The sequence below is a fragment of the Lycium barbarum genome, chromosome 7 (genome assembly GCF_019175385.1).
Source record: "Lycium barbarum isolate Lr01 chromosome 7, ASM1917538v2, whole genome shotgun sequence".
Taxonomy (NCBI): Eukaryota; Viridiplantae; Streptophyta; class Magnoliopsida; order Solanales; family Solanaceae; genus Lycium; species Lycium barbarum.
The window spans coordinates 97,977,021-98,049,109 of NC_083343.1; the positions used below are offsets into that span (position 1 = coordinate 97,977,021).

The window sequence follows — 72,089 nt, forward strand, 5'->3', positions numbered from 1 at the left end:
GTGACACTCATGGGCAAGGATTGTGTTTTTTCTCTTTTTTCATATTATTTATTTACTATTCTTTGGTTGACCCACGCGTGGTGCCCAAAACTAATTTCCAACAGACTCAAAAGATCGGGAAATCTTAATTTGTTCGATTGGTTGGCTATCTAATTTTTATTTTCTTTTTTTGCAGGATATTTTCACCTTGTAATCCCCTTCATGTTTTTGAGAATTTTCTCCCCTCCCTCAATATATAATAATTGTAATTTTAGAAAAAATAGATTTTGAAAGTCAATAGTGTAGAGGTATGATTTTGTACTAGAGTCTACTTTAAACCATTTAAGATCTCCATTAAGAGGGACCTATAAAGAAAGGAAAAATTAGAAAAAGTGTCCTTGTGTTTTGTAATATAGAGCCTTAAGCAGTATTATTAGGTCATTTTCCCTTCTTTACATGTATCAGAGCTAGGCTCATTCCGGTTCATTATTTCTGATGTTGGGTCCCTCATTTTATATTGTCCACGCTTCAAATGTAAAGTCCTCGATGTACGGCATTATTGGAGTCTCACATCGACCAATGGATGGACGTGGACTTCTTTATATGGCTTTGGCAATTCCCTTCCCTTAGAAATAGCTTTTGGAGTTGAATTAGATCCAAGATTCATTTCTTTATAATAGCTATTTGATGACTATTTGATTCGTTTCCTATAATTTCACTGATTTTGTTATTGCATCGAGAAACAAGATGAATTTTATTTTATTTTATTTTTTTATTTTTATTATTTTTTTTTTGTAGAACGGTAAATTGTATTCAACCTATATAAACTTTGTACAACCAACCAGCTCGTTGAACTCTAGAGCTGATTCTCAAAATTTAAAAAAGCAACTTGAAGACAAACTGGGAACACTCCATGAACTATACAAATATATGGGAAAATTGTTCAATTTGCTAGGACAATAGCTCCATTCCTTCTGCTTCAACCCTCTAGGAACACTCTGAAACAAGATGGAAGTTGGAATTATGTTAAAACAAGTATAATGTAATGTACTCAAACGTACCTTATTACAATTTGACATGACTAATGTTTTAATATTGTCTGCAGAAGCGCGGGCTCTAGTATTAGTATACACAATTACCATAAAAATAAAAAGTCCATTCAGTAATTCACTCTAAACAGGCTAATTTGGGGCAATTCGCGGAATTGTCCTTCTTTTGCGGTGGTCTTTAAATTTTGCCCCTCAAATTGCTGGTCTTTAAGTTTTGCCCAAACCCATGAGTTTCGGTTCGAATTCCCGCTCAGTCAAAAATTTTTAAAAAATTCGCAAGGCAGAGTTTGAATTTCGTTCTGCCCCCTCCGGCAGACTTTTAGTTATGCTCAACTAAAAGTCCGTCGGAGGGGGCAGACTTTGCCTTGAGGCATATATTTTATTTTTTTCACTTTTCAAGGCAAACTTTTAGTTATACCTTAAGGAAAAGTTTCGCCTTATGGGGCATACTTTTAGTTATGTCTTAACTAAAAGTGTGCCTCATAAGACATAACTAAAAGCATATCCCATAAGGCGAAACTTTTCCTTAAGGCATAACTAAAAGTTTGTCTTATAAGGCAAAGCCTATGCCTTAAGGAAAAGTACTTTTAGTTATGTCTTAACTAAAAGTGTGCCTCATAAGACATAACTAAAAGCATATCCCATAAGGCGAAACTTTTCCTTAAGGCATAACTAAAAGTTTGCCTTATAAGGCAAAGTCTATGCCTTAAGGAAAAGTTCTGTCTTATGGGGCATACTTTTGATTATGCCTTAACTAAAAGTCTACCCCACAAGGTATAACTAAACTATTCCTTAAGAAAAAGTTCTGCCTTATGGGACAAACTTTTAGTTATGTCGGATCCGGCATAACTTTAGTTTTTCCTTAACGAGTGTATGTCGAATCCGGCATACAAACCCCCCAGTCTTGCCTTGCGAAATTATTTTTTTATTGTATGTCTGAGCGAGAATTCGAACCCAGAACCTCATGCATTCGCTCACCTTTTCAAACAAAGGGCAAAACTTAAAGATGACAAATATGAGAGGCAAAATTTAAAGACCACCCCAAAGAAGGCAATCCGAGCAAAAGAATGCTTTTCCGATTACTTGCCCATGTTTAGTTCAGTTGATATATAATTAGTTTTTAAATGACATGACTGTTTAAATACTTTTTTCACTATTTTAAAAGACTTGAAATGTTTTTCTAAAAATTCTTATTAGCTTTCTTTTCTATTAAGATCAAGATTAATATTTATACACCGATAATACAAAGCTTTTTCAAACATAGAGTTCAACTTAGCAAAAGAAGAGAAGCAACACATAATGTTTCCTTAAACCACATTTAAACTGTATAATTTACACCCAAAAAAGTTTACTACAAGAGAAACTACAAAGTTGTAGTTACTGCATGCCTTGGGGATAATATGTCCCAGGTGGGTACAAGTAGGATGAATGATGGTTAACAGAGTGAACAGCGCCTATTGCATGGGAGCCACTGTTCTGATATAATGGTGCAGTTCCTGGAACAGTATTAGCCAACTGATAGAGATCCGAAGCAGCGGTCCGGTTACCCCGACCAACAGGAAGTGCATTCGGCAACCCCATAGAGCCTTGCCACTGTGCCGATGGCCTGTATCCATAGTTGTGAGAGATTGCCCTCTCGTGGTGCATGGATGCATCCCCTTGCCATCCATATAACTGATTACTGTAACCTCCTATTTTCCCAGCTTTATCCTCAACGGGCATCCTCCGACGAAATCCAGCATATGAGCCAGGAACAGTATCGGGAATCGGGCCTGCAACAGGTCCAGGAAATACTGGTGGTGACACAGAATAACCATAAGTGTGGCCAGCAGTTCCACCTGTTAACAAAGGGCTTCTCTGGCTACTGATGTAATTGACAGTTCTTTGCTGTTCCGAACCTAGTATACGTGTCCGTTTTGCTTGTCTGTCTTCGATCCTTTCGGACAACCTAGTTTTATTAAATCTCCAATTTGGCACCACATTCTTCCTTCTTTGATCTTCCCTAGCAATTTTTTCTTCCAAGCTAATAATTCTGTCACTGATACGGAATCGTGCAATAAGCTTTGAGGGATCAATGTTGTGGGCTTCCAAACATTCCATGACAGATCTCATAGTAGACAACTCCCTCTTGTTTGCTTCATTCTGTATGAATAACAAAAAGCAGTTATGATGATGATATGAGGAGGGGAAAGGCGGTATTAGTACTCAAGATGATACTCAAGAATTACCACAACAGCGAATGCTCCATGCGATTTCCATTTCTTTTTCTTCAGAGATTCTTTAAGTTCTTCCAAAAACGATGACAAAATTGTGTAAGGGCTACATTTTTCCTCAACCCCAAAAGTATAAACGGCATCTACAGCTTCAACTTCCAGCTTATTCTTCACCATGCCCTCTATTATTTCTGTTGCAAATTACATAAATCAAAGTTAAGCAGGAAGATAACTTAGTAGGTCCCCCCCACTCATGCGGGCCAAGGTCCCAAGTATCAAGTGCGGAGAATAAAACATGTATCCAAAGAAGCAAATAAAATAATGTTAAGCTATAGTGACTTGTTTTCTAAAGACATATGAGGTGGATTACACGTTCCTGGACTTGACCTGCAGGTTTTTCCCAATCAAAATTTTTCCCAACCAAGGATGTCGTCTAATGGTCTGAAGTGAATGAAAATGATGGAAGACCACGGTTCAAATCCAAGTAGAGACAAAAAAAGGCTAGGGGAATATGTGATTTCTTCACATCTGTCTAATCCTTGGTATGTAGAGTATATATGGTATCTGTGCTGGTGCAGAGTAGCAACTAATCGGTGGAGTAGTCGAGGTCTCCCACAAGCTGTGTTGTCAAAAGGGAAAAGTGCAAAAAAGCTCTAAGGTCCTTTGGCGCTTTAAGCACAAAGCGCAAATAAAGTGTGGGCTTTAATGAAAAAAGGCTCAAAAGAAGAAATATATACAAATATGTATGTGTAGTCCAATTTTAATAATCATATGCATGAAGAACAAATACTCTGGGGATTACACCGGATATGTTGCTGTTGTTGAAGAACAAATATATGAACAAAGAAACTTTAAAAAAGAATTACAATAAAGTGAAATATCAATTGTTTAGTCTTGCATCTTCGCTCATTGGCAAGGAAAAGTATGCCTTAGAGCCTTGATGACGACACTAAGCGCCCATAAAGCGAGTGCGAAGCGCTCAACATGTTTTGCGCGTTTCTTCAAGGCTTAAGCGCGCCTCTGACAACACTGTCTCAAACACCAATTTCATTTGGAAAGAATGAAGGAAATCCTCCATATGGCAAAATGAAGTGAAGTTTGCAAAGTCCTGTTCCCAACAGCTCAAAGTAAATAGGAAGAAACAACAAATTTCCCACTTATATTTCTCTCCTTTAGAATCAGAAAGATATACGTTTATTACTTAAAAAAAAAAATATATGGTTTTATTGCATTGAAGGTTTTAAGATTCCCCATAAACAGAGAGTATACCAGTTCAAAAAAGGGAGCAACCTAAAGCATGGTTCTCCATTGTTCCCTTGAGGACCTGAAAAGGCATAATACATAATTAGACACTTAAACTTGACCTCTACTGGCAACTAAACACTCACTTTGAGAATGCACATTTAGACACCTCAACTCGTCCCCACTGTGTCAGTTGAACACTCCAACCCACAAAATGATTATCTAGACATCTCTAAGTTTATGTGCCATGTCAGCATTGGGTGTCAACTATAGTGAGGACGAGTTGAGGTGTCTAGATGTGCATTCTCAAAGTTGCAATGTTTAGTTGCCAGTTAAGTTGTCTAATTATGTCTTATGCCAACCTGAAAATGCTACATACTTGGGCAATCCCCTATTCTAGACTTGAGCCAATATTTTTACTGCATCTCATCCTCAGATTTCCTCAAGCAAGGTTAGAAAGGAAAATAAATACAGATTTCTCTTCACAAACTCTCTTTATCAACTCAATTCTACACCATTGTTTCTGTTAATTCTGAATTTTCAAGAGTCAACATAGTTTAAAAACTGTTTCTTTATTCACCATCACTACACAAGTTGGCAGGAGTAAAACATAACCAACATTTGCTGGTCAATCTTTTTATAACCGAAAAATCTCCGAGGGCCAGCGAGGCCCAGTTCGAAACTCAGCAAATAATAGGCCCAACCCTCTACCCTTATTCATATTACATTATAACCCCCTTCTCCCCTTATTTAACATCCTTACACTCACTCCACATCTACGTACGAACCCAATATCCAAAATAACTTGGTGAAAACACCTAAGTGCTCATTGACTCCTCTGAATTACTCCCTCCGTTCCATAATAAGTGATTTTTAGGCTCATGCACAACCCTTAAGAAATTGCTCACTCGTGAAAAATTAGGAGTGTTTTTACTAACTTACCCCTAATCAAGTTTTACTACTTTCTAGAAAAAGAAAAGGTAGTTAATGAATCTTGACTATTTTTTTTTTTATGACAGGGGACTTGCAGCCGCTACCCTTCGGGTGCGCACAGGGTAAACCCAGCTCTTGTGCAATAGCTCGCAAACCACATAGGAGAGGTAACCCGCACTAGGCAAGCCCGGTGCGACGAGCTTGACCCAGAAGGCAAATCCCCTGCTGTCGTAGGCAAGGGGTTTCGAACCTGAGACCTCCATTATGAAAGCCCCATGCTCAACCAACTGAGCCACCTGCTGTCTTGACTAATTAAATAAGGGTAATCTTGGAAGAATCCGCCCAAAGTTTTCTTGAAATCTTAAAACACCACTTATTTTAAAAAAAAAAATTGAAAAGCCTAAAAAATCACTTATTATGAGTAACAAGATAACAGCATGCCTGCCCAGAATACAAAAGAACAAAAATCAAGAAAAGCAACAGGAAATGAAATATCACTACGACCACCGAATAGCTCTCCCATGGAATATTGAGGTAATCGAAAATGGTAATAACACAAAAAGGGAAGAAAATGAAATGGAGAGTGGAAATTAGATAACCAAATTCAGGTTGAGCAACAAGAAATGAAAGGTCACACTGCGACAGCTTATGTGATTTTGCATGGAATATCAACATATAGAAAACCGTAGCCCAATAGCAAGGAAAGAAAAAATGAAAGGGATGTAGCACCACAGCAAGGGAAGAAAATGAAACAGGAGCAAAGGTACCATGAAAGATATATGCCGTAATTCAATAACTGTAAGCTGCTTTATGATTTTAATAACATACCAGCAACCCGGACGTGAAAGCTGTTAGAATAGGAATATGAATAGGATTTGTATATAGTATCCTACATGGAAAAGGATTAGGATGTAGTGTCTATAAATAGGGCTCAATGTAATAACGTAGATACACAATTCAATAATAATATTTTCTCACATGGTATCAGAGCCATAATAGAATATTATTACCAGAACAATTTTTCCAACGTGAACAGTACGAGTGAACAGTGTTTGCGGCAGTTCAGCACTATTTTTCCGGCAATAGAACACTGTTTTCCAATCTGTTTCTCTTCCGTTGAGGTCACCCTAGTCTTCCGAGCACTTTCTATCAGTTGCAGAAGATTTCGATCGCCGGAATTAGGGTTCTGGCACCTCTGCGTTTTTCCGGCCGCTCTTTTGACAAAAACATTTTCCAGCCTGGTGTGTCAGCAATTCCACACCTACCCCAGCAGTTATTTCTGACTTCCGATCACTTTTAGTTTTCCGGCAGCTGATTTCTGGCAGCTTCTGGATCTCTGTTTTCTTAGCACCATCAGCCAAGTTTTGTCCCTGTTTTGAGTGTCTTTCTTGAAGTTTTGAGCCATGTCTCTAGGATATCATATTTTTGGCTCCAAAAACATGAGAATCGGAACTTCAAACCCTATGATTACTTCCAACCGTTAATGGGAAGTTCAAACTATTAGCTTCGGCTTCCTCGACTGAGTTGTGGTGCAAGGGTCAAGGTTTTCAAAATCACTTAACGCAAAAGGCTATAGTGTTTGACGAAAAGGAAAAGGCTAGTGAGACAGATGGAAAGGCCAAAGCACAGTGGGAGAAGGTTGACGCTCAATTATGTAGCCTTCTGTGGCGATCTATTGATCCCAAGTTGATGCCCTTGTTTCGTTGCTTCCAGACATGTTATTCAGTTTGGGAAAAGGCTCGCGCTTTATACACTAATGACATATCTCAATTTTATGATGTGATATCTTGGATGACCAACCTAAAGAAACAGGAATCAGGTGTGTCTACTTACTTGGGACAGGTACATACAGTCATGGAGGAATTTGAACAGTTGATGCCAGTCACTACGAACGTTGAAAAACAATAGGAGCAAATACAGATGTTGTTTCAAGCTCTTACACTTACTAGACTTTCAATTGACCTCTATTCGAAGCGTGATCAGATTTTGGCCAGTCATATGGTTCCTACAATTGATGAACTATTTTCTCGTTTGCTTCGTCTTGCTGCGCCTCCTAATCACACATTGGTTTCATCACCAACCGTTGACTCCTCTATTCTCGCATCTCAAACCATAGAGAATCGAACAACTCAATCTATAGATAATCGACGAGGAGGAGGTCGTTTTGGAAATCTCGAACTAAGTGTAGTTATTATCATAAGTTTGGACACACTCGCGACGTATGTTGTGCTCTACTTAGTCCACTACCCAATGATGTTCAGTGTAGTTATTGTCATAAGTTTAGATACACCCGTGACGTATATCGTGCTCTGATCACTCAATAATGCTCATGTTGCTCAAACGGACACTACAGGAAATTCGAGGCTTTTATCTGAAGTTGAATATAATGAGTACATTCAGTCTCGAGCAAATAAGCAGACATCTCCACAAGTAGCCACGGATTCTTAGCCTAATACTTTTGTTGCTGGTAATTGCTTCGCTTGTGTTTCACAGTCTAGTATCCCTCTATCGTGGGTCGTTGACTGAGGCGCTTCTGATCATATTTCTGGTAACAAATCACTTTTATCAAATATTATTTATTCACAGTATCTTCCTCCGGTTACTTTAGCCAATGGCATCCACACAAAACCAAAAGGGGTTGGACAAGCTAATCCCCTATCTTCTGTCACTCTAAACTCTGTTCTTTATGTCCCTAGTTGTCCTTTTGTCTTGCATCTGCCAGTCGTTTGACACGTGCCCTAAATTGTGAATATTTCTTGATGATTCTTTTGTTATGTAGGACCGCAGTACGGGACAAGTGATTGGTATGAATCACAAGGCCTCTACTATCTAACAATTACCTCTCCTAATTCCTCCACAACATGCTCCGTTACAGATCCTCCAGACTTAATCCATAAACAATTGGGACATCCGAGTTTGTTCAAGCTACAAAAGATGTTGCCTAGTTTGTCTAGACTGTCCAAATTAGATTGTGAGTCATGTCAACTTGGGAAACACACTGGCACTACCTTAGAGTCTATTTTTTCAATCGTTCATTCTGATATTTGGGGTCCTAGCAGAGTCTGTTAACCTTTAGGATTTCGTTATTTTGTTAGTTTCACTGACAATTTTTCCAGATGTACTTGGTTATTCTCAATGAAAGTCTATATTCAAGAGTTTTTGTGCTGAAATACAAAATCAATTTAGTGTTTCTATTCGTACTTTTCGTAGTGATAATGTCTTAGAATACAAATCCTCCCAATTTCAGCAGTTTATGACTCACAAAGAAATTATTCATCAAACATCTTGTCCCTACACCCCTCAGCAAAATGGGATAGCAGAAAGGAAGAATAAGCATCTCATTGAGACTGCTCGCACTCTTCTCATAGAATCCCATGTTCAACTGCGCTTTGGGGCGATGCAGTCCTCACGTCTTGCCATTTAATTAATCAAATGCCTTCATCTTCTATTCAGAATCAAATTCCATATTCCATAGTATATCCTCAGTCATCCCAATACTCTCTTCCTCGTGTTTTTGGGAGCACATGTTTTCTGCATAACCTAGCTCCGGGGATAAATAAATTAGCTCCTCGCTCTCTTAAATGTCTTTCTTGGTTATTCTCGATTTCAAAAGGGGTATCGTTGCTTCTCACCTGATCTTCATTGATATCTTATGTCTGATGTCACTTTTTTTAGTCTCAACCTTACTTTAGGTCTCCTTCTGATTATCCTGATATCTTTGAGGTCTTACCTTAGGTTTTACCTACACCGACCTTTGAGGAATCTACAATTACTTCTACATTTCCAGTCACAGTGCCACCACTTCTGACTTATCATCGTCGACTGCGTCCAGTATCAGACCCAACATCAAGTCCAGATGATTCATGTCATGCGTGGGACCCTACACCTACTGCGGACTTGTTTCCTCCTGATCAGCCGATTGCACTTCGGAAAGGTAAACGGTCCACTCGTAATACTAATCCACCTTATACCCTTTTAAATTATCATCCTCTATCATCATTCCATTAAGCCTTTGTATTATTATTGTCCTCTGTCCCCATTCCTAAGTCTACAGGTGAAGCCCTTTCTCATCCCGGATGGCGACAGGCTATGATTGACGAGATGTCTGCTTTACACACGAGTGGTACTTGGGAGCTTGTTCATCTTCCTTCAGGTAAATCTACTGTTGGTTGTCGTTGAGTTTATATAGTCAAAGTTGGTCTAGACGGCCAAGTTGACCAGCCTAAGGCTCGCCTTGTTACGAAGGGGTATACACAGATATTTGGGCTTGATTACAGTGATACTTTCTCTCCCATGACTAAAATAGCATACGTCCGTCTTTTTGTATCCATGGTTGTTGTCCGCCATTGGCCTCTTTATCAGTTGGACATTAAGAATGTTTTTCTCCATGGTGATCTTGAGGAGGAAGTTTATGTGGAGCAACCACCTGGTTTTGTTGCTCGGGGGGAGTCTAATCTAGTATGTCGATTGCGTCGGTTACTTTATGGTCTGAAACAGTCCCCTCGAGCCTGATTTGGTAAATTCAACACAGTAATTCAGGAGTTTGGCATGACTTGCAGTGAAGCAGATCATCCTGTGTTTTATCGACATTCTGCTCCACATTTGAGTATTTATTTGGTGGTTTATGTTGACGATATCGTTATAACTGGCAATGATCAAAATGGTATCACTAATTTACAGCAACATCTCTTTCAGCATTTCCAGGCAAAAGATCTTGGCAGACTGAAGTATTTTCTAGGTATTGAGGTGGCCCAATCCACGTCAGGTATTGTTATTTCGCAACGCAAATATGCCTTAGACGTTCTTGAGGACACAGGAATGATGGGATGTAAACCCATTGACACTCATATGGATCCGAATGCTAAACTCCTGCAAGGACAGGAGGAGCCACTCAGTGATCCTGAAATATATAGGTGGCTGGTTGGTAAGTTGAATTATCTCACGGTGACTAGACCTAACATTTCGTTTCCTGTGAGTGTCGTAAGTCAGTTTATGGATTCTCCCAATGATAGTCATTGGGATGCAGTTGTCCGCATTCTACGATATATTAAGTCAGCAGCTGAAGGCAAAGGACTGCTTTTCGATGATCGAGGCCATTAGCAGATCGTTGGATATACAGATGCTGATTATACAGGATCACCCGCTGATAGACGTTCTACATCCGGATATTGTGTTAATAGGAGGTAATTTGGTGTCCTGGAAGGGTAAGAAACAGAGTGTCGTTGCTCGATCTAGTGCTAAATCAGAATATCGAGCAATGGCTATAGCAACTTGTGAGCTAATTTGGATTAAGCAGTTGCTCAGAGAACTAAAATTCGGAGAAATCAATCAAATGGAACTTATGTGTGGACAACAAAGCGGTTCTTCATATCGCATCAAATCCGGTATTTCATGAGAGGACTAAGCACATTGAGATTGACTATCACTTTGTCAGGGAAAAGATACTCTCCAGGGGAGATATTGTTACTAAATTTGTGAAGTCGAGTGATCAGCTTGCGAATATTTTCACCAAGTCACTCAATCGTCCTCGTATTAGATACATCTGTAACAAGCCCAATACATATGACTTGTATGCACCAGCTTGAGGGGGAGTGTTTGAATAGGAATAGGAATAGAATTTGTATATAGTATTCTACATGGAAAAGGATTAGGATGTAGTGTCTATAAATAGGGCTCAATGTAATAATTTAGATACGCAATTCAATAATAATATTTTCTCCCGTATTTTCTCACAAAAGCAACACAAGATTCTCGTTATTGCTGTACTGGAGAGAGAAAAGCCCCTATATGGCTATCTGGATTTTATACAAACTTTTACTTTTTGATTAGGGTTTATACAAACTTTACAACCCTTGAAGACAGCCCATACCCCAGATAATTTCAATGCCTTTAAAAAGGGTTACCTACCACGTCAAGAATAAAGATGCTCAATTTTACCTTCAAAGATACATTTCTTGTGGTTTCTAGCATTTTCACCTTAAAAACTTGTTCTCCTCATATAAGAACTTAATTGGAATAGTTAGCAACGCAATACTGTCATCCCAAACAGTATAAAAGCCTCTCTAACCCACTGAATCATCTATTTTAAATTACTTGATTGACTGGCTATTGATCGTTCCTACCAAAACAAATAATAAAATGAAGAAAGCACTGAGTCAATTAGAAATCTGGTCCACATCTTAACATATGTGGACCTCCTTCATCGGAAAGCAACAGACTCACCTGCGCCAACTTCTAAAGATAGATAGAAAGATTTGGGAGTTCTAACTGCTGAAGTCGGGTAATGAAAACCGAGAGTAATAAAAACAAAAGCAACAGAAGATTCCTTCAGCATCTTCGGTTGTTGGTAGAACAGAGGAATGAATATCAGACCGACGTTTACTCGACAACTAACATCATAAGACAGGAACAGTGCATGCCATAATGGGGCCAAAAAGAGTAGAAGCATCACATTTCTAGTCAACTATAACTCCCCAACATAGTACAGATGCATGCAGCTTTTTTACAAATAATATGCATTTGCAAACTTGTCATATACATTTGAGTAAGAAGTTTAGACAGTTTCTTAACCCATTTACTTTTTCCAAAAGAACCTTATACATGAGCTTCTAGCAGAAAATTTGAATGAAAAATTTAGATCTGTTCTTATACAATCATTGCCATTGCTTAAAATTCATTGGGACTCAGGAGGATCTTTGAGGCACATGGAAGCTGATGCACTTCACAAGGTTGGCCACAAAGTACCATAAGTTGGACAGGTTGATGTTTCGAGAATTTGTTGGTGAAAGATGAGATTTCACGACTTTGGTGCACTCAGGGTGCGGCCTAACAATCGAGAAGAATAGAATGAACCACAACAGACTAGGATTTAAATCCCGACAGAGGTAAAAAAGCTAAGTAATTTCTTTTCATTTGTCTAAACCTTGGTGCACATGTGCTGGTTGGAGGTAGCAGGTACTCCGTAAATAAGACGAGGTGCGTAAGCTGACATAAATCCCACTATTATAGAGAATTTAAGGACATCGGCGTCTAGGCTGGTGATTAGATGCCTCTAACTAAAGTGACAAGGCAAGCAAGTAGAACCAACCAAATAAAGATCAGTTTCATGGATCAAAAAGCAGAAAAACAAAAAGGGTAAGAAGCTCTTAGCATCTCTCTGGGGCATTATGAATAAAAAGAAAAAATGCTTTTGAAGACATCGAGACAAGCAACAATATATACCAGGATAAAGGCTCAAAACTTTTGTAGAAATTCCAATAGACACCGGTTAAGGCAAGTGAAAGAGATTGTTCTTTTAATGTTACATTTTCAACCAAAAAAAAAAAGAGAAAGAGAGAGATTGTTCTTTATGATTAGCTACTTTTTAAAACCTAACGTTATGCCATAAACAGCTAGGTAACTAGCTAATTTTAAAATAAACGGCAGTCTTACTAGGATACTAGTTTGTATTATTGAAAATATGGGATTCCCCTGGTCCAACAACTCCTTTTGAGTGTTCATAGTCTGTTTCTTAAGTTCCTTACAACTTCCAATACACAGAGATATATCACCCATTTTGTGGCTATGGATGAAACATTTTACTTACTAAACTCTAAACTCAATTTAAATCTTTAGGGCCTAACAGAAGGTTATATCTTAGAATGGCAATAAATGTAACTTCAATAGTTGACTTTTTTTTTTTTTAATTGGTAGTAACTTCAATAGTTGACTTTGCATTTCTTGATATATAAAAAACGAAAATATAGTGATCTTACCACTAGAAAAGGAGAGAAAAACTTCCCTACAGCTGAAGGCAAAAGAAAGAAAGAGACTAACTGGACTATGCCTGAGCATACTGCAGATTTACTAAGTTGTTGGATGAGAAGAGGAGGCACCAAGAGCCAGAAAAAATGGTGATGGATGATCCCTCATTGTATTTGGTGGACTATTTGGAAAGAAACGAATGAAAGGTGCTTTGAAGATGGATCCAATTCCATTCTGAAAGTCAAATGGAATTGTATAGTATCTTTCTACTTTTGGTGTAAAGAAATAGAATTAGAAGATATAGATCAGTTTGTAGATTTATTAAGATCACTGTAAGTATTTCTTTTACTCTTTCTGTCTTCAGTTTAACTCTTTTTGATGGTGTCCAGCATATCCTAAATGCTGAGGAATACAATTTACCAGTTTCAAAAAAAAAAAAATAATAATAAAGTCAAAATAAAATTTACTTTGTGTGTTGTGTTGTAGTTTTACAGGGATTAAACTCAGCACTCCTATGACCAACCAGTTATTTTTACTGCAAACACACAATTATCTCGAAGCAAAATAAGTAAATCATCCACCTAAGAAGTCCATCAAGATTTCTTAATGTCCCAAAACATATTTCTTACTTCACGTGTTCTCTTTTCATGGAAGGCCTTTCTGCATTTCAACTAGGACGCTCTGTTCTAGTGTTGCCGTTTAGATCAAACTGATGTATGCAAACACTAATTGAAAGTACGATTAGTTCAAAGGCCATTCATGTTCATTCAATCAATTATGCCTCAATCTAAATTTATTGACTCTTGTATGTCCATTTTGTTCTATTAGGCATATCTCATTCCAATACTAAATAATATCAAAAAATTAAGAATTCCCGAGATCACACGCTTATTTCTACACATTCAACCAGCATAATTCCAACAAGTTGGTTCCATCATGAAGCTTGGAGGCCTTCAGCAACCTTTGAAGGCTTGGGTTGTCTGAACCAAGACGATAGGGATGCTCTTGAACAACCTTTTGAAGAAGAGGAAGTGTTGAGTGCTTTAAACTCTTGTGCCCCTGACAAGAGCCCAGGACCAGATGGCTTCACAATGGCCTTCTATCAGAACTGCTGGGACATTATTAAACAGGACCTTATGGGAACTTTTCATCATTTTCACAGCAATTGCCACATGGTAAAATCCTTCAATGCTTCTTTTATTGCCCTTATCCCTAAAAAGAAAGGTGCTATAGAAATTAAAGACTTTAGGCCTATCAGTCTTATTGGTAGTGTCTACAAGTTGGTGGCAAAGGTGCTGACTGAAAGATTGAAAAAAGTGATTGGGAGATTGGTCTCAGGTTATCAAAATGCTTTTATAAGAGGCAGACAGATCACTGATGCAGCTCTTATAGCAAATGAAGTCTTGGATTGGAGACAAAAAAGTGATGCCCCTGGTCTCTTATTCAAGTTGAATATAGAGAAGGCTTTTGACAAACTCAACTGGCAGTATCTCACTTCTATTCTAAGGCAAATGGGGTTTGGTGAGAAATGGATCAAATGGATTAAATACAGCTTTTCTACAGTTAAATTTTCTGTTCTGGTCAACAGAAGTCCTGTAGGGTTCTTCTCCCCTAAGAGAGGGATAAGGCAAGGTGACCCCCTATCTCCCTTTTTCTTCATTTTGGCCATGGAGGGTCTCAGTAACATGCTGGAAAAGGCAAAGCAATTGCAGTGGATTGGTGGTTTTGAAGTGGGTAACAGGCCTGGTCTTACCGTTCCTGTTTCTCATCTTCTCTTTGCTGATGACACCCTTATTTTTTGTGGTGCTGAGGAGTCTCAAGTGAGGTATCTCAACCTCACCCTTATGATCTTTGAAGCCTTATCAGGGCTCCACATTAACATGACTAAAAGCATTATTTACCCTGTTAATATGGTTCCAGATTTAGAGTTTCTGGCCAGCATCATGTATTGTAGCACTGGCACTTTCCCCACCACATATCTAGGACTCCCCTTGGGAGCTAGTCACAGATCAATGGAGATTTGGAATGTGGTCATTGAAAAGTTTGAGAAAAGATTGGCCTCTTGGCAACAACAGTACCTTTCTCTTGGTGGCAGAGTAACACTCATCAATAGTGTCTTGGATAGTATTCCTACTTACTTCATGTCTCTGTTCCCAATACCATCAGAGGTTCAATATCAACTTGACAAACTAAGGAGGACTTTTTTATGGGAAGGTAATAGCGAAAATCACAAGTATCATCTAGTCGAGTGGGACAAAGTAACACTTCCAAAACATCTAGGTGGTCTTGGTATAAAGGATTTAGCATTACACAACAAATGTATGTTAATGAAGTGGCACTGGAGGTTTAACCAAGATGATGCTGGTCTTTGGAAGGAGATTATCCAAGCTAAATATGGTAGCACTAGCCATTGCTGCTCCAACCCAATCTTAACTCCTTATGGAACTGGTTTATGAAAAGATATCAGGAGATTGTGGGATGAGTTCTTTCTCAACACTTCCTTCCAAGTGGGAAATGGGGCTCATATTCTATTCTGGAAAGACAAATGGCTTGGCTCTATTACTCTTAAGGATGCTTTTCCCAGGCTGTTCCTTATAACAACTAACCCAGATTCAACAATTGCTCAGAACTGGGAGGACAACTCATGGAATTTGCACCTAAGGAGACACCTAAATGACCGGGAAATAGAGGACATGATAGCATTGATTGGGTGTCTACAGAACAGTCCAGTTCTCACTCAGAAAAATGACAGGCTTAAGTGGGGCAGTAACAAGGACGGTTCTTATTCTGTCAAAGAAGGCTACCTGCTTCTGACCTCCAACAAGGACCTGATTGATCAATGGCCTTGGAAGCTGATTTGGAAAATCACTTTACCGCCTAAAGTCTCCTGTTTCTGCTGGGTCGCTCTAAAAAGGGCTTGTTTAACTCTGGACAACCTCATGAAAAGGAAATTTCATCTTGCTAATAGATGTTACATGTGCCATTGCACCTCTGAAACCATTAACCACCTATTCTTACACTGTCCAGTTGCTACAGATGTGTGGAATATGTTCCTCACTTTGTTTGGTTTGCAATGGGTTATACCGCACACTGTCAGGGAAGTTTTTGTCTGTTGGAGTTCTTGGAAAGTTGGGAAGGCCATCAGAAGAATCTGGTCTATGGTCCCTGCTTGCATTTTGTGGTGCTTATGGTTGGAAAGGAACCAAAGATGTTTTCATGGTATTGTAACTGCCAGCTCAAATCTCAAGGCCAGATGCCTGACTACTCTTTTTAGCTGGATTAATTTTATCCCTGCATATAACCCAGACTCTTTTTTGGATTTTATTAGCTCCTTAGTATTATGATAGATTCTTGGATTTGTCAGCTCTCTAGACTTACGATAGGTTATCTTTGTTATCTTTGTATGAGCTGATATTTCCTCCTCTTTTGTAACTATGCATCCCCTTGATGCCTTTGTGATTATAAAACACTTACATCATCAAAAAAAAAATCATGTTATGTTTTTATCTCCACTATGTTATTTGTTTAGCTAAATCTGCATTGGTTCCAAGAGATTATAGTTATTATAAGACAACTTCTATCTACGTGGTCTTAAGTCTACCTTGCCCCCTTTTACTATCTTCAATCATCATATTGTCACATACATGGATTGATGCATCTAGCAAGCCACGTACTCCCTCTGTTTCAATTTATTTGTCTTACTTTCCTTTTTGATCTTTTTCAAAAGAACGTCACTTTCTATATTTAGTACTCCTAACCCTTACACCCACAACATCCTACCTGGCATATTTATGACCACAAGATTCAAAGGCATTTTGGTACATTGCACAAGTCTTTAATTTAAAACCCCAAGATTCAAAAGTCTTCTTTATTTTCTTAAACTCTGTGCTGAATCAAACTAAACTAAGACAAACAAATTGAAACGCGAGTATACAATTTAAAACAAACGAACTGCAAAACAATGAAATGCAAAGTAAAGAAGGACCTGGAATCTTTTCCATTAGCACATTTGATCTCCAGAGTGCACTAAAAATCTCTCTACTCTTACTCACCCGAACCAAATCTCTAACATCCACATTTTTAAATATTTCCGGAATCCCAAAACACTCAATAAGCAACAACAATCCCCTTGCATCCATTACACTAGCTTTCTTAATACCTCTTTCATCAACCAACCTTCTTCTCCATATCACAGCTGCTTGTTTAGCTTCTTCTTTAACCCGTTCATCGCTTTCATCAAAACCCATCAACAAGAAACACTCCAAAACCAATGCTGATGATCTAAATATTTGCCCCTTTTGACATAGAAGTCTCCTATATAGGTGAGTACGAGTTTTCCTGGGTAGGGTGCAAGTTCCAATGCCTTTGGGAGTTGTTGTCTGCGCAGTGGGGTTATGTCTTACTTTCCATTTTAGTTTGTTTAAAAAAGAATGTCACTTCCTATATTTAGTACTCCAAACTCTTTACACCCAGGACATCCTCATATTTCAGACCACACCATTCAGAGGACATTCTGGTACATTACACACAAACAAATTGAAATGGGGGAATATACTATGTAAAACAAATGAACTGCAAAACAATTTAAATGCAAATTACCTGGAATCTTTTCCATTAGCACATTTGATTTCCTGAGTGCACTAGAAATCTCTCTCATTTTACTCACTCGAATCAAATCCCTAACATCCTCATTTATAAAAATTTCAGGTATCCCAAAACAGCCAATAAGCAACAACAATCCCCTAGCATCCATTACACTAGCCTTTTTTATACCTCTTTCATCAACCAATCTTCTTCTCCATATCACTGCAGCTTGTTTGGCTTCTTCTTTAACCCCTTCATCGATTTCATCGAAACCCATCAACAAGAAACACTCCAAAACCAATGCAGATGCTTCCCTTAAGGAAATGATTTGTGTATCTTGGTCTAAAGATTTTCCCCTTTTTGCGTAGAAGTCACCTATAGTGGTAAGTACAAGTTTTGATGGGTTGGCTGCAAGTTTTAATGCGGTTGGGAGTTGTTGAAGAAGTGTGGGTTTGTTGTGTGGGAGTTGGGAGATTATGTAAGTTCGTAGTCCTTTACCGTTCATTGTTTTGCAGAGGGTTTCGAGGGTATTTGAGTCATTTTGGTTTGGGGGTGGTGATGGGGTGGTGGTGGTATCAGCCATCTGCTGCCGCGGTGTGGTGGAGGTCGAAGTCTGGGTCGGGGCCAGTTTCTCCATTGGAAAATGTGATAAGCAATAAGAGAAGAATCAAACTGCCCCCAAAGTGTCTCCAGTGCTACGTTGTTCCATCCTTCCCTTTCAATTTAATATTGGCCAAACAGATCAGTTAAGTTTTTTTACTTAGACACCTCAAATATACTTTATTTCAATTAGACATTTGATGTAGACCGTAAATATTTTATTTAGATACTTTTTACACGTTCAGCCAAATATGTGATGTGTAGGTCCGTCAACCGGTTTATCCGGAATCGGACCGGTAACCGGTTACGGAACCGGCCGGTTTCCGATTAAAAAACCGGAACCGGTAGGCCCGTCAACCGGTTTATCCGGAACCGGACCGGTAACCGGTTACGGAACCGGCCGATTTTCGTTCCGGTTTACCAGTTTGAAACTCCAAACCGGAATCGGTCCAGTTCAAACAGTCCAAAACCCCTTTTTTTTTTTGTTTTTCGTATAATATATATATTATAGTATTTATACTTATATTGTAGGTATATTTACATATGTTATATAAGTTTATAAGTAAAGTTTAAATATTTACTGACTAACAGGCTAACAGCAAGTCAGCAATACAGCATATACGTATATATACTTGAAAAATAACTAAAATATATTAAGAATATACTTATAATATATAGTATATGTTTAAGTATACATATACTACATATAGTATACATATATATATATATATATAGTATATATATATGTTTAAGTTATACTTATATGCTATATATTATAAGTATATTCCAAATATATTTTATGTATACTATATATTCTTAATATATATTATATGTATACTTAATATATATTATATGTATACTATAAGTATAACTTAAACATATATATATATATATATATCTACGTAAATTAAAAACTAGAAAGTTATATACTTGAAAAATAACTAAAATATATTAAGAATATATATATATATATATTATATATATTTTATGTATACTATATATCCTTAATATATATTATATGTATACTATAATATATATTCTTAATATATTTTAGTTATTTTTCAAGTATATAACTTTCTAGTTTTTAATTTACGTAGATGTATATTATAAGTATATTCTTAGTATATTTTAGGTATATTCCTAACTTAATAAAAGTAAAAATATGAACACAAGTAAATAGAAGAAAGCTCAATGAGCCATATATTTTATTCATTCTTGGATAACATTTATTTGCAAGTTGTAGTTTTTTTTAACTTGCAAATAATACATGAGTTGTAAAGAAATAGTAGAATAATAAAATCACCAATTCTGAATCATTTTGTTAATTTCCCCCATATCGTATTCGGCCATGGAAATATCTTCAAAGTCTTCCATTTGGTCCGGTCCACTTGCTATCAGAGTTTTGGTTGCGTCGCTCCGATCTAATCCAATCGCGAATGCACACTAGTACTTGCAAGCTAAAGCCGAATAATGAATGTCTATGGTCTCCAATTTGCTGTCTTCATTGGCTAAATGCGCTCTCCGAAGCCACGGTTGATACTTGAACCGTAAGGATATCTCGAGCCATTCTTGAGAGTATCGGATGACTTGCCTTGTACTTCTTCCACCATGCTAAGACGTCCAATTCATCCAGTTCCTTGATATCCACATTTGGCTGCATCAAATAAAAATTATATTCATCAAAGTTTGCACAAGAAGAAGTTGGCTGTGAATGTAAAACTTTTAAATGCGACAAACCCGACAAGCCCTTTTTGCTACTTTGAGAAGTAGTAGGGCGTGGAGCAACGGGTGTAGCACGTTCTTCCAAATTAGAATAATGAGTAAAAACTTTTCTAAACTCGTCATCAATAGCGAGTTCGGCTTCAGCTAAAGATGGTTGAACTCCCGGTTCAATTTCTAAAAATGTATAAATTTGACCAACCAATGCTTTAGTATAAGACACTTTTAAACAAGGATTTAAAAGAGAACCCAAAATAAATAAAGTTGGGATGGGAAAAAAATACTTCTTAAATTTGATTATCATTTCAAAAATAGCCGCTTGATAACCGGGTTTATATTTATACTCTTGTAAAACTCTAGCTATTTCCGCTAAGTAGGCTAAAATTCCGGTTACCGTGGGATAGAATTGTCTAGAAAAAGCAAGAGTTGCATTATAAAAAAATTCTAAGAGTTCAACACATTCTTTAACATCTTCCCAATGCGAAAAATTTAACCAATCATCACTATCAGTATTATATTTGTTGTGAACTTGTTGTATGGGAATCCTATACTCATATGCTTGTTGTAGCATAATGTAAGTGTAGTTCCACCTAGTCTCAATTTCTACTTGAATTTTCCTAGGTCTAAGGTTATTTTCCACACAAGCATTCTTAAAATCTCTAAGTCTTGCCCTATTAGCATTACAAAAAAGAAACGCAACCGCATCTCTAACTTTTTGAATAGAATCGTCAAAACACACAAGACCATCTTTAACAATTAAATTTAAAATGTGACAACTACATCTTACATGAAAAATATTTCTTAGCGGAGGGTTTATATCTCTTTTTAAAATACCAATTGCCTTTGTATTATTAGAAGCATTATCTAAAGCAATACAAAGTGTTTTTCTATAAATATTAAAAAATCTCATTATAGTAGATATTGAATCCGCTAAAAAAAAATTCATCGTGACGACCTTTTCCTTCATCATATAAAAAAGCTATAATTCTTTTTTGCATAACTCAATTGTCATCAACCCAATGACATGTAATAGCAAAAAAATCTAACTTGTTAAGACTAAGACTCAAATCAGCGGTAAGAGAAACATTACAATTTAAAGAATTAAATACATGGCACAAATAAAATCTATATTTTTTAAACAAATCTATAACATTCGCTCTACAATTACTTCTAGGAATACCCTCAAATAACGGATTATAACAACGTTGAATGTAAGTAACAAACCCCAAACCCGAGGGAAAGGAAAATGGTAAACAATCATAAGCTACCATTTTAGCTATTTCTACACGCTCTTTTTTCTTGTCATACTTAAAATTTCTACCAGTTCGTGGATCTATCGTCATTTGAATACCCCCTCCCCCCCCCCACACACACACATTTGAACCCGTTTGCTCTCTCCAAACTTCCATATGTTTAAGTCTCATATGATTATTTAGTGTACCCGTTCCACCATCCTTACTAATTCCTTGCCTAAAAGCAAATACTTGTCCACATATGGTACATTTAGCTGTTTGGCTTTCCTTATCCTTAGTCATAAATTTCCAAATTTTAGCGGTTGGCTTACGAGTTCTAGTCGGTTTGTCTTGTGTATGTGATTGTGCAGGACATGTATCTCCTATGGGATTTTCGGGGGGTTGTGTTTCATCATCATCATCATCATTATCAATTTCATTAAAAGTGTCGATAAAATGTTGTTGCATTGCCTCATGACCTAAAAGTGGATTATTTCCACCAACATCAATACCTAAATTAGGTGTTTCTTCCACAAATGTTTCCTCATTAAGCCCACCCCTAACAATACCACTACTACTACCGGCACCACGTCTAAATCTCTTTGCCATTATTAAATAGAATTAATTTAAATCACAATCAAATAAATCACAAGAAAATAAATTGCAATAAATTAAATTGCGTAAATTAAATTGCGAAAAATAAAGATAGAGTTGGAACGAAGGTACCAAATTGCCGGATTAATTTCCAACAAAGTGAAGGCGGCTAGAATTGCAAATCCACCAAAGCTACTTCGGATTGTTGCAAAATCACCAACTCCACCAACAATATTATAATTGAAACTAGAATAAGACTATAATATTTATTTGAGAGAAATTTAAAGTGGCTAATTATTGCAAAGTAACTATAATTGAGAGATTGAGATTTGAGAGAAAAAGAAGAGTGAATTGGTGTGGATTAAAATAAAAATGAAGAAGGGTTTATATAGGGTTGGGAAATGGGTTAAAGTGTTAAAAAAAAGTTTGGGGGGTTGGGGGGGGGGGGGGGGGAATTAATTTATGGCCGTTTGGCAACGGCCATTTTTGCAAATGGACTGTTGCCAACGGTCCAATAACGTCCATAAGCCCAGCAGCAACGGCTATATTTTTTTTTAATTTTACCGGTTTAATCGGTCCGGTTCTGGTTTTACCGGTTTAACTGGTTCCGGTTTCAAAAAAATTGGAACCGGACCGGTAAGAAATAAACGGTTAACCGGTTCTACCGGTTACCGGCTTGAACCGGTTGACACGTTTAGTGATGTGTGTATTAACCTACTCGCTAATGACGTGACAAATTGACAAATTAAAGTAGTATATGTGGCCTATATCCAAAATAATTATTAAAAAATAAAACATGAGTAAAACAATTATTTTAAAACTATCTAGTTAATTAAAAATTTAAAAAAAATCCTATTTTCTAAACCCATCCTCACCCACTCTTTGACTAGCATACCACCATTAACGCAGGCCATTAACACAGGTCATTTTCTAATGCAGCCCACCACCACTAACGCAGGCCATTTGATCCAAGCTTCCATTTTTCCAACCGGGTCTCTCTCAATTTGATCAAAGATTGCATTTTTCGAATTGGGTTTTGCCCAATTTGATTAAAGAATCCATTTCGTGCAAATGGGTCATCAGAGGTCTTAATCAATAAACTGACTGATTAATCGACTACCAAAGTAACGGTCAGTTTCTAAGAGAATTTACAGTAATTTAGTGAGAAGGGTTAAGCTTTTAAGCACTTTAGTTGAAGATTTGAAAGATAGTGGTGTTGAAGTTGGAGTCTTCAGATTTTCCTCACAATTTGTTAATCCAAAGTGACGAAACAGTGACTTTGATGGTTCCTTAAGATGATTTTAATATTTTAATTTCATGTTTTTTTAACTGGGTTTCTTTATATTTTCTTGAATATATTGATGGGTTTTTTTTCAATATTTTGAATCCTTAACCCAATTGGGTCTTTTGTATGCAAAAAAACGGAATGCTTTTCTTTGCCACACCCCTTGTTTTTGTTTTGCTTCTTTAAATCATGCTTAATCCGAAAAAATGAATTTCCATCAAAAATTATTTTAGACCTAAATTTATTTATATATTTGTTGTTACAGATGGTTTAGAAGGGTGAAGATTTGGTGGTTCTGGTGGTGGGTGAAGAGGGAAATGACGGAGAAGTGGTGGTTTTGGTGGTAGCAGCGAGAGAGTAGATGAAGAGAAAGGGTGAAGAAAGTGGTAGGAGGGAGGAAGAAGATGAAGGAGAAAGAAAAAAGAAAAAAAATAGAAAAAATGTTCTGTTTCACGCTCCACAAAAGGGTGAAATACACGCACGGTGCCACATCAGCAAAAAGTGTTTAATAACATATTTTAACTCAAGTTCAGGTGTCTAAGTGAAACAAAGATTACTTGAGATGTTCAAGTGCAAAATACAGACGACCATAGGTGGCTATCGATGGGTTTGGCCTTTAATATTTTAATATTTTGTTTAAAAAAATTATTACATAGGGCCTGAGTAGAGTAAATGGGTGGGATTGAATCTTTATCAATAAAGTGAAAGTTTAGTAGGGAACCAACTAAGCTATTAAGATTCCTTTTTCTATTATAAATATTATTTATTATTATGAATGTCTATTTTTAGGGAGAAGTTAGGGGACTAAGTTATTTTTCCGCTATAAATAGAGACGTTTTCCTTCATTGTATCTATATCCTTCAAGAAAAATAAAAGGATTCATCTCTTCTTTCTTTCTATACAATACTAGTGAATTTATCCGCGTTTCGCGCGGTCATAAAAAGCCTTATTAAATTATACTTTCTCTAATACTTTAATATTGAAAGGAATCAGGGTATATTTTGTGAAATCTAATGTATTCTTTTGATTTTCATAAGATAAATTAAACAGTAAAGGATATAATTCTAACTCTTAAGTATTATTATTTTTTTGTTTCTCAAACGGTGTCCGATATCCACATTGGAGCCCGATTATATTCGAATTCACGCCGCGTATAGTCCCATCAAGGGAAAGCACTTCCTACCAAGGAGTTTTCCAAACTCAGGACTCGAACCATCTCTCTCTCTCTCTCTCTCTCTCTCTATATATATATATATATATATATATATATATATATATATACCCAATAATTGGGAAATCAATAATAAATCTAAACATTTCAAAATTCCTTTTGCATCGCATGTACAAATTCATGGGGTTTGCATTGGTAGTCGAGTTGAAACTTATGTGAAAAAGAAAAAAAAATTATGAAATTAAACAAAAATATATAATAGCCTCTTCTGCTATCAACAATAGACTATCTCAAACCCCAACTTGAGTACAATATTTTTAGGGAAAAGGGTCAAAAATACCTCTCTACTTTGGAAAAAGGGTTGAAAATATCCTCCGAACTTATTTTGGGTCAAAAATACCCCTCACATCCTTAGAGTTTTTAAATATACCCCTGTCTTGACGGAAATTATTCCTCAAAATAACCCGAAATCATTTTTTAAATCCGCTCCATCATTTAAACCTGACTAAACTAAATAATAACCCATAAGATTCCCTTATTTCCCAATACGTAGATTTGAAGTTTGAGGGAATTGGGCGAATAAGGGGATCTTATGGGTTATTATTCAGTTTGGTCGGATTTAAATGATGGAGCGGGTTTAAAAATGATTTCGGATTATTTTGGGGGATAATTTCCGTCAAGATAAGGGTATATTTGAAAACTTTAAGGATCGGAGGGGTATTTTTGATCCAAAATAAGTTCAGAGGATATTTTTAACCCTTTTTCCAAAGTACGGGGGTATTTTTGACCCTTTTCCCATACTTTTAAGAATAGTTGTTGGCTTGTTGCTATATTAATTTAACACTATGATTCTGCTCAATCTTCCAGTTCCTTCACTCATTTCTTCTCGACCTGTTGTTTAACGTTTCATTATCTTGAAAGCTTCATAAAACTCATTAGGGTGCACAACTATACCATCATAAAAAAATAAAAAATAAAAACATGTTTACAACCAATAGGCACATGAAAAAAAACACATGTTTACAACCTTGTCTTTGCCTATCTTTAGTATATACTATATAGATTAATTTTCTCAATTCTTTTCTTTTTTACTTCTTTTCCCACATAGCCGTTACTATAATCCAATAATTTAGAATTTATTTTTTCCACACAAGCTTAGAAATTAGGACTTTTTTGTTACCCTAGTTGATTAACATACTTTAAATTCCTCATATAATATTTCTACCTTATTTTAATAATAAAAGAGAAAAAATAATTATTTCTCCAGAAGCCACAATAAATTGATCAGAGTTTACAGCAAGAATCTCTCATGATTTGTTTTTTTTTTTCTCCAAATTACGCATTACTCAATTTTGTTTTTTAGAGGTAAAAAGGTCACCCGCTATAAAAATAAAGGGAAAAAAGAGAAGGGAAGATGAAAAAAAAAAATGAAGTTGGAAGCAGAAACTATTTGATTTTTTTTTCCCAGATGCGTCTTCACGGCTTTTATAATTAGATTATACCATCCAAATAACAAATGCATTACGTATATATAATCCAAATAACAAATAAATTATGCATATGAGTGTATCGACTGCCTGTTTAAGTTAATATGTTAGATGTAATTCCAATTTTTTTTTTTTTAAAAAAGTAAATCAAATGATCTTTGTTAGACATCCCTTTGCTTAGTATATTTTGAAAAAATGCATGGCTACCGTATTGCCAAGGTTCTTCAAGAAATCTGGATGATCTACAGCCTATGGGTGATCACCTTCCCTTGCTCCAAATTCCATATTTGCTTGCTGCCAAAATTTCTTTTGCTTGAATACAAAATAAAAAGAGTACATATATGATGAACACCTTAACTGTACTATTTAATGAGAAAACGTAAAACAACTTTAAAGAGTTGAAATTTAATGTGGAATATAGAAAGACGATAATGAGGCATTTATTAGTTTTTCTGTTGAAATAAACCGAAAGAAGCTGAAGGAAGAGAGAAGCATTTCTTTTGCACAACTGTTGTTTGTTTTGTGTGATATTTTTGCATCCTTAAAATTGAGTTTAATTGAATTGAATGAGTACAATGAGGGAAAGTTCATCGCTTTTACTAATAAATATAATACAAAGCAATTACAATAAATATAGGGGAAGTGATGGCAAATATAAATTAAAGCTATTAAATGGTGAGTCTTTATTATGGGTGGAGGGATGGAACCTTTAATATTTAATTTTATTTAGTAAAATAGTGAAATGAAGAAAAAATGTCAAAAAATTGAGAAAAAAGATAAATGTCAATGGAGGTCATAGAAAGGCACTACATCACCTTGTCTATAGGCAGTTTTATATTATATATACATTCTTTTTCTAGTATTATTATTTTATAACACATTATCAGCACGAGATTTTGCATCAAACAATTACTTTGAAAAGATCTTGAGGTTTAGAGAAAGCAAACCTGTGGTTATCATCGTTCTAAAGAATCGGTTAAACAAACGTACTGATGGCCACTGTAGGTTTCATCGTACCTATGAAAAGGTATGAAGTATTTTATTTGGCTTATGATCTTTATTACCATATATATCAATGTTGGCAAGTTCTATTGGAGTATATTTTGTTCGTATTATTGGGATCCATGAGTAAGTACTGTTTCATGAATGTTCAATTTCTCCATAGTATATGTTACACCTCGGAAAATTTCATGTCGTCGTGTGGTGGTTAGACTAACGCAGGGTGAGATGGATGTGATGTCCCTACAAGTAAGAAGTGGTACTTAACGATTCTAATTAAGATTCCAAAGGCGTTTGAGGCAATAGAAGGAAGTTCGATGAAGAATGTAAGGTATAAGTCGTGTTTTGGAAGGGTTTTGCAAAGTACCGAGTTAATGTTGACTTAATGATGTCTTGAGGAAGAGTTATGACGCTCCCTAGCTTATTAATGAAGTGCTAAACAAGTTCTAAGAAGGTTCCATAAGGATCGGAGATCAAATGAAACGACGAGAGCAACTTCGGAGAAACTGGAGTTATACGGCCCGTATAATTTATACGGTCCGTATGAGGGACTGTATAACCTGTCCAGAGAAGGGTCCTCCACTGGAAGTATTATACGGTCACATATACGGACCGTATAAGTTATACGGACCGTATATGTGTCCGTATAACACCGTCTGGACAGATTTTAAATTTTATAAAAAAATACCCCCAAGTCCTCATTTTTCATTTTCATCCTTTCTCCACACCTCAAGAAAGCTCTAGAATATTCTCCATACCATTTTAACATATACCCAAGAGGAATCAAGAGTTAAGCATCAAGAGTTGATAGAATCAAGAGCATGAATGCTCATTAGGGTTTATACAAGTCATGAACTTCTTTAGTGGTGAAGTTGGGATTTTCTCAAGTGGAATATTTTCATCCAAAGACCGTTTCTACATATTCAAAGGTGAGTTTTATGTTCATTTCATGTTGTTAAGATTATTGAGTGGTTAAAAGACTTGGATTATGGAAGGAAGTGGAAAATGAAGTCTAAATAGGGGAATAATGATGTTCTTGAATAGTGACTTCATTTGGACTATAGTTCTTGACATGTTATGAATATAATCTTGTTATAGATGATACTAAGAGTGTTGAAGAAGCATTGTGTGTTGACGAATACGATGTTGTGTGGTAATTTTGGTTATGGATGATTTGAAATAGAATTGGGAGAATTGAATAATGTATAGTTTGATGAAGATTGTTATATCATATAGAGGAATTTGTAGAAACGAAGAAAATGTTGCCTAATTTTCATTAGCTTTAGCTCAAGCTTAAGTATGTTTCCGATCATCTAATTCTAGTACGAATTCTCTTGAATGTAGAATCGTGAACATTGGAGGAAAGCGCTTAAATTGATAAAGTTAGAGCGACATCAAGGTATGCAAGGCTAGTCCCTTCTTTTCTGAGGCATGATTTCTATGACATGAATTCCTATGTCTTTCCATGACCCTCTTACATCTCGGAAACTGTGAGTCTATGTTTATAAAGGGCTTCTCATGAGGTAAAGATAAGAAATATGTTACGAATGTGACAATGATGATGATGAGCCTAAGTCTAGAGATTCTAAAGCTAATGGTATGATATTTCTACGAAGCTAATGATCCTTATACGATTCTTGATATTGCTTATGGTTGTTACACTCACCTTACAATGCTTGTTCCTTCAAGGTGAGGCATGATGATTATGACTACTCCATAAGGGAATCGGGGGTTCTCGACCTTACGTCGCCCCGATAGGATTATAGTTTATATTTGAGTTCTAATGCATGCTTTATGATAAGTATATGATAATGAAATTACACCGTGCCTATATGACCGGGCAGACACCGCTAATGCGGGCGGCATATACAGCATGTCTAGAGGGCATGGGCAGACATCACAAGTGGGCAGCATGAGATGGTTACCCCGGACGCGGGTTAACGATGATCACACCGTACCTATATGGTCGGGCAGCTTATATATTTATACTTAATATAATGATGTTTATGATGTAAGTTAGCATGCATTACTCCGTCTTAAGTGACATTCAGTTACAGGTTATTTCCTTACTTGAAGTTCCCTTATTTCTTTGATATGTTATTATTATTTGTGCCTTACATACTTAGTACAATGTTCGTACTGACGTCCTTTCTTTTTGGATGTTGTGTTGATGCCCACAGGTAGACAAGGAGGTGGTCCAGATTCTTAGGAGCTACTCAGCAGATTTACAGGAGCACTCCATTATTCCGGTGGTGCCATTTTTGATACATTATTTTGTGTATATATGTATACGGGCATGACGGGGTCCTGTCTTGTCCTTATGTCATAGTACTCCAGTGGAGGCTCATAGATACGTATGTGTGGGTCGTAGATGTCCCGTACTGACTTCTTGGTACATTCTTGTATATCGTTTTTTACAGCCGTGAGGCTTATGTATATCTATGTATTGCCTTGGAGTTTATATGTGTTCAGGATGAGTATGATGACTAGCGTAACGAGTGGTGCTCAGTAGTCAGCTCCGGGTATCCGTCATGGCCCCCTAGTCGGGTCATGACAGTATAAACTTACCGTATTAATGTAATGACCTAGCAGGTTGTTATGGGGGGTGACTTAGTAAATTAGACATCCGTTAGGAGTTCCGAGGCCACAGGTGAGTCCGTAGCGTGTTTTTATGTGTATGTGCGTGTTTGGTTTGCGTCGGTAGGGCCTCGAATTGGTGTTGGTATTTTTGGATGAAAACTGGTGGAAAAACTCGAGCTACCGATCAAAACGGACCGCTGTAGCTAGTCCGTCGTAGCGGGTGGGGGATCGTCGCCGCGGGACAGGGGGAATTAATGAGATCCGCCGTAGCGGGAGATTTCCTGCTATAGTGGGACCGTTGCAGCTGTCGACGGGTGGCAGAATCAGCGTTTTATATTCTTATTTCCAAACCTATTCCCTACATAACTCCGAAAGAGTTCCCAAGAACTCTTGTGGCGATTTTCTAAGGCTAGGGCTAAAATACTATTGAAAGGTAAGTCTCAACCCTTTACCTTGTTCATTCTATCATCACATTAAGTTCCATGATTAGTTTAAGGTTCGTTAATGGTGAATGAAAGGACTAAAGCCCTAGAACTTAAGAAACCCTTGAATAATGAATGGGCTAGTGATGTTATTGTTGTTTATTCATCTAAGATTATAGATTATCATTTCCTAGGGTGGAAATACAAGTTCTAATGGATGAGAATGATGTATTGAGACTTAAGGTTTCATAAAGATGGTAACTATGTCATAAAAACTGCTTGTAAAAGGGCTGAATTGATTAGAAAACCCATGAATGGAAATAGTATGATGGTTGGGGTTGATTTTATGATAAATTCACACTTAGTGATAGTTTATCCTTTTGAAAGGGTAGAAGTAGTTGGGTTCTCTTCCCCAATTGTTGTTTGTTTGAGTAGATGATCCATTACTCACTTAGCGTTATGATTGCTAGACTTTGAACATTCTGAAGCTTTGCGAAAGGGAAAAGCTATTGCAGAGTGATTGCATTGTTCCAATTCGGCTTTGAGGTATGTAACGGTCTACTTGAGTTAGACTTTGATTAGTTGATTGTAGATGTTTTGAAATTAATCGGAGAAGAATGATTAGGGCTTCAGACATAAAAAGTGGTTGTAAATTCCTAAGTTTGACATTTATTGATTTATTATGTGATGAATTGTTATGATATGACAAAGAAGAAGTTAATGAATACTCTTCTTATTGACTTGGAGTAATCCCTTATTCATACTACTGATGAATTGATTCTCGAGTCTTGATATGACTTGTGACATGGTGACTTATGTTCCTTGATATTGATTTATTGACTGTTCACAATTTCTTATTGGTTGTTGGAACGAAAATACATTGAAATGAGAAAGAACATATAAATATGAAAAGGCACATTAACAGAGGATGAGGATATGGCCTAGTTATGGGCTCGCGATCCGAGGTTAGTTCCGGAGTGAGTGGTACATGGACACCATGGGTCCCCTTCAGGTCATGGATATTTGGGCAAACAATACCAATTAGCATATGTGTACGGATATGTGACAGAGTTGAGATAATTTGTGAGTTACGGTTGTGTTGGTAATGACATGGGTTGAGTTACTCTTATTGATTGCTAATTATGTGGACTTATCTTATCTTGGTGTTGGATGATTCTCGTTGATAATTTCATATAGTTACGTGTTGTTGTGCCTATCTGTCTATTCTTTTCACTTTATGATTTTATGCATGATACTAATCTTAGTCAGCCTATGATATCTATCGGTACATAGTGTTTGTACTGATATTTTCTTGCTGCATTCTTTTGACTGCAGATTGTGATCCAGCGACATCTACCAGACCTCATATTTACACTACTAAAAAAAACGGGCAAAATCGACGACGAAAACCGACGGACTGCGTCGGTTTTTTCAATGAAACCGACGGGAAAACGACCCTTTACGGTCCGTCGGTTTACATAGCCTCGCTTTTTGAAAACCGACGGACCACGTTGCTCGTAATCCCTTTCCGATACTTATCAAATACTTTTGCCTTCTCTTGGCAATCCTCTTCCCTCATCTCTAACATCTTTAGAATCTCAATTAGGGTCATCAAATGCCATTCCTCACTAGTTCGTTTACTTGCGTGCCAACGGAAAATTTTCCGAGGTGTAACAATATCATTAACTCTATCATATTGGACATGACTATATTCCTGCGACACACTACTTTCACCGACAACCAATTCTAACTTTGAATTCTCAATAACAATTCTAACTTTAATAAATTATGCATTCTAACTTTAATTCTAAAAATTGAAAAGTAAATCTAGTCAAATAAAGTCTACATTTTAGTTATGAGGTTATAGAAATATTATAACTTACTAATTCTAACATAACTTAATAATTCTAACTTTGAAAAGCACAATTGCAACCAATTCTAAAAATTGAAAAGTAAATCTAGAAAAATAAAATCTACATTTTAGTATTAAGGTTATAGAAATACTATAACTTAACAATTCTAACTTTGAAAAGCACAATCTCAATCAATTCTAACTTTGAATTTTCAATAACAATTCTAACTTTAATAACTTATGGATTCTAACTTTAATTCTAAAAATTGAAAAGTAAATCTAGTCAAATAATTCTACATTTTACTTTTGAGGTTATAGAAATATTATAACTTACTAATTCTAACATAAATTAATAATTCTAACTTTGAAAAGCACAATCTCAACCAATTCTAATTTGGAATGATCAATAACAATTCTAACTTTAACAACTTATGGATTCTAACTTTAATTCTAAAAATTGAAAAGTAAATCTAGTCAAATAAAGTCTACATTTTACTTTTGAGGTTATAGAAATATTATAACTTACTAATTCTAACATAACTTAATAATTCTAACTTTGAAAAGCACAATTCCAACCAATTCTAAAAATTGAAAAGTAAATCTAGAGAAATAAAATCTACATTTTAGTATTGAGATTATAGAAATACTATAACTTAACAATTCTAACTTTGAAAAGCACAATCCCAACCAATTCTAACTTTGAATTCTCAATAACATTTCTAACCTTAATAACTTATGTATTCTAAATTTAATTCTAAAAATTAAAAAGTAAATCTAGTCAAATAAAGTCTACATTTTAGTTTTGAGGTTATAGAAATATTATAACTTAATAATTCTAACTTTGAAAAGCACAATTGCAACCAATTCAAAAAATTGAAAAGTAAATCTAGAGAAATAAAATCTACATTTTAGTATTGAGGTTATAGAAATACTATAACTTAACAATTCTAACTTTGAAAAGCACAATCTAAATCAATTCTAACTTTGAATTTTCAATAACAATTCTAAATTTAATAACTTATGGATTCTAACTTTAATTCTAAAAATTGAAAAGTAAATCTAGTCAAATAAAGTCTACATTTTACTTTTGGGGTTATAGAAATATTATAACTTACAAATTCTAACATAAATTAATAATTCTAACTTTAAAAAGCACAATCTCAACCAATTCTAATTTGGAATGATCAATAACAATTCTAACTTTAATAACTTATGGAATCTAACTTTAATTCTAAAAATTGAAAAGTAAATCTAGTCAAATAAAGTCTACATTTTACTTTTGAGGTTATACAAATATTATAACTTACTAATTCTAACATAACTTAATAATTCTAACTTTGAAAAGCACAAATTCAACCAATTCTAAAAATTGAAAAGTAAATCTAGAGAAATAAAATCTACATTTTAGTTTTGAGGTTATAGAAATACTATAACTTAACAATTCTAATTTTGAAAAGCACAATCCCAACCAATTATAACTTTGATTCTCAATAACAATTCTAACTTTAATAACTTATGGATTCTAACTTTAATTCTAAAAATTGAAAAGTAAATCTAGTCAAATAAAGTCTACATTTTACTTTTGAGGTTATAGAAATATTATAACTTACTAATTCTAACATAAATTAATAATTCTAACTTTGAAAAGCACAGTTGCAACCAATTCTTAAAATTGAAAAGCAAATCTTGAGAAATAAAATCTACATTTTAGTATTGAGATTATAGAAATACTATAACTTAACAATTCTAACTTTGAAAAGCACAATTCCAACCAATCTAACTTTGAATTCTCAATAACAATTCTAACTTTAATAACTTATGGATTCTAACATTAATTCTAAAAATAGAAAAGTAAATCTAGTCAAATAAAGTCTACATTTTAGTTTTGAGGTTATAGAAATTATAACTTAATAATTCTAACATAACTTAATAATTCTAACTTTCAAAATCACAATTCCAACCAATTCTAAAAATTGAAAAGTAAATCTAAAGAAAACAAATCTACATTTTAGTATTGAGGTTATACAAATACTATAACTTAACAATTCTAACTTTAATAAGTTATGGATTCTAACTTTAATTCTAAAAATTGAAAAGTAAATCTAGTCAAATAAAGTCTACATTTTACTTTTGAGGTTATAGAAATATTATAACTTACTAATTCTAACATAACTTAATAATTCTAACTTTGAAAAGCACAGTTGCAACCAATTCTAAAAATTGAAAAGTCAATCTAGAGAAATAAAATCTACATTTTAGTATTGAGATTATAGAAATACTATAACTTAACAATTCTAACTTTGAAAAGCATAATCCCAACCAATTCTAACTTTGAATGCTCAATAACAATTCTAACCTTAATAACTTATGGATTTTAAATTTAATTCTAAAAATTAAAAAGTAAATCTAGTAAAATAAAGTCTACATTTTAGTTTTGAAGTTATAGAAATATTATAACTTAATAATTCTAACTTTGAAAAGCACAATTGCAACCAATTCTAAAAATTGAAAAGTAAATCTAGAGAAATAAAGTCTACATTTTAGTATTGAGGTTATAAAAATACTATAACTTAAAATTCTAACTTTGAAAAACACAATCTCAATCAATTATAACTTTGAATTTTCAATAACAATTCTAACTTTAATAACTTATGAATTCTAACTTTAATTCTAAAAATTGAAAAGTAAATCTAGTCAAATAAAGTCTACATTTTACTTTTGGGTTATAGAAATATTATAACTTACTAATTCTAACATAAATTAATAATTCTAACTTTGAAAGCACAATCTCAACCAATTCTAACTTTAATAACTTATGGATTCTAACTTTAATTCTAAAAATTGAAAAGTAAATCTAATCAAATAAAGTCTACATTTTACTTTTGAGGTTATAGAAATATTATAACTTTCTAAATCTAACATAAATTAATAATTCTAACTTTGAAAAGCACAATCTCAACCAATTCTAATTTGGAATGATCGATAACAATTCTAACTTTAATAACTTATGAATTCTAACTTTAATTCTAAAAATTGAAAAGTAAATCTAGTCAAATAAAGTCTACATTTTACTTTTGAGGTTATAGAAATATTATAACTTACTAATTCTAACATAACTTAATAATTCTAACTTTGAAAAACACAATTCCAACCAATTCTAAAAATTAAAAAGTAAATCTAGAGAAATAAAATCTACATTTTAGTATTGAGGTTATAGAAATACTATAACTTAACAATTCTAACTTTGAAAAGCACAATCTCAACGAATTCTAACTTTGAATTCTCAATAACAATTCTAACTTTAATAACTTATGGATTCTAACTTTAATTCTAAAATTGAAAAGTAAATCTAGTCAAATAAAGTCTACATTTTACTTTTGAGGTTATAGAAATATTATAACTTACTAATTCTAACATAAATTAATAATTCTAACTTTGAAAAGCACAATCTCAACCAATTCTAATTTGGAATGATCGATAACAATTCTAACTTTAACAAGTTATGGATTCTAACTTTAATTCTAAAAATTGAAAAGTAAATCTAGTCAAATAAAGTCTACATTTTACTTTTGAGGTTATAGAAATATTATAACTTACTAATTCTAACATAACTTAATAATTCTAACTTTGAAAAGCACAGTTGCAACCAATTCTAAAAATTAAAAAGTCAATCTAGAGAAATAAAATCTACATTTTAGTATTGAGATTATAGAAATACTACAACTTAACAATTCTAACTTTCAAAAGCACAATCTCAACGAATTCTAACTTTGAATTCTCAATAACAATTCTAACTTATGAATTCTAACTTTAATTCTAAAAATTGAAAAGTAAATCTAGTCAAATAAAGTTTACATTTTACTTTTGAGGTTATAGAAATATTATAACTTACTAATTCTAACATAAATTAATAATTCTAACTTTGAAAAGCACAATTGCATCCAATTCTAAAAATTGAAAAGTAAATCTACAGAAATAAAATCTACATTTTAGTATTGAGATTATAGAAATACTATAACTTAACAATTCTAACTTTTAAAAGCACAATCCCAACCAATTCTAACTTTAAATTCTCAATAACAATTCTAACCTTAATAACTTATGGATTCTAAATTTAATTCTAAAAATTCAAAAGTAAATCTAGTCAAATAAAGTCTACATTTTAGTTTTGAGGTTATAGAAATACTATAACTTAATAATTCTAACTTTAAATAGCACAATTCCAACCAATTCTAAAACTTGAAAAGTAAATCTAGAGAAATAAAATCTACATTTTAGTATTGAGGTTATAGAAATACAATAACTTAACAATTCTAACTTTGAAAAGCACAATCTCAACGAATTCTAACTTTAATAACTTATGGATTCTAACTTTAATTCTAAAAATTGAAAAGTAAATCTAGTCAAATAAAGTCTACATTTTACTTTTGAGGTTATAGAAATATTATAACTTACTAATTCTAACATAAATTAATAATTCTAACTTTGAAAAGCACAGTTGCAACCAATTCTTAAAATTGAAAAGCAAATCTTGAGAAATAAAATCTACATTTTAGTATTGAGATTATAGAAATACTATAACTTAACAATTCTAACTTTGAAAAGCACAATTCCAACCAATCTAACTTTGAATTCTCAATAACAATTCTAACTTTAATAACTTATGGATTCTAACGTTAATTCTAAAAATAGAAAAGTAAATCTAGTCAAATAAAGTCTACATTTTAGTTTTGAGGTTATAGAAATTATAACTTAATAATTCTAACATAACTTAATAATTCTAACTTTGAAAAGCACAATTCCAACCAATTCTAAAAATTGAAAAGTAAATCTAGAGAAAAAAAATCTACATTTTAGTATTGAGGTTATAGAAATACTATAACTTAACAATTCTAACTTTGAAAAGCACAATCTCAACCAATTCTAACTTTGAATTCTCAATAACAATTCTAACTTTAATAACTTATGGATTCTAACTTTAATTCTAAAAATTGAAAAGTAAATCTAGTCAAATAAAGTCTACATTTTACTTTTGAGGTTATAGAAATATTATAACTTACTAATTCTAACATAAATTAATAATTCTAACTTTGAAAAGCACAATTGCAACCAATTCTAAAAATTGAAAAGTAAATCTAGAGAAATAAAATCTACATTTTGGTATTGAGATTATAGAAATACTATAACTTAACAATTCTAACTTTTAAAAGCACAATCCCAACCAATTCTAACCTTAATAACTTATGGATTCTAAATTTAATTCTAAAAATTCAAAAGTAAATCTAGTCAAATAAAGCCTACATTTTAGTTTTGAGGTTATAGAAATACTATAACTTAATAATTCTAACTTTGAGTAGCACAATTCCAAACAATTCTAAAAATTGAAAAGTAAATCTAGAGAAATAAAATATACATTTTAGTATTGAGGTTATAGAAATACTATAACATAACAATTCTAACTTTGAAAAGCACAATCTCAACGAATTCTAACTTTGAATTCTCAATAACAATTCTAACTTTAATAACTTATGGATTCTAACTTTAATTCTAAAAATTGAAAAGTAAATCTAGTCAAATAAAGTCTACATTTTAGTTTTGAGGTTATAGAAATACTATAACTTAATAATTCTAACTTTGAATAGCACAATTCCAACCAATTCTAAAAATTGAAAAGTAAATCTAGAGAAATAAAATCTACATTTTAGTATTGAGGTTATAGAAATACTATAACTTAACAATTCTAACTTTGAAAAGCACAATCTCAACGAATTCTAACTTTGAATTCTCAATAACAATTCTAACTTTAATAACTTATGGATTCTAACTTTAATTCTAAAAATTGAAAAGTAAATCTAGTCAAATAAAGTCTACATTTTACTTTTGAGGTTATAGAAATATTATAACTTACTAATTCTAACATAAATTAATAATTCTAACTTTGAAAAGCACAATCTCAACCAATTCTAATTTGGAATGATCGATAACAATTCTAACTTTAATAACTTATGGATTCTAACTTTAATTCTAAAAATTGAAAAGTAAATCTAGTCAAATAAAGTCTACATTTTACTTTTGAGGTTATAGAAATATTATAACTTACTAATTCTAACATAACTTAATAATTCTAACTTTGAAAAACACAATTCCAACCAATTCTAAAAATTAAAAAGTAAATTTAGAGAAATAAAATTTACATTTTAGTATTGAGGTTATAGAAATACAATAACTTAACAATTCTAACTTTGAAAAGCACAATCCCAACCAATTCTAATTTGGAATGATCAATAACAATTCTAACTTTAATAACTTATAGATTCTAACTTTAATTCTAAAAATTGAAAAGTAAATCTAGTCAAATAAAGTCTACATTTTACTTTTGAGGTTATAGAAATATTATAACTTACTAATTCTAACATAAATTAATAATTCTAACTTTGAAAAGCACAATTGCAACCAATTCTAAAAATTGAAAAGTAAATCTAGAGAAATAAAATCTACATTTTAGTATTGAGATTATAGAAATACTATAACTTAACAATTCTAACTTTTAAAAGCACAATCCCAACCAATTCTAACTTTAAATTCTCAATAACAATTCTAACCTTAATAACTTATGGATTCTAAATTTAATTCTAAAAATTGAAAAGTAAATCTAGTCAAATAAAGTCTACATTTTAGTTTTGAGGTGATAGAAATATTATAACTTAATAATTCTAACTTTGAAAAGCACAATTGCAACCATTTCTAAAAATTGAAAAGTAAATATAGATAAAATAAAATCTACATTTTAGTATTCAGGTTATAGAAATACTATAACTTAACAATTCTAACTTTGAAAATCAAAATCTCAATCCTAACTTTGAATTTTCAATAATAATTCTAACTTTAATAACTTATGTATTCTAACTTTAATTCTAAAAATTGAAAAGTAAATCTAGTCAAATAAAGTCTACATTTTACTTTTGGGGTTATAAAAATATTATAACTTACAAATTCTAACATAAACTAATAATTCTAACTTTGAAAAGCACAATCTCAACCAATTCTAATTTGCAATGATCAATAACAATTCTAACTTTAATAACTTATGGATTCTAACTTTAATTCTAAAAATTGAAAAGTAAATCTAGTCAAATAAAGTCTACATTTTACTTTTGAGGTTATAGAAATATTATAACTTACTAATTCTACCATAAATTAATAATTCTAACTTTGAAAAGCACAATTGCAACCAATTCTTAAAATTGAAAAGCAAATCTTGAGAAATAAAATCTACATTTTAGTATTGAGATTATAGAAATACTATAACTTAACAATTCTAACTTTGAAAAGCACAATTCCAACCAATTCTAACTTTGAATTCTCAATAACAATTCTAACTTTAATAACTTATGGATTCTAACGTTAATTCTAAAACTAGAAAAGTAAATCTAATCAAATAAAGTCTACATTTTAGTTTTGAGGTTATAGAAATTATAACTTAATAATTCTAACTTTGAAAAGCACAATTGCAACCAATTCTAAAAATTGAAAAGTAAATCTAAAGAAATAAAATCTACATTTTAGTATTGAGATTATAGAAATACTATAACTTAACAATTCTAACAATTTTTAGAATTAAACCTTAATAAGTTATGGATTCTAAATTTAATTCTAAAAATTGAAAAGTAAATCTAGTCAAATAAAGTCTACATTTTAGTTTTAAGGTGATAGAAATATTATAACTTAATAATTCTAACTTTGAAAGGACAATCTCAACCAATTCTAATTTGGAATGATCAATAACAATTCTAACTTTAATAACTTATGGATTCTAACTTTAATTCTAAAAATTGAAAAGTAAATCTAGTCAAATAAAGTCTACATTTTACTTTTGAGGTTATAGAAATATTATAACTTACTAATTCTAACATAAATTAATAATTCTAACTTTGAAAAGCACAATTGCAACCAATTCTTAAAATTGAAAAGCAAATCTTGAGAAATAAAATCTACATTTTAGTATTGAGATTATAGAAATACTATAACTTAACAATTCTAACTTTGAAAAGCACAATTCCAACTTTGAATTCTCAATAACAATTCTAACCTTAATAACTTATGGATTCTAAATTTAATTCTAAAAATTCAAAAGTAAATCTAGTCAAATAAAGTCTACATTTTAGTTTTGAGGTTATAGAAATACTATAACTTAATAATTCTAACATAACTTAATAATTCTAACTTTGAAAAGCACAATCTCAACCAATTCTAATTTGGAATGATCGATAACAATTCTAACTTTAACAACTTATGGATTCTAACTTTAATTCTAAAAATTGAAAAGTAAATCTAGTCAAATAAAGTCTACATTTTACTTTTGAGGTTATAGAAATATTATAACTTACTAATTCTAACATAACTTAATAATTCTAACTTTGAAAAGCACAATTCCAACCAATTCTAAAAATTGAAAAGTAAATCTAGAGAAATAAAATCTACATTTTAGTATTGAGATTATAGAAATACTATAACTTAACAATTCTAACTTTGAAAAGCACAATCCCAACCAATTCTAACTTTGAATTCTCAATAACATTTCTAACCTTAATAACTTATGTATTCTAAATTTAATTCTAAAAATTAAAAAGTAAATCTAGTCAAATAAAGTCTACATTTTAGTTTTGAGGTTATAGAAATATTATAACTTAATAATTCTAACTTTGAAAAGCACAATTGCAACCAATTCAAAAAATTGAAAAGTAAATCTAGAGAAATAAAATCTACATTTTAGTATTGAGGTTATAGAAATACTATAACTTAACAATTCTAACTTTGAAAAGCACAATCTAAATCAATTCTAACTTTGAATTTTCAATAACAATTCTAAATTTAATAACTTATGGATTCTAACTTTAATTCTAAAAATTGAAAAGTAAATCTAGTCAAATAAAGTCTACATTTTACTTTTGGGGTTATAGAAATATTATAACTTACAAATTCTAACATAAATTAATAATTCTAACTTTAAAAAGCACAATCTCAACCAATTCTAATTTGGAATGATCAATAACAATTCTAACTTTAATAACTTATGGAATCTAACTTTAATTCTAAAAATTGAAAAGTAAATCTAGTCAAATAAAGTCTACATTTTACTTTTGAGGTTATACAAATATTATAACTTACTAATTCTAACATAACTTAATAATTCTAACTTTGAAAAGCACAAATTCAACCAATTCTAAAAATTGAAAAGTAAATCTAGAGAAATAAAATCTACATTTTAGTTTTGAGGTTATAGAAATACTATAACTTAACAATTCTAATTTTGAAAAGCACAATCCCAACCAATTATAACTTTGATTCTCAATAACAATTCTAACTTTAATAACTTATGGATTCTAACTTTAATTCTAAAAATTGAAAAGTAAATCTAGTCAAATAAAGTCTACATTTTACTTTTGAGGTTATAGAAATATTATAACTTACTAATTCTAACATAAATTAATAATTCTAACTTTGAAAAGCACAGTTGCAACCAATTCTTAAAATTGAAAAGAAAATCTTGAGAAATAAAATCTACATTTTAGTATTGAGATTATAGAAATACTATAACTTAACAATTCTAACTTTGAAAAGCACAATTCCAACCAATCTAACTTTGAATTCTCAATAACAATTCTAACTTTAATAACTTATGGATTCTAACATTAATTCTAAAAATAGAAAAGTAAATCTAGTCAAATAAAGTCTACATTTTAGTTTTGAGGTTATAGAAATTATAACTTAATAATTCTAACTTTCAAAATCACAATTCCAACCAATTCTAAAAATTGAAAAGTAAATCTAAAGAAAACAAATCTACATTTTAGTATTGAGGTTATACAAATACTATAACTTAACAATTCTAACTTTAATAAGTTATGGATTCTAACTTTAATTCTAAAAATTGAAAAGTAAATCTAGTCAAATAAAGTCTACATTTTACTTTTGAGGTTATAGAAATATTATAACTTACTAATTCTAACATAACTTAATAATTCTAACTTTGAAAAGCACAGTTGCAACCAATTCTAAAAATTGAAAAGTCAATCTAGAGAAATAAAATCTACATTTTAGTATTGAGATTATAGAAATACTATAACTTAACAATTCTAACTTTGAAAAGCATAATCCCAACCAATTCTAACTTTGAATGCTCAATAACAATTCTAACCTTAATAACTTATGGATTTTAAATTTAATTCTAAAAATTAAAAAGTAAATCTAGTAAAATAAAGTCTACATTTTAGTTTTGAAGTTATAGAAATATTATAACTTAATAATTCTAACTTTGAAAAGCACAATTGCAACCAATTCTAAAAATTGAAAAGTAAATCTAGAGAAATAAAGTCTACATTTTAGTATTGAGGTTATAAAAATACTATAACTTAAAATTCTAACTTTGAAAAACACAATCTCAATCAATTATAACTTTGAATTTTCAATAACAATTCTAACTTTAATAACTTATGAATTCTAACTTTAATTCTAAAAATTGAAAAGTAAATCTAGTCAAATAAAGTCTACATTTTACTTTTGGGGTTATAGAAATATTATAACTTACTAATTCTAACATAAATTAATAATTCTAACTTTGAAAGCACAATCTCAACCAATTCTAACTTTAATAACTTATGGATTCTAACTTTAATTCTAAAAATTGAAAAGTAAATCTAATCAAATAAAGTCTACATTTTACTTTTGAGGTTATAGAAATATTATAACTTTCTAAATCTAACATAAATTAATAATTCTAACTTTGAAAAGCACAATCTCAACCAATTCTAATTTGGAATGATCGATAACAATTCTAACTTTAATAACTTATGAATTCTAACTTTAATTCTAAAAATTGAAAAGTAAATCTAGTCAAATAAAGTCTACATTTTACTTTTGAGGTTATAGAAATATTATAACTTACTAATTCTAACATAACTTAATAATTCTAACTTTGAAAAACACAATTCCAACCAATTCTAAAAATTAAAAAGTAAATCTAGAGAAATAAAATCTACATTTTAGTATTGAGGTTATAGAAATACTATAACTTAACAATTCTAACTTTGAAAAGCACAATCTCAACGAATTCTAACTTTGAATTCTCAATAACAATTCTAACTTTAATAACTTATGGATTCTAACTTTAATTCTAAAATTGAAAAGTAAATCTAGTCAAATAAAGTCTACATTTTACTTTTGAGGTTATAGAAATATTATAACTTACTAATTCTAACATAAATTAATAATTCTAACTTTGAAAAGCACAATCTCAACCAATTCTAATTTGGAATGATCGATAACAATTCTAACTTTAACAAGTTATGGATTCTAACTTTAATTCTAAAAATTGAAAAGTAAATCTAGTCAAATAAAGTCTACATTTTACTTTTGAGGTTATAGAAATATTATAACTTACTAATTCTAACATAACTTAATAATTCTAACTTTGAAAAGCACAGTTGCAACCAATTCTAAAAATTAAAAAGTCAATCTAGAGAAATAAAATCTACATTTTAGTATTGAGATTATAGAAATACTACAACTTAACAATTCTAACTTTCAAAAGCACAATCTCAACGAATTCTAACTTTGAATTCTCAATAACAATTCTAACTTATGAATTCTAACTTTAATTCTAAAAATTGAAAAGTAAATCTAGTCAAATAAAGTTTACATTTTACTTTTGAGGTTATAGAAATAATATAACTTACTAATTCTAACATAAATTAATAATTCTAACTTTGAAAAGCACAATTGCATCCAATTCTAAAAATTGAAAAGTAAATCTACAGAAATAAAATCTACATTTTAGTATTGAGATTATAGAAATACTATAACTTAACAATTCTAACTTTTAAAAGCACAATCCCAACCAATTCTAACTTTAAATTCTCAATAACAATTCTAACCTTAATAACTTATGGATTCTAAATTTAATTCTAAAAATTCAAAAGTAAATCTAGTCAAATAAAGTCTACATTTTAGTTTTGAGGTTATAGAAATACTATAACTTAATAATTCTAACTTTAAATAGCACAATTCCAACCAATTCTAAAACTTGAAAAGTAAATCTAGAAAAATAAAATCTACATTTTAGTATTGAGGTTATAGAAATACAGTAACTTAACAATTCTAACTTTGAAAAGCACAATCTCAACGAATTCTAACTTTAATAACTTATGGATTCTAACTTTAATTCTAAAAATTGAAAAGTAAATCTAGTCAAATAAAGTCTACATTTTACTTTTGAGGTTATAGAAATATTATAACTTACTAATTCTAACATAAATTAATAATTCTAACTTTGAAAAGCACAGTTGCAACCAATTCTTAAAATTGAAAAGCAAATCTTGAGAAATAAAATCTACATTTTAGTATTGAGATTATAGAAATACTATAACTTAACAATTCTAACTTTGAAAAGCACAATTCCAACCAATCTAACTTTGAATTCTCAATAACAATTCTAACTTTAATAACTTATGGATTCTAACGTTAATTCTAAAAATAGAAAAGTAAATCTAGTCAAATAAAGTCTACATTTTAGTTTTGAGGTTATAGAAATTATAACTTAATAATTCTAACATAACTTAATAATTCTAACTTTGAAAAGCACAATTCCAACCAATTCTAAAAATTGAAAAGTAAATCTAGAGAAAAAAAATCTACATTTTAGTATTGAGGTTATAGAAATACTATAACTTAACAATTCTAACTTTGAAAAGCACAATCTCAACCAATTCTAACTTTGAATTCTCAATAACAATTCTAACTTTAATAACTTATGGATTCTAACTTTAATTCTAAAAATTGAAAAGTAAATCTAGTCAAATAAAGTCTACATTTTACTTTTGAGGTTATAGAAATATTATAACTTACTAATTCTAACATAAATTAATAATTCTAACTTTGAAAAGCACAATTGCAACCAATTCTAAAAATTGAAAAGTAAATCTAGAGAAATAAAATCTACATTTTGGTATTGAGATTATAGAAATACTATAACTTAACAATTCTAACTTTTAAAAGCACAATCCCAACCAATTCTAACCTTAATAACTTATGGATTCTAAATTTAATTCTAAAAATTCAAAAGTAAATCTAGTCAAATAAAGCCTACATTTTAGTTTTGAGGTTATAGAAATACTATAACTTAATAATTCTAACTTTGAGTAGCACAATTCCAACCAATTCTAAAAATTGAAAAGTAAATCTAGAGAAATAAAATATACATTTTAGTATTGAGGTTATAGAAATACTATAACATAACAATTCTAACTTTGAAAAGCACAATCTCAACGAATTCTAACTTTGAATTCTCAATAACAATTCTAACTTTAATAACTTATGGATTCTAACTTTAATTCTAAAAATTGAAAAGTAAATCTAGTCAAATAAAGTCTACATTTTAGTTTTGAGGTTATAGAAATACTATAACTTAATAATTCTAACTTTGAATAGCACAATTCCAACCAATTCTAAAAATTGAAAAGTAAATCTAGAGAAATAAAATCTACATTTTAGTATTGAGGTTATAGAAATACTATAACTTAACAATTCTAACTTTGAAAAGCACAATCTCAACGAATTCTAACTTTGAATTCTCAATAACAATTCTAACTTTAATAACTTATGGATTCTAACTTTAATTCTAAAAATTGAAAAGTAAATCTAGTCAAATAAAGTCTACATTTTACTTTTGAGGTTATAGAAATATTATAACTTACTAATTCTAACATAAATTAATAATTCTAACTTTGAAAAGCACAATCTCAACCAATTCTAATTTGGAATGATCGATAACAATTCTAACTTTAATAACTTATGGATTCTAACTTTAATTCTAAAAATTGAAAAGTAAATCTAGTCAAATAAAGTCTACATTTTACTTTTGAGGTTATAGAAATATTATAACTTACTAATTCTAACATAACTTAATAATTCTAACTTTGAAAAACACAATTCCAACCAATTCTAAAAATTAAAAAGTAAATTTAGAGAAATAAAATTTACATTTTAGTATTGAGGTTATAGAAATACAATAACTTAACAATTCTAACTTTGAAAAGCACAATCCCAACCAATTCTAATTTGGAATGATCAATAACAATTCTAACTTTAATAACTTATAGATTCTAACTTTAATTCTAAAAATTGAAAAGTAAATCTAGTCAAATAAAGTCTACATTTTACTTTTGAGGTTATAGAAATATTATAACTTACTAATTCTAACATAAATTAATAATTCTAACTTTGAAAAGCACAATTGCAACCAATTCTAAAAATTGAAAAGTAAATCTAGAGAAATAAAATCTACATTTTAGTATTGAGATTATAGAAATACTATAACTTAACAATTCTAACTTTTAAAAGCACAATCCCAACCAATTCTAACTTTAAATTCTCAATAACAATTCTAACCTTAATAACTTATGGATTCTAAATTTAATTCTAAAAATTGAAAAGTAAATCTAGTCAAATAAAGTCTACATTTTAGTTTTGAGGTGATAGAAATATTATAACTTAATAATTCTAACTTTGAAAAGCACAATTGCAACCATTTCTAAAAATTGAAAAGTAAATATAGATAAAATAAAATCTACATTTTAGTATTCAGGTTATAGAAATACTATAACTTAACAATTCTAACTTTGAAAATCAAAATCTCAATCCTAACTTTGAATTTTCAATAATAATTCTAACTTTAATAACTTATGTATTCTAACTTTAATTCTAAAAATTGAAAAGTAAATCTAGTCAAATAAAGTCTACATTTTACTTTTGGGGTTATAAAAATATTATAACTTACAAATTCTAACATAAACTAATAATTCTAACTTTGAAAAGCACAATCTCAACCAATTCTAATTTGCAATGATCAATAACAATTCTAACTTTAATAACTTATGGATTCTAACTTTAATTCTAAAAATTGAAAAGTAAATCTAGTCAAATAAAGTCTACATTTTACTTTTGAGGTTATAGAAATATTATAACTTACTAATTCTACCATAAATTAATAATTCTAACTTTGAAAAGCACAATTGCAACCAATTCTTAAAATTGAAAAGCAAATCTTGAGAAATAAAATCTACATTTTAGTATTGAGATTATAGAAATACTATAACTTAACAATTCTAACTTTGAAAAGCACAATTCCAACCAATTCTAACTTTGAATTCTCAATAACAATTCTAACTTTAATAACTTATGGATTCTAACGTTAATTCTAAAACTAGAAAAGTAAATCTAATCAAATAAAGTCTACATTTTAGTTTTGAGGTTATAGAAATTATAACTTAATAATTCTAACTTTGAAAAGCACAATTGCAACCAATTCTAAAAATTGAAAAGTAAATCTAAAGAAATAAAATCTACATTTTAGTATTGAGATTATAGAAATACTATAACTTAACAATTCTAACAATTTTTAGAATTAAACCTTAATAAGTTATGGATTCTAAATTTAATTCTAAAAATTGAAAAGTAAATCTAGTCAAATAAAGTCTACATTTTAGTTTTAAGGTGATAGAAATATTATAACTTAATAATTCTAACTTTGAAAGGACAATCTCAACCAATTCTAATTTGGAATGATCAATAACAATTCTAACTTTAATAACTTATGGATTCTAACTTTAATTCTAAAAATTGAAAAGTAAATCTAGTCAAATAAAGTCTACATTTTACTTTTGAGGTTATACAAATATTATAACTTACTAATTCTAACATAAATTAATAATTCTAACTTTGAAAAGCACAATTGCAACCAATTCTTAAAATTGAAAAGCAAATCTTGAGAAATAAAATCTACATTTTAGTATTGAGATTATAGAAATACTATAACTTAACAATTCTAACTTTGAAAAGCACAATCCCAACCAATTCTAACTTTGAATTCTCAATAACAATTCTAACCTTAATAACTTATGGATTCTAAATTTAATTCTAAAAATTCAAAAGTAAATCTAGTCAAATAAAGTCTACATTTTAGTTTTGAGGTTATAGAAATACTATAACTTAATAATTCTAACATAACTTAATAATTCTAACTTTGAAAAGCACAATTCCAACCAATCATAAAAATTGAAAAGTAAATCTAGAGAAAACAAATCTACATTTTAGTATTGAGGTTATAGAAATACTATAACTTAACAATTCTAACTTTTAAAAGCACAATCCCAACCAATTCTAACTTTAAATTCTCAATAACAATTCTAACCTTAATAACTTATGGATTCTAAATTTAATTCTAAAAATTCAAAAGTAAATCTAGTCAAATAAAGTCTACATTTAAGTTTTGAGGTTATAGAAATACTATAACTTAATAATTCTAACTTTGAATAGCACAATTCCAACCAATTCTAAAAATTGAAAAGTAAATCTAGAGAAATAAAATCTACATTTTAGTATTGAGGTTATAGAAATACTATAACTTAACAATTCTAACTTTGAAAAGCACAATCTCAACGAATTCTAACTTTGGAATGATCAATAACAATTCTAACTTTAATAACTTATAGATTCTAACTTTAATTCTAAAAATTGAAAAGTAAATCTAGTCAAATAAAGTCTACATTTTACTTTTGAGGTTATAGAAATATTATAACTTACTAATTCTAACATAAATTAATAATTCTAACTTTGAAAAGCACAGTTGGAACCAATTCTAAAAATTGAAAAGTCAATCTAGAGAAATAAAATCTACATTTTAGTATTGAGATTATAGAAATACTATAACTTAAATATTCTAACTTTGAAAAATACAATCCCAACCAATTCTAACTTTGGATTCTCAATAACAATTCTAACCTTAATAACTTATGGAATTCTAAATTTAATTCTAAAAATTGAAAAGTAAATCTAGTCAAATAAAGTCTACATTTTAGTTTTGAGGTGATAGAAATATTATAACTTAATAATTCTAACTTTGAAAAGCACAATTGCAACCAATTCTAAAAATTGAAAAGTAAATCTAGATAAAATAAAATCTACATTTTAGTATTCAGGTTATATAAATACTATAACTTAAAATTCTAACTTTGAAAAACACAATCTCAATCAATTATAACTTTGAATTTTCAATAACAATTCTAACTTTAATAACTTATGAATTCTAACTTTAATTCTAAAAATTGAAAAGTAAATCTAGTCAAATAAAGTCTACATTTTACTTTTGGGGTTATAGAAATATTATAACTTACTAATTCTAACATAAATTAATAATTCTAACTTTGAAAGCACAATCTCAACCAATTCTAACTTTAATAACTTATGGATTCTAACTTTAATTCTAGAAATTGAAAAGTAAATCTAATCAAATAAAGTCTACATTTTACTTTTGAGGTTATAGAAATATTATAACTTTCTAAATCTAACATAAATTAATAATTCTAACTTTGAAAAGCACAATCTCAACCAATTCTAATTTGGAATGGTCGATAACAATTCTAACTTTAATAACTTATGAATTCTAACTTTAATTCTAAAAATTGAAAAGTAAATCTAGTCAAATAAAGAATACATTTTACTTTTGAGGTTATAAAAATATTATAACTTACTAATTCTAACATAACTTAATAATTCTAACTTTAAAAAGCACAATTGCAACCAATTCTAAAAATTGAAAAGTAAATCTAGAGAAATAAAATCTACATTTTAGTATTGAGATTATAGAAATACTATAACTTAACAATTCTAACTTTGAAAAGCACAATTCCAACCAATTCTAACTTTGAAAAGCACAATTGCAACCAATTCTAAAAATTGAAAAGTAAATCTAGAAAAATAAAATCTACATTTTGGTATTGAGATTATAGAAATACTATAACTTAACAATTCTAACTTTTAAAAGCACAATCCCAACCAATTCTAACTTTAAATTCTCAATAACAATTCTAACCTTAATAACTTATGGATTCTAAATTTAATTCTAAAAATTCAAAAGTAAATCTAGTCAAATAAAGTCTACATTTTAGTTTTGAGGTTATAGAAATACTATAACTTAATAATTCTAACTTTGAATAGCACAATTCCAACCAATTCTAAAAATTGAAAAGTAAATCTAGAGAAATAAAATCTACATTTTAGTATTGAGGTTATAGAAATACTATAACTTAACAATTCTAACTTTGAAAAGCACAATCTCAACGAATTCTAACTTTGAATTCTCAATAACAATTCTAACTTTAATTCTAAAAATTGAAAAGTAAATCTAGTCAAATAAAGTCTACATTTTACTTTTGAGGTTATAGAAATATTATAACTTACTAATTCTAACATAAATTAATAATTCTAACTTTGAAAAGCACAGTTGGAACCAATTCTAAAAATTGAAAAGTCAATCTAGAGAAATAAAATCTACATTTTAGTATTGAGATTATAGAAATACTATAACTTAAATATTCTAACTTTGAAAAATACAATCCCAACCAATTCTAACTTTGGATTCTCAATAACAATTCTAACCTTAATAACTTATGGATTCTAAATTTAATTCTAAAAATTGAAAAGTAAATCTAGTCAAATAAAGTCTACATTTTAGTTTTGAGGTGATAGAAATATTATAACTTAATAATTCTAACTTTGAAAAGCACAATTGCAACCGATTCTAAAAATTGAAAAGTAAATCTAGATAAAATAAAATCTACATTTTAGTATTCAGGTTATATAAATACTATAACTTAAAATTCTAACTTTGAAAAACACAATCTCAGTCAATTATAACTTTGAATTTTCAATAACAATTCTAACTTTAATAACTTATGAATTCTAACTTTAATTCTAAAAATTGAAAAGTAAATCTAGTCAAATAAAGTCTACATTTTACTTTTGGGGTTATAGAAATATTATAACTTACTAATTCTAACATAAATTAATAATTCTAACTTTGAAAGCACAATCTCAACCAATTCTAACTTTAATAACTTATGGATTCTAACTTTAATTCTAGAAATTGAAAAGTAAATCTAATCAAATAAAGTCTACATTTTACTTTTGAGGTTATAGAAATATTATAACTTTCTAAATCTAACATAAATTAATAATTCTAACTTTGAAAAGCACAATCTCAACCAATTCTAATTTGGAATGATCGATAACAATTCTAACTTTAATAACTTATGAATTCTAACTTTAATTCTAAAAATTGAAAAGTAAATCTAGTCAAATAAAGAATACATTTTACTTTTGAGGTTATAGAAATATTATAACTTACTAATTCTAACATAACTTAATAATTCTAACTTTAAAAAGCACAATTGCAACCAATTCTAAAAATTGAAAAGTAAATCTAGAGAAATAAAATCTACATTTTAGTATTGAGATTATAGAAATACTATAACTTAACAATTCTAACTTTGAAAAGCACAATTCCAACCAATTCTAACTTTGAATTCTCAATAACATTTCTAACCTTAATAACTTATGTATTCTAAATTTAATTCTAAAAATTAAAAAGTAAATCTAGTCAAATAAAGTCTACATTTTAGTTTTGAGGTTATAGAAATATTATAACTTAATAATTCTAACTTTGAAAAGCACAATTGCAACCAATTCAAAAAATTGAAAAGTAAATCTAGAGAAATAAAATCTACATTTTAGTATTGAGGTTATAGAAATACTATAACTTAACAATTCTAACTTTGAAAAGCACAATCTAAATCAATTCTAACTTTGAATTTTCAATAACAATTCTAAATTTAATAACTTATGGATTCTAACTTTAATTCTAAAAATTGAAAAGTAAATCTAGTCAAATAAAGTCTACATTTTACTTTTGGGGTTATAGAAATATTATAACTTACAAATTCTAACATAAATTAATAATTCTAACTTTAAAAAGCACAATCTCAACCAATTCTAATTTGTAATGATCAATAACAATTATAACTTTAATAACTTATGGAATCTAACTTTAATTCTAAAAATTGAAAAGTAAATCTAGTCAAATAAAGTCTACATTTTACTTTTGAGGTTATAGAAATATTATAACTTACTAATTCTAACATAACTTAATAATTCTAACTTTGAAAAGCACAAATCCAACCAATTCTAAAAATTGAAAAGTAAATCTAGAGAAATAAAATCTACATTTTAGTTTTGAGGTTATAGAAATACTATAACTTAACAATTCTAATTTTGAAAAGCACAATAACAATTATAACTTTGATTCTCAATAACAATTCTAACTTTAATAACTTATGGATTCTAACTTTAATTCTAAAAATTGAAAAGTAAATCTAGTCAAATAAAGTCTACATTTTACTTTTGAGGTTGTAGAAATATTATAACTTACTAATTCTAACATAAATTAATAATTCTAACTTTGAAAAGCACAGTTGCAACCAATTCTTAAAATTGAAAAGCAAATCTTGAGAAATAAAATCTACATTTTAGTATTGAGATTATAGAAAATACTATAACTTAACAATTTCTAACTTTGAAAAGCACAATTCCAACCAATCTAACTTTGAATTCTCAACAACAATTCTAACTTTAATAACTTATGGATTCTAACATTAATTCTAAAAATAGAAAAGTAAATCTAGTCAAATAAAGTCTACATTTTAGTTTTGAGGTTATAGAAATTATAACTTAATAATTCTAACATAACTTAATAATTCTAACTTTCAAAATCACAATTCCAACCAATTCTAAAAATTGAAAAGTAAATCTAAAGAAAACAAATCTACATTTTAGTATTGAGGTTATAGAAATACTATAACTTAACAATTCTAACTTTGAAAAGCACAATCTCAACCAATTCTAACTTTGAATTCTCAATAACAATTCTAACTTTAATAACTTATGGATTCTAACTTTAATTCTAAAAATTGAAAAGTAAATCTAGTCAAATAAAGTCTACATTTTACTTTTGAGGTTATAGAAATATTATAACTTACTAATTCTAACATAACTTAATAATTCTAACTTTGAAAAGCACAGTTGCAACCAATTCTAAAAATTGAAAAGTCAATCTAGAGAAATAAAATCTACATTTTAGTATTGAGATTATAGAAATACTATAACTTAACAATTCTAACTTTGAAAAGCACAATCCCAACCAATTCTAACTTTGAATGCTCAATAACAATTCTAACCTTAATAACTTATGGATTTTAAATTTAATTCTAAAAATTAAAAAGTAAATCTAGTAAAATAAAGTCTACATTTTAGTTTTGAAGTTATAGAAATATTATAACTTAATAATTCTAACTTTGAAAAGCACAATTGCAACCAATTCTAAAAATTGAAAAGTAAATCTAGAGAAATAAAGTCTACATTTTAGTATTGAGGTTATAAATACTATAACTAATTCTAACTTTGAAAAACACAATCTCAATCAATTATAACTTTGAATTTTCAATAACAATTCTAACTTTAATAACTTATGAATTCTAACTTTAATTCTAAAAATTGAAAAGTAAATCTAGTCAAATAAAGTCTACATTTTACTTTTGGGGTTATAGAAATATTATAACTTACTAATTCTAACATAAATTAATAATTCTAACTTTGAAAGCACAATCTCAACCAATTCGAACTTTAATAACTTATGGATTCTAACTTTAATTCTAAAAATTGAAAAGTAAATCTAATCAAATAAAGTCTACATTTTACTTTTGAGGTTATAGAAATATTATAACTTTCTAAATCTAACATTAATTAATAATTCTAACTTTGAAAAGCACAATCTCAACCAATTCTAATTTGGAATGATCGATAACAATTCTAACTTTAATAACTTATGAATTCTAACTTTAATTCTAAAAATTGAAAAGTAAATCTAGTCAAATAAAGTCTACATTTTACTTTTGAGGTTATAGAAATATTATAACTTACTAATTCTAACATAACTTAATAATTCTAACTTTGAAAAACACAATTCCAACCAATTCTAAAAATTAAAAAGTAAATTTAGAGAAATAAAATCTACATTTTAGTATTGAGCTTATAGAAATACAATAACTTAACAATTCTAACTTTGAAAAGCACAATCCCAACCAATTATAACTTTGAATTCTCAATAACAATTCTAACTTTAATAACTTATGGATTCTAACTTTAATTATAAAAATTGAAAGTAAATCTAGTCAAATAAAGTATACATTTTACTTTTGAGGTTATAGAAATATTATAACTTACTAATTCTAACATAAATAAATAATTCTAACTTTGAAAAACACAATTGCAACCAATTCTAAAAATTGAAAAGTAAATCTAAAGAAATAAAATCTACATTTTAGTATTGAGATTATAGAAATACTATAACTTAACAATTCTAACTTTGAAAAGCACAATCTCAACGAATTCTAACTTTGAATTCTCAATAACAATTCTAACTTTAATAACTTATGAATTCTAACTTTAATTCTAAAAATTGAAAAGTAAATCTAGTCAAATAAAGTCTACATTTTACTTTTGAGGTTATAGAAATATTATAACTTACTAATTCTAACATAAATTAATAATTCTAACTTTGAAAAGCACAGTTGCAACCAATTCTTAAAATTGAAAAGCAAATCTTAGAGAAATAAAATCTACATTTTAGTATTGAGATTATAGAAATACTATAACTTAACAATTCTAACTTTGAAAAGCACAATCCCAACCAATTCTAACTTTGAATTATCAATAACAATTCTAACTTTAATAACTTATGGATTCTAACTTTAATTCTAAAAATTGAAAAGTAAATCTAGTCAAATAAAGTCTACATTTTACTTTTGAGGTTATAGAAATATTATAACTTACTAATTCTAACATAAATTAATAATTCTAACTTTGAAAAGCACAATTGCAACCAATTCTAAAAATTGAAAAGTAAATCTAGAGAAATAAAATCTACATTTTAGTATTGAGATTATAGAAATACTATAACTTAACAATTCTAACTTTTAAAAGCACAATCCCAACCAATTCTAACTTTAAATTCTCAATAACAATTCTAACCTTAATACTTATGGATTCTAAATTTAATTCTAAAAATTGAAAAGTAAATCTAGTCAAATAAAGTCTACATTTTAGTTTTGAGGTGATAGAAATATTATAACTTAATAATTCTAACTTTGAAAATCACAATTGCAACCATTTCTAAAAATTGAAAAGTAAATATAGATAAAATAAAATCTACATTTTAGTATTCAGGTTATAGAAATACTATAACTTAACAATTCTAACTTTGAAAATCAAAATCTCAATCCTAACTTTGAATTTTCAATAATAATTCTAACTTTAATAACTTATGTATTCTAACTTTAATTCTAAAAATTGAAAAGTAAATCTAGTCAAATAAAGTCTACATTTTACTTTTGGGGTTATAAAAATATTATAACTTACAAATTTTAACATAAACTAATAATTCTAACTTTGAAAAGCATAATCTCAACCAATTCTAATTTGCAATGATCAATAACAATTCTAACTTTAATAACTTATGGATTCTAACTTTAATTCTAAAAATTGAAAAGTAAATCTAGTCAAATAAAGTCTACATTTTACTTTTGAGGTTATAGAAATATTATAACTTACTAATTCTACCATAAATTAATAATTCTAACTTTGAAAAGCACAATTGCAACCAATTCTTAAAATTGAAAAGCAAATCTTGAGAAATAAAGTCTACATTTTAGTATTGAGGTTATAAAAATACTATAACTTAAAATTCTAACTTTGAAAAACACAATCTCAATCAATTATAACTTTGAATTTTCAATAACAATTCTAACTTTAATAACTTATGAATTCTAACTTTAATTCTAAAAATTGAAAAGTAAATCTAGTCAAATAAAGTCTACATTTTACTTTTGGGGTTATAGAAATATTATAACTTACTAATTCTAACATAAATTAATAATTCTAACTTTGAAAGCACAATCTCAACCAATTCGAACTTTAATAACTTATGGATTCTAACTTTAATTCTAAAAATTGAAAAGTAAATCTAATCAAATAAAGTCTACATTTTACTTTTGAGGTTATAGAAATATTATAACTTTCTAAATCTAACATTAATTAATAATTCTAACTTTGAAAAGCACAATCTCAACCAATTCTAATTTGGAATGATCGATAACAATTCTAACTTTAATAACTTATGAATTCTAACTTTAATTCTAAAAATTGAAAAGTAAATCTAGTCAAATAAAGTCTACATTTTACTTTTGAGGTTATAGAAATATTATAACTTACTAATTCTAACATAACTTAATAATTCTAACTTTGAAAAACACAATTCCAACCAATTCTAAAAATTAAAAAGTAAATTTAGAGAAATAAAATCTACATTTTAGTATTGAGATTATAGAAATACTATAACTTAACAATTCTAACTTTTAAAAGCACAATCCCAACCAATTCTAACTTTGAATTCTAAATAACAATTCTAACCTTAATAACTTATGGATTCTAAATTTAATTCTAAAAATTCAAAAGTAAATCTAGTCAAATAAAGTCTACATTTTAGTTTTGAGGTTATAGAAATACAATAACTTAACAATTCTAACTTTGAAAAGCACAATCCCAACCAATTCTAATTTGGAATGATCAATAACAATTCTAACTTTAATAACTTATAGATTCTAACTTTAATTCTAAAAATTGAAAAGTAAATCTAGTCAAATAAAGTCTACATTTTACTTTTGAGGTTATAGAAATATTATAACTTACTAATTCTAACATAAATTAATAATTCTAACTTTGAAAAGCAAAATTGCAACCAATTCTAAAAATTGAAAAGTAAATCTAGAGAAATAAAATCTACATTTTAGTATTGAGATTATAGAAATACTATAACTTAACAATTCTAACTTTTAAAAGCACAATCCCAACCAATTCTAACTTTAAATTCTCAATAACAATTCTAACCTTAATACTTATGGATTCTAAATTTAATTCTAAAAATTGAAAAGTAAATCTAGTCAAATAAAGTCTACATTTTAGTTTTGAGGTGATAGAAATATTATAACTTAATAATTCTAACTTTGAAAAGCACAATTGCAACCATTTCCAAAAATTGAAAAGTAAATATAGATAAAATAAAATCTACATTTTAGTATTCAGGTTATACAAATACTATAACTTAACAATTCTAACTTTGAAAATCAAAATCTCAATCCTAACTTTGAATTTTCAATAATAATTCGAACTTTAATAACTTATGGATTCTAACTTTAATTCTAAAAATTGAAAAGTAAATCTAATCAAATAAAGTCTACATTTTACTTTTGAGGTTATAGAAATATTATAACTTTCTAAATCTAACATTAATTAACAATTCTAACTTTGAAAAGCACAATCCCAACCAATTCTAATTTGGAATGATCAATAACAATTCTAACTTTAATAACTTATAGATTCTAACTTTAATTCTAAAAATTGAAAAGTAAATCTAGTCAAATAAAGTCTACATTTTACTTTTGAGGTTATAGAAATATTATAACTTACTAATTCTAACATAAATTAATAATTCTAACTTTGAAAAGCACAATTGCAACCAATTCTAAAAATTGAAAAGTAAATCTAGAGAAATAAAATCTACATTTTAGTATTGAGATTATAGAAATACTATAACTTAACAATTCTAACTTTTAAAAGCACAATCCCAACCAATTCTAACTTTGAATTCTAAATAACAATTCTAACCTTAATAACTTATGGATTCTAAATTTAATTCTAAAAATTCAAAAGTAAATCTAGTCAAATAAAGTCTACATTTTAGTTTTGAGGTTATAGAAATACAATAACTTAACAATTCTAACTTTGAAAAGCACAATCCCAACCAATTCTAATTTGGAATGATCAATAACAATTCTAACTTTAATAACTTATAGATTCTAACTTTAATTCTAAAAATTGAAAAGTAAATCTAGTCAAATAAAGTCTACATTTTACTTTTGAGGTTATAGAAATATTATAACTTACTAATTCTAACATAAATTAATAATTCTAACTTTGAAAAGCACAATTGCAACCAATTCTAAAAATTGAAAAGTAAATCTAGAGAAATAAAATCTACATTTTAGTATTGAGATTATAGAAATACTATAACTTAACAATTCTAACTTTTAAAAGCACAATCCCAACCAATTCTAACTTTGAATTCTAAATAACAATTCTAACCTTAATAACTTATGGATTCTAAATTTAATTCTAAAAATTCAAAAGTAAATCTAGTCAAATAAAGTCTACATTTTAGTTTTGAGGTTATAGAAATACAATAACTTAACAATTCTAACTTTGAAAAGCACAATCCCAACCAATTCTAATTTGGAATGATCAATAACAATTCTAACTTTAATAACTTATAGATTCTAACTTTAATTCTAAAAATTGAAAAGTAAATCTAGTCAAATAAAGTCTACATTTTACTTTTGAGGTTATAGAAATATTATAACTTACTAATTCTAACATAAATTAATAATTCTAACTTTGAAAAGCACAATTGCAACCAATTCTAAAAATTGAAAAGTAAATCTAGAGAAATAAAATCTACATTTTAGTATTGAGATTATAGAAATACTATAACTTAACAATTCTAACTTTTAAAAGCACAATCCCAACCAATTCTAACTTTGAATTCTAAATAACAATTCTAACCTTAATAACTTATGGATTCTAAATTTAATTCTAAAAATTCAAAAGTAAATCTAGTCAAATAAAGTCTACATTTTAGTTTTGAGGTTATAGAAATACAATAACTTAACAATTCTAACTTTGAAAAGCACAATCCCAACCAATTCTAATTTGGAATGATCAATAACAATTCTAACTTTAATAACTTATAGATTCTAACTTTAATTCTAAAAATTGAAAAGTAAATCTAGTCAAATAAAGTCTACATTTTACTTTTGAGGTTATAGAAATATTATAACTTACTAATTCTAACATAAATTAATAATTCTAACTTTGAAAAGCACAATTGCAACCAATTCTAAAAATTGAAAAGTAAATCTAGAGAAATAAAATCTACATTTTAGTATTGAGATTATAGAAATACTATAACTTAACAATTCTAACTTTTAAAAGCACAATCCCAACCAATTCTAACTTTGAATTCTAAATAACAATTCTAACCTTAATAACTTATGGATTCTAAATTTAATTCTAAAAATTCAAAAGTAAATCTAGTCAAATAAAGTCTACATTTTAGTTTTGAGGTTATAGAAATACAATAACTTAACAATTCTAACTTTGAAAAGCACAATCCCAACCAATTCTAATTTGGAATGATCAATAACAATTCTAACTTTAATAACTTATAGATTCTAACTTTAATTCTAAAAATTGAAAAGTAAATCTAGTCAAATAAAGTCTACATTTTACTTTTGAGGTTATAGAAATATTATAACTTACTAATTCTAACATAAATTAATAATTCTAACTTTGAAAAGCACAATTGCAACCAATTCTAAAAATTGAAAAGTAAATCTAGAGAAATAAAATCTACATTTTAGTATTGAGATTATAGAAATACTATAACTTAACAATTCTAACTTTTAAAAGCACAATCCCAACCAATTCTAACTTTGAATTCTAAATAACAATTCTAACCTTAATAACTTATGGATTCTAAATTTAATTCTAAAAATTCAAAAGTAAATCTAGTCAAATAAAGTCTACATTTTAGTTTTGAGGTTATAGAAATACAATAACTTAACAATTCTAACTTTGAAAAGCACAATCCCAACCAATTCTAATTTGGAATGATCAATAACAATTCTAACTTTAATAACTTATAGATTCTAACTTTAATTCTAAAAATTGAAAAGTAAATCTAGTCAAATAAAGTCTACATTTTACTTTTGAGGTTATAGAAATATTATAACTTACTAATTCTAACATAAATTAATAATTCTAACTTTGAAAAGCACAATTGCAACCAATTCTAAAAATTGAAAAGTAAATCTAGAGAAATAAAATCTACATTTTAGTATTGAGATTATAGAAATACTATAACTTAACAATTCTAACTTTTAAAAGCACAATCCCAACCAATTCTAACTTTGAATTCTAAATAACAATTCTAACCTTAATAACTTATGGATTCTAAATTTAATTCTAAAAATTCAAAAGTAAATCTAGTCAAATAAAGTCTACATTTTAGTTTTGAGGTTATAGAAATACAATAACTTAACAATTCTAACTTTGAAAAGCACAATCCCAACCAATTCTAATTTGGAATGATCAATAACAATTCTAACTTTAATAACTTATAGATTCTAACTTTAATTCTAAAAATTGAAAAGTAAATCTAGTCACATAAAGTCTACATTTTACTTTTGAGGTTATAGAAATATTATAACTTACTAATTCTAACATAAATTAATAATTCTAACTTTGAAAAGCACAATTGCAACCAATTCTAAAAATTGAAAAGTAAATCTAGAGAAATAAAATCTACATTTTAGTATTGAGATTATAGAAATACTATAACTTAACAATTCTAACTTTTAAAAGCACAATCCCAACCAATTCTAACTTTAAATTCTCAATAACAATTCTAACCTTAATACTTATGGATTCTAAATTTAATTCTAAAAATTGAAAAGTAAATCTAGTCAAATAAAGTCTACATTTTAGTTTTGAGGTGATAGAAATATTATAACTTAATAATTCTAACTTTGAAAAGCACAATTGCAACCATTTCTAAAAATTGAAAAGTAAATATAGATAAAATAAAATCTACATTTTAGTATTCAGGTTATAGAAATACTATAACTTAACAATTCTAACTTTGAAAATCAAAATCTCAATCCTAACTTTGAATTTTCAATAATAATTCTAACTTTAATAACTTATGTATTCTAACTTTAATTCTAAAAATTGAAAAGTAAATCTAGTCAAATAAAGTCTACATTTTACTTTTGGGGTTATAAAAATATTATAACTTACAAATTCTAACATAAACTAATAATTCTAACTTTGAAAAGCACAATCTCAACCAATTCTAATTTGCAATGATCAATAACAATTCTAACTTTAATAACTTATGGATTCTAACTTTAATTCTAAAAATTGAAAAGTAAATCTAGTCAAATAAAGTCTACATTTTACTTTTGAGGTTATAGAAATATTATAACTTACTAATTCTACCATAAATTAATAATTCTAACTTTGAAAAGCACAATTGCAACCAATTCTTAAAATTGAAAAGCAAATCTTGAGAAATAAAGTCTACATTTTAGTATTGAGGTTATAAAAATACTATAACTTAAAATTCTAACTTTGAAAAACACAATCTCAATCAATTATAACTTTGAATTTTCAATAACAATTCTAACTTTAATTCTAAAAATTGAAAAGTAAATCTAGTCAAATAAAGTCTACATTTTACTTTTGGGGTTATAGAAATATTATAACTTACTAATTCTAACATAAATTAATAATTCTAACTTTGAAAGCACAATCTCAACCAATTCGAACTTTAATAACTTATGGATTCTAACTTTAATTCTAAAAATTGAAAAGTAAATCTAATCAAATAAAGTCTACATTTTACTTTTGAGGTTATAGAAATATTATAACTTTCTAAATCTAACATAAATTAATAATTCTAACTTTGAAAAGCACAATCTCAACCAATTCTAATTTGGAATGATCGATAACAATTCTAACTTTAATAACTTATGAATTCTAACTTTAATTCTAAAAATTGAAAAGTAAATCTAGTCAAATAAAGTCTACATTTTACTTTTGAGGTTATAGAAATATTATAACTTACTAATTCTAACATAACTTAATAATTCTAACTTTGAAAAACACAATTCCAACCAATTCTAAAAATTAAAAAGTAAATTTAGAGAAATAAAATCTACATTTTAGTATTGAGCTTATAGAAATACAATAACTTAACAATTCTAACTTTGAAAAGCACAATCCCAACCAATTATAACTTTGAATTCTCAATAACAATTCTAACTTTAATAACTTATGGATTCTAACTTTAATTCTAAAAATTGAAAGTAAATCTAGTCAAATAAAGTATACATTTTACTTTTGAGGTTATAGAAATATTATAACTTACTAATTCTAACATAAATAAATAATTCTAACTTTGAAAAACTCAATTGCAACCAATTCTAAAAATTGAAAAGTAAATCTAAAGAAATAAAATCTACATTTTAGTATTGAGATTATAGAAATACTATAACTTAACAATTCTAACTTTGAAAAGCACAATCTCAACGAATTCTAACTTTGAATTCTCAATAACAATTCTAACTTTAATAACTTATGAATTCTAACCTTAATTCTAAAAATTGAAAAGTAAATCTAGTCAAATAAAGTTTACATTTTACTTTTGAGGTTATAGAAATAATATAACTTACTAATTCTAACATAAATTAATAATTCTAACTTTGAAAAGCACAATTGCAACCAATTCTAAAAATTGAAAAGTAAATCTAGAGAAATAAAATCTACATTTTAGTATTGAGATTATAGAAATACTATAACTTAACAATTCTAACTTTTAAAAGCACAATCCCAACCAATTCTAACTTTGAATTCTAAATAACAATTCTAACCTTAATAACTTATGGATTCTAAATTTAATTCTAAAAATTCAAAAGTAAATCTAGTCAAATAAAGTCTACATTTTAGTTTTGAGGTTATAGAAATACAATAACTTAACAATTCTAACTTTGAAAAGCACAATCCCAACCAATTCTAATTTGGAATGATCAATAACAATTCTAACTTTAATAACTTATAGATTCTAACTTTAATTCTAAAAATTGAAAAGTAAATCTAGTCAAATAAAGTCTACATTTTACTTTTGAGGTTATAGAAATATTATAACTTACTAATTCTAACATAAATTAATAATTCTAACTTTGAAAAGCACAATTGCAACCAATTCTAAAAATTGAAAAGTAAATCTAGAGAAATAAAATCTACATTTTAGTATTGAGATTATAGAAATACTATAACTTAACAATTCTAACTTTTAAAAGCACAATCCCAACCAATTCTAACTTTAAATTCTCAATAACAATTCTAACCTTAATACTTATGGATTCTAAATTTAATTCTAAAAATTGAAATGTAAATCTAGTCAAATAAAGTCTACATTTTAGTTTTGAGGTGATAGAAATATTATAACTTAATAATTCTAACTTTGAAAAGCACAATTGCAACCATTTCTAAAAATTGAAAAGTAAATATAGATAAAATAAAATCTACATTTTAGTATTCAGGTTATAGAAATACTATAACTTAACAATTCTAACTTTGAAAATCAAAATCTCAATCCTAACTTTGAATTTTCAATAATAATTCTAACTTTAATAACTTATGTATTCTAACTTTAATTCTAAAAATTGAAAAGTAAATCTAGTCAAATAAAGTCTACATTTTACTTTTGGGGTTATAAAAATATTATAACTTACAAATGATGTGGCGTGAATTTACACCATAATCGATGCTTTTTAACTATAAGTTTTACTTGTTTTTGAGCAAGTCTGTGTTATTTTACGTGGTTTTTGTCATGTTTCAGGTTATATGAGGTCCCTAGAGCCTAAGTGTGGAAAACAAGCAAAAAAGTTGCAAAACTAGGGATAACTGGAAGTTCTGGAAAATTTCGCGGAAAATTACTCTGCGCGATCGCGCCGTGTACTCACGCGATCGCGCCATAGCACGAAATTAATTCCACGCGACCGCGCCGAGACTTCACGCGACCGCGCCCACGCGCTATTTAAATGACACGCGATCGCGTCGACTCAAACCGCTATCGCGATTGAGGGACAGGGGACGCTGACGTCATGAACGCGATCGCGCTGTCTCGTGGCGCGATCGCACTGAAGGAATTATGAGCGTTTTCGACCAGAACCTGGGATTCGCCGATTTCTTCCATTCCAGTTCATATAAATAGAAAACTAGGGCAAATTTTCAGTTCATCTTTGGCAGTTTTTCATCAAGTTTGGAGACTAGTATTTACAACACACTTTGGGGTTGAAGATTTGAAGATTTGGTTGAGTATTTCTTAAGCCTTTAATTCATTTCTTCAATTCCTTGCTTTGTATTGTATATCTAAGTGTGTAGCTTTCTATTCCATAACTTGAATCTCGTTTATGTAAGTATTCTTGATTAAAGTTTGGTTTGAAACTCTTGTTGTGCTTATGTATTGAATGGTTCTTATTGCTATTGAAGTAGGTCTTTGTTGATTTAATTAATCTCGTTCTTGAATGTTTCCAAAGGGATTAGCTAACCCTAGGACTTACCCATTTACTTAGATTGAGCTTGGAAAAGGAAATCTAGGTTGGGAAAGATTAATTAACAAGAATTTGGGTCATTAAACTCATCTAATAACTTGAGCTCGGAAGAGGATAGTTACTTGAGGTTAGATTGATTGTGCCTAATATCACACTCTAAGGCTTGGAAAAGCTTAGAGTGAAATTCATTGATTTGGTTGGAAGACTTTCAATGAGATTTTAGATATCATTATCTATTGACACAAACCCGTTCTTAGTTGTAAAATCGTGAAATACATTGGATCGTTACTTGAGTGTAATTTCCTTTGTATCCAAACTTGTGGCCATTGATCATTTTACTCGCTTTCTAGGTTAGTTTACATTTCCGCATTAGTTATAATATTTCTCAAAAACCTAAATATTATCCATCGTTTGGCTTTAGCGTAGTTGGTGAAAGTTCCTTACTTTCTTAATCGCCTAGCATATTGTTCCCTGTGGGATCGACCCCGACTCATAGTTGGGTAAATATATTGCATACGACCGTGTACACTTTCTCTTTGAGGAGTGTATTTGGACGTTATCAAAAATGGCGCCGTTGCCGGGGAACAATTTGGCGTATTTAGGTTAGTTTGGGATTTAAGCTTGCTTGCTTTGGTCCAAACTCGTAAATATTAGTGTAGTTGTTTTCTTTGCTTGATTTTATTTTTATATAAAAAAAAAAAATTTAAAAAAAAAAAAAAATGGCATTTTTTCATGAAAACTTGTTTAGTAATGACTTTTATTGTGAGCATGGCCAAATTGGTGAGTTCAAACGCATGATGGAATGCTTGCTAGGTGAGGGTAATGAAAATCAAAAAGCCTTCGAAGAGTACTTGGAAACTAGTCTCCAACTTGGTTTGATGAAAGACGAAGAAAATCCTCCGCGGGCAAATCATTATGAACTACCCAATGCTCAAGATAAAAGGGTAAATCATGAAGATGAGTTTATTGGGAATGCCAAAGAAAAAAATGAATGGGAGTCAACCATGGTTCTAAACAATATGGTTGGTGTTGACCCCAATCCGGGGGAACAAGAGGATGTCATAGTTCAAGAGCCTTATATTCTGCAATTTGAAAATTCAACAAGGCAAAATGACACTCCTCGCTTGAAGGCCAAGAAGTATAGAATGAACAAAATTTTACTTGGCGTGATCAGAAATTTACCACCCCCCGCTGCTCGTGGTCACAAACTTGATTCCAAGTTAGGTGCCCAATTCATAAGCTCCAAATGGCGAGAAAAGCGGTAAAGTTGGTATCCGTCGTGCCGCGACGTTAACTTAAGCGCTTGGTGGGAGGCAACCCATCGTTTTTAAATTTTTTTTTTTTTTTTTTTTTTATCATTTTTGAAATTTGATTTTTTAAAATTGTTTAGTTTATGATTTGTGACTAATCTGCAAAATTTCACAATTTTTGGAGTTGTTTTGAATAGGTTGAGTTTTCAGAATAGCCACAAATCAGTAGTTGCTGGTTTCTGCTTATTTTCTGAACTGCTGGTTGTTTGCCGAATTTTACTCTAGGCGATCGCGCCACAAAGTCACGCGATCGCGGTAAAAAAAAAAAAAAAAAAAAAACAAAAAAAAAGAAGAACCTTACACATCGCGATCGCGACGTAGGGCCACGCGATCGCGATTCATCGCGATTCCAGGTAACTAAACAGATAAAAGAAGGCAAAACGGCTCAAAACCCATTTCCTTCACTTTTCCTCCAAAAATCTTACTTTTCTCTCAAACTCAACTTCAAAATTCCGGTAAATTTCATCAACTTGCAACCACAAGGTATGTGATTCCTCCATTATCTTGTTCCTAGGGTTGTTTTTATCATCTTTCCATGTTAGAAATTGTGAGTTAAAATTTTTTCCTCCATTTATTTAAGCTTGAAAGGGTGATGAAATTATTGAAATTCTTGTGATATAAATTGTTGTTTGTTGTTGAGTGATGTGAGTTGAGTGTTGGTTGCTGATATAAAAAAAAAAAAATTGGGCAAAACACAAGCTTGAAATCGTTGAATTGAAGGCACAAAATTGATGCCCATAACCTGTTTGTGAAAATGCTTAGCTGAATCTGTAACGATTCAGCGCGATCGCGGCTTGTACTGGCGCGATCGCGCTGAGTAAATGAACAAAATTGCCGCGATCGCGGCTGTTCCTCGCGCGATCGCGATTGAGGAATAATGATGAGCATTCTGAGGAGTGTATGCGGAGCGCAGCACGACGAGGAGGAAAATGAGGACGATTTTGTCCTGCCAGAGCCCAGCAGCTCCAGTTCAGAGAGTGAGCAGAGATGATCATAGCACGCAGTGCTAGCAGGTATAAAAAAAAAAAAAAAAAAAAAAAAAAAAAAAATTTTTTTGTGTGTTGATGTACTGCAGTGAGGACACTGCAAGTTTTTTGGTTAGGGGTAGGAACCTCCTCGGTTTTTCTTTGCCAGAATTCTTTTCCCGAGGGGAGTTTATTTTGTTGAAACTGGCATGTTTAGGATGTTACTTAGGTTGAATAGAATAATTTTGTTTTATTTGGTACGACTTGATAACTAATGGCATGTATTGTGTTTGTGCAAATTGTTGGACCCCTCGAAAAAAAAAATTTGAAAAATGCATACTTAGAACAGTTATTGTCTGACATGATTGATTCTTTATATGACATTGTGATTATTGGGGTGTTGTGTGTGATGAATTACTACTTAGGAGGTCACAAGTGTGGAAATTATTGTCCTTATGCTGATGTGTGTGTGAAGTGTTAGTTTGATTCTGTTTATGCATGTATAATCTAGAACTTGCCCGGTTGGTCTTGTTTGAAATGCGAAAGTGAGTTTGGTTGTGAAATGATCTTAGGCTTTCTTTGTGTAAATAAGTCACTGTGCCTAAATAAGCCTCTCCAAAAGCTGAAAATACCCCTAGTTTCCCTTTTTGAGCCTTTTTGACCTTTTTCTTGGCTAGCTAATTATGAAACCTTACCCTTTGTGAAATTAATCCATCTTCACACCCGTTCCCTCCTTGATGCTATTAATTAGATGAGGCAAAATGTCTAAGTTGGAGGTGACGTAAATGTGAAGTACATGTTCAAAACATAAGTTGGGGGTGGTGGAGTTTGCTAGTGAAGATTCGATGTGGTAGTTGCGTATATACAAAAAAAAAAAAAAAAAAAAAAAAAAAAAAAAATCAGAAAACTGTAACGCAAAAAGAATTCTAGGTTGGTTAGAAGTAAAACCACATCGAGGTTGAAAACTGAAAGAAAATAAAGGGGTGGAAAGAAAAGAGGCGAACTAAGGTGACAAGATGTTGTAGTGTTCAAGGAGGGTGAGTCACTAATATCCAAAAAGTATCCGACCCGTCCCTAAACCTACATTACAAGCCGAAACAAGTCCTAATGAGATCACAACCGAACAATCCTAGGATGAGAACATAGAAAATAAGGGCAAGCCTATGGTATTTGCATGTGTAAATATGAATTTTCTTTGTGAGTGTGAGTGTTTTTCTCTTCTCTTTCGTCTTCGTCCCATTCTTGTCGTATATATGTGTGTTGGGACATTTTTTTTGGTCTATGTGAGGGCATAAGGATGAAAATTGAACAAAATAGAGTGACCGCCTAAAGTAGCGTTTGTGTGCACAATAATATGTTCGATAATATGATGTCATTTATTGAAGCTTCATGGTTAGTTGTAGTGTTCTTGAGTTGTTTATGTTGCTTTAAAACAGAAATTGGGGTGGTCCTTGGAAGAAAAAAATGCATGCCGGTAGTTCAGAGTCAAAACCAATATAGACATTGTTATTTTATGATATCTAGGTATTAGATTGAGTCGTGGTTTTGTATGGCTTGCTTGAGGACAAGCAAATACTTTAAGTTGGGGGTGTTGATGTGGCGTGAATTTACACCATAATCGATGCTTTTTAACTATAAGTTTTACTTGTTTTTGAGCAAGTCTGTGTTATTTTACGTGGTTTTTGTCATGTTTCAGGTTATATGAGGTCCCTAGAGCCTAAGTGTGGAAAACAAGCAAAAAAGTTGCAAAACTAGGGATAACTGGAAGTTCTGGAAAATTTCGCGGAAAATTACTCTGCGCGATCGCGCCGTGTACTCACGCGATCGCGCCATAGCACGAAATTAATTCCACGCGACCGCGCCGAGACTTCACGCGACCGCGCCCACGCGCTATTTAAATGACACGCGATCGCGTCGACTCAAACCGCGATCGCGATTGAGGGACAGGGGACGCTGACGTCATGAACGCGATCGCGCTGTCTCGTGGCGCGATCGCACTGAAGGAATTATGAGCGTTTTCGACCAGAACCTGGGATTCGCCGATTTCTTCCATTCCAGTTCATATAAATAGAAAACTAGGGCAAATTTTCAGTTCATCTTTGGCAGTTTTTCATCAAGTTTGGAGACTAGTATTTACAACACACTTTGGGGTTGAAGATTTGAAGATTTGGTTGAGTATTTCTTAAGCCTTTAATTCATTTCTTCAATTCCTTGCTTTGTATTGTATATCTAAGTGTGTAGCTTTCTATTCCATAACTTGAATCTCGTTTATGTAAGTATTCTTGATTAAAGTTTGGTTTGAAACTCTTGTTGTGCTTATGTATTGAATGGTTCTTATTGCTATTGAAGTGGGTCTTTGTTGATTTAATTAATCTCGTTCTTGAATGTTTCCAAAGGGATTAGCTAACCCTAGGACTCACCCATTTACTTAGATTGAGCTTGGAAAAGGAAATCTAGGTTGGGAAAGATTAATTAACAAGAATTTGGGTCATTAAACTCATCTAATAACTTGAGCTCGGAAGAGGATAGTTACTTGAGGTTAGATTGATTGTGCCTAATATCACACTCTAAGGCTTGGAAAAGCTTAGAGTGAAATTCATTGATTTGGTTGGAAGACTTTCAATGAGATTTTAGATATCATTATCTATTGACACAAACCCGTTCTTAGTTGTAAAATCGTGAAATACATTGGATCGTTACTTGAGTGTAATTTCCTTTGTATCCAAACTTGTGGCCATTGATCATTTTACTCGCTTTCTAGGTTAGTTTACATTTCCGCATTAGTTATAATATTTCTCAAAAACCTAAATATTATCCATCGTTTGGCTTTAGCGTAGTTGGTGAAAGTTCCTTACTTTCTTAATCGCCTAGCATATTGTTCCCTGTGGGATCGACCCCGACTCATAGTTGGGTAAATATATTGCATACGACCGTGTACACTTTCTCTTTGAGGAGTGTATTTGGACGTTATCAACAAATTCTAACATAAACTAATAATTCTAACTTTGAAAAGCACAATCTCAACCAATTCTAATTTGCAATGATCAATAACAATTCTAACTTTAATAACTTATGGATTCTAACTTTAATTCTAAAAATTGAAAAGTAAATCTAGTCAAATAAAGTCTACATTTTACTTTTGAGGTTATAGAAATATTATAACTTACTAATTCTACCATAAATTAATAATTCTAACTTTGAAAAGCACAATTGCAACCAATTCTTAAAATTGAAAAGCAAATCTTGAGAAATAAAGTCTACATTTTAGTATTGAGGTTATAAAAATACTATAACTTAAAATTCTAACTTTGAAAAACACAATCTCAATCAATTATAACTTTGAATTTTCAATAACAATTCTAACTTTAATTCTAAAAATTGAAAAGTAAATCTAGTCAAATAAAGTCTACATTTTACTTTTGGGGTTATAGAAATATTATAACTTACTAATTCTAACATAAATTAATAATTCTAACTTTGAAAGCACAATCTCAACCAATTCGAACTTTAATAACTTATGGATTCTAACTTTAATTCTAAAAATTGAAAAGTAAATCTAATCAAATAAAGTCTACATTTTACTTTTGAGGTTATAGAAATATTATAACTTTCTAAATCTAACATAAATTAATAATTCTAACTTTGAAAAGCACAATCTCAACCAATTCTAATTTGGAATGATCGATAACAATTCTAACTTTAATAACTTATGAATTCTAACTTTAATTCTAAAAATTGAAAAGTAAATCTAGTCAAATAAAGTCTACATTTTACTTTTGAGGTTATAGAAATATTATAACTTACTAATTCTAACATAACTTAATAATTCTAACTTTGAAAAACACAATTCCAACCAATTCTAAAAATTAAAAAGTAAATTTAGAGAAATAAAATCTACATTTTAGTATTGAGCTTATAGAAATACAATAACTTAACAATTCTAACTTTGAAAAGCACAATCCCAACCAATTATAACTTTGAATTCTCAATAACAATTCTAACTTTAATAACTTATGGATTCTAACTTTAATTCTAAAAATTGAAAGTAAATCTTATCAAATAAAGTATACATTTTACTTTTGAGGTTATAGAAATATTATAACTTACTAATTCTAACATAAATAAATAATTCTAACTTTGAAAAACACAATTGCAACCAATTCTAAAAATTGAAAAGTAAATCTAAAGAAATAAAATCTACATTTTAGTATTGAGATTATAGAAATACTATAACTTAACAATTCTAACTTTGAAAAGCACAATCTCAACGAATTCTAACTTTGAATTCTCAATAACAATTCTAACTTTAATAACTTATGAATTCTAACCTTAATTCTAAAAATTGAAAAGTAAATCTAGTCAAATAAAGTTTACATTTTACTTTTGAGGTTATAGAAATAATATAACTTACTAATTCTAACATAAATTAATAATTCTAACTTTGAAAAGCACAATTGCAACCAATTCTAAAAATTGAAAAGTAAATCTAGAGAAATAAAATCTACATTTTAGTATTGAGATTATAGAAATACTATAACTTAACAATTCTAACTTTTAAAAGCACAATCCCAACCAATTCTAACTTTGAATTCTAAATAACAATTCTAACCTTAATAACTTATGGATTCTAAATTTAATTCTAAAAATTCAAAAGTAAATCTAGTCAAATAAAGTCTACATTTTAGTTTTGAGGTTATAGAAATACAATAACTTAACAATTCTAACTTTGAAAAGCACAATCCCAACCAATTCTAATTTGGAATGATCAATAACAATTCTAACTTTAATAACTTATAGATTCTAACTTTAATTCTAAAAATTGAAAAGTAAATCTAGTCAAATAAAGTCTACATTTTACTTTTGAGGTTATAGAAATATTATAACTTACTAATTCTAACATAAATTAATAATTCTAACTTTGAAAAGCACAATTGCAACCAATTCTAAAAATTGAAAAGTAAATCTAGAGAAATAAAATCTACATTTTAGTATTGAGATTATAGAAATACTATAACTTAACAATTCTAACTTTTAAAAGCACAATCCCAACCAATTCTAACTTTAAATTCTCAATAACAATTCTAACCTTAATACTTATGGATTCTAAATTTAATTCTAAAAATTGAAATGTAAATCTAGTCAAATAAAGTCTACATTTTAGTTTTGAGGTGATAGAAATATTATAACTTAATAATTCTAACTTTGAAAAGCACAATTGCAACCATTTCTAAAAATTGAAAAGTAAATATAGATAAAATAAAATCTACATTTTAGTATTCAGGTTATAGAAATACTATAACTTAACAATTCTAACTTTGAAAATCAAAATCTCAATCCTAACTTTGAATTTTCAATAATAATTCTAACTTTAATAACTTATGTATTCTAACTTTAATTCTAAAAATTGAAAAGTAAATCTAGTCAAATAAAGTCTACATTTTACTTTTGGGGTTATAAAAATATTATAACTTACAAATTCTAACATAAACTAATAATTCTAACTTTGAAAAGCACAATCTCAACCAATTCTAATTTGCAATGATCAATAACAATTCTAACTTTAATAACTTATGGATTCTAACTTTAATTCTAAAAATTGAAAAGTAAATCTAGTCAAATAAAGTCTACATTTTACTTTTGAGGTTATAGAAATATTATAACTTACAAATTCTACCATAAATTAATAATTCTAACTTTGAAAAGCACAATTGCAACCAATTCTTAAAATTGAAAAGCAAATCTTGAGAAATAAAGTCTACATTTTAGTATTGAGGTTATAAAAATACTATAACTTAAAATTCTAACTTTGAAAAACACAATCTCAATCAATTATAACTTTGAATTTTCAATAACAATTCTAACTTTAATAACTTATGGATTCTAACTTTAATTC

General features: G+C 29.6%; 1 protein-coding gene across 2 annotated transcripts; it reads right to left on the reverse strand.

Annotated features, from left to right (window-relative positions):
• Positions 1 to 2,309: 2,309 nt before the first annotated feature.
• Positions 2,310 to 18,487, reverse strand: LOC132603612 (protein FRIGIDA-like). Of its 2 annotated transcripts, XM_060316747.1 has the most exons (4): positions 17,759 to 17,899; positions 17,145 to 17,672; positions 3,257 to 3,432; positions 2,310 to 3,170 (listed from the first exon to the last, which is right to left on the reverse strand). In XM_060316747.1, the coding sequence occupies exons 2-4, from the start codon at positions 17,404 to 17,406 to the stop codon at positions 2,406 to 2,408; spliced, it is 1,203 nt and encodes a 400-aa protein (XP_060172730.1). In that variant the 5' UTR covers positions 17,407 to 17,672; positions 17,759 to 17,899; the 3' UTR covers positions 2,310 to 2,405. The 2 variants fall into 2 exon arrangements, with proteins under 2 accessions (XP_060172730.1, XP_060172727.1); XM_060316744.1 differs by lacking the exon at positions 17,145 to 17,672 and having other exon boundaries at positions 17,759 to 18,487.
• Between the last annotated feature and the right edge of the window lie 53,602 nt (positions 18,488 to 72,089).

Bases quoted from the DNA above. Each gene is read 5' to 3' on its own strand.
- LOC132603612 (XM_060316744.1), bottom strand. From the start codon at position 18,380: ATGGAGAAACTGGCCCCGACCCAGACTTCGACCTCCACCACACCGCGG. The intron at 3,433-17,758 runs GTAATTTGCATT...AATTTGCAACAG, and splicing joins GCTAATGGAAAAGATTCCAG to AAATAATAGAGGGCATGGTG. The intron at 3,171-3,256 runs GTAATTCTTGAG...TTATTCATACAG, and splicing joins ATGGAGCATTCGCTGTTGTG to AATGAAGCAAACAAGAGGGA.